Here is a 70475-nt window from a genome sequence, read left to right as displayed (position 1 = left end):
AAGGCTGCAGTGCAGGCGAGCCCCTCGGCCAGGAATGGCGCTTCCACCCTGGCGCTGCTCCGAGGGTATCCGGGACGTGATGCAGAACGTCACTGCAGTGACCGCCCAGCCACCAAGTGGCCCAGACCTCAGGTTTATCCAGAAAGGCAATCCCAGTCTTCGTGCCCAAGGCCTGCACGGACCAGGAACTCAGGCCTTCGATGGGGTGACCCTTTGTCCTCTTTATCCCCAAATCAGTCCTCAGCGTGGGTCTCCTGCTCCCGAGAGAACCCAGCCCGCCAAGGGCCCATTTCCCAGGGGCAAGGACAAGACTGTGGCCAGGCCAGTGTGCAACCATCTGCCAGCAGCAGGAACCAAAGACCTTGCGTCCACTCCCATGGCCTCAGGACATACTGAATTCCCCCAGGCCCCTTGTGCTGGGCTGTGTCCTGGCCAGAATCATCTTTCGCTCTTTAGAAACAGCTCTGAGTCCTCGCTGTTCGATGGAAGGCCATCCCGTGCCCTGGGATGGGAAGATTGTGCCTGGGGACTCCAGGGGAAGGATGGGGAGCTGCGTTCTGGCCTCATGGTGTTAAGACTCTGGAGGGGTCTGGGAGGAGCTGCCTGAGCGTCAGCTCACTGCAGCTGCCTGGTTTTGTCACTGAGGTCTTCTCCAAGTGTGAGTGAAGTCTCTTCCAGTGCGTTTGCCCATAGCTGCGCTTGACTGTAGCAGCAAAGTTCAGTGGTATGACAGAGACCCGCTGGCCCACAAAGCAGAAAATATTTTGCTCTCTGTCTCTTTATGGAAACAGTTTTCAGACCCTTGGTCTAGAAGCCTCTAGATGGGGAAGGTACAGGCAGACTGGGTGCACCCATTTCCAAGAAGAGGAGTCCACCCCAAGCCCTTGCAGCCTAGGAGTGGTTGGAGATTGCTGGGAGCAGGGGGCTTGTCAGCAGTGGCTATAGGATTGGAACCTGTCCTTGTCCTCCACCTGGGGATGACTGCCAGACATAGCCAGAGGCTGGGGAAGGTTCCAGATGATTCTGAAGCTGAGCCCCCCTCCCTCCACTTCTCAGGTCACTTTGGGACTTAATTCCACAAACATGACTCGCACAGGTCACCCAGCAACTTTCGCACTCGAGTAGCAACCTGAGCACTCACTGACTGCATACCACGCGGCGCCTGGCATTGGGGAAATGGTAGCAGCTCCTGTACGGCGAGTGAAACCCATGAATAGGCTACCAGGGGCAGAGGGACAAAGACTCTGGTGCAGGAGGGGACTGGAGGAGACTGGAGGAGGTGCCTGATCTGCCTGAGGGCTAACGGAGAGCTCCGGGGTTAGCACGTCTTCGCCTGGGGTTAGCACGTCTTCGCCTTCGAGGGGCATGAGGGGAAGGAAGGTCAAAGTTCTTCAGGAAAGGGAGGAAAGAGGGGCCATTGGTCCAGGCCCAGAATGGGCTCAAATCCAAAGGCAAGACGTGAGAGTCTGTGTTCCCTGGGCACCTTACAGAACACACTGTACGGTGCATTGCAGGTGCTGTCATCAGCCCGCTATACAGATAGGAAAACTCGTTAAAGGAAACAGCTGTACTACAGCCGTGGACATCTACAGGGGCATGGGTCTTAGTAAGGGGTTGGAACTTTCTCTCCTGGAGGCAGTGGGGGGCCCAAAGGGTTTAAGCAGTGGAGTGACAGGGTGTGGGGTGGGGGGTGTGAGGGAGATGTTCCCGTTTCTGTGAGGAGGAAGGGCCATGGGGAAGGGCAAGAGTGGAGGAGGAGACCCTGGAAGACCCCTCAAGGACCTCAAAGACCAGTGGCACTCGCAGCCTCTGGGAGATTGTGAGACACGTAGCCTCACCAGTCCTCCTGCTACAGAATCTGTATTTTTGCAGGCTGCAGATGGAATGTGTGCACGTGGAGGCGCTGGTTCCAGAGGACTTTGCTGTCTACTAGGCACAGATGCTGGGGAGAGAGGTGGATAGAACTGTTTAATAGAGGGAGAAGTAAGAGGAGATCAAGGGTGGGTGGGTGGAACAAGGGTGGTGGTGAGAGGAGCTGTCAGGAATGATCCCGTGGATCTGGCTTTGCAACTTGAAGAATTTCTAAATGAAATTTCCATTCATTAAATCAGGAGACAAGGCAGGATAAGACCTCCTTAAGGGGTAGGAGTGTTCCTGATGGGACAGTTTTGAGGGCCACAGAGCTTCCTAGTGGCCATATGGGAAATTACCGCCCTCTAGCTGTTCCTACCCAGGCTGCAGGTGAGCGGTATCCTACCTGGGAACCCTCAAAAAACCTGCCCCAAGGGAACTTTTGAGGTGATGGACATACTCATTATCTTGATTGTGGTAAGAGGTTCTTGGTATAAATATATGCCCGAGCTTACCAAATTGTATGCTTTGAATATGTCCATTTATTTGCATATCAGTTATATTTCAATGAAGCTATAAAAGTAACAGACATCCCTTTCCCCGGGCCCAGGGCTCACTGTCATGGCATTTGGGGAAACTCAGAGGAACTGGCCCTGGCATGGGGTCTCATTTTCCTGGGAGGAGGTCCAGGCCCCTGCTATAATCTCAGAGCAGATGGCATAAGCTTCATGAAGTGGCAGCTGTGCCCCTGCACCCAGACCAGAGCTTGGCACCGCAGTGGAACCACACTCCTCGTTTGCCGGAGACCGAATCACTGTTTTATGGCAGAGCAACCGCCTTGAGGACTTTCCTCAACTCTCCTGTTTTTCACCTGTGAACTGGGATATCAGTAATAATGGGCTCACTAGATCGAGGGAGAGAAAGACTGTAAAGAAATAAATGCATAGAAGCAATGATTAAGGTAGGACAGGTGCTAGAAAGGGAATCAACAGATGACAAGGTTCCCAAGAGGCCCTTTACATGCTGGTCTCTACGGGTCTGCAGGGGACGCTGGAACTGAAAGTGGACAGGAGCTGGCCGTGCAGCCTGGCGGCCGTGCAAAGGACCTGCGGCTCAGGCTCAGCTTGTTGGGGCCCCATGGGGCCAGTGAGTGTGACTGGTGGGAGTCTGGAGGTGACTCCCAGCACATTCACATGCTACCTGAGTGCCATGTGGGCTCCGGGTGGATTTTATGTTCAAATTCAGCAAGTGCTTGAGCAACTCAGTGAGGCAAGTACTCTAATCGCAAGTACTATAATTCAGGTACAGAAACTGCAGCATTGACATTAAATAACTTGCTGCAGGTCACACAGCCAGCAGGGGGCCCAGGCCCAGGGGAGTGGGGCCAGGGGTGAGGGGCTGAGGCCACGCTCAGCCTCCGGAGAAGCCACTAAGGCCCCTGGGAAGCTACGGCCGGCTTTGAGAAGGGGGCTTCACGAGTTGGTGTATGTTTCGGAAAGTGTCAGGCTGGATTTTCGGGGGACAGCAGTGGGCACCGTAGGGATCAGTGAGGAGGCGATTGTGGTCATGTCCTGGAAAAGCGTCCAGGGCCAGGGCTGGGGAAGCTGGTGCGGAAGCAGAGAGGTGGGTGGTTCAAGAGCTGATTCCAGGGTAAAGGCCTAAGAGTCGAATCTGGGTTGAGCCTTTGCTGTCCCTCCTGCCCACCCCACTGACCCTGCTTGTACCTTTCCTCCCATGCAGGAAGGATGCCTGTGGCCCTCCGAGAGCACAGTGTCAGGCAACGGAATCCCAGAGGTGAGACCTCCCTCTGCCTCCCCTCCAACAGCCCCACCCCACCCCGGGCTGCTCCCCGAAAGCAGTGTGGGCTGCTAAAGGCTCACCCCTCCGCGCTTCTCTGCAGTGTCCTTGCTGCTGGGATCCTCCTTGCCCGAGATAATCTGCTCCCTGCCCCTGAGGGAGCAGTCCAGCTCTCTGCTTTCTGCACATGGGAGCCCGGACGCTGCCCCTGTTTCGAGGAGGTGGTGCAGCTCTGCAGTGCTGCCCACAGGCCAGGGCCCCCCGCGAGATCAGGCTGTCGGCTCCTGCCCCCGCCAGCCCTGCCGCCCTCTCACTCTCCCCAGAGAGCCAAGTCCCATGCAGCAGAACTCCAGGCTCAGGATCGCTTCTGGACGACCGACCTGAGAAGGCCGCCCTCCCTCACTCCCGCTCTGCTTCCTCCAGCCGCAGGTCTACGCCCCGCCTCGGCCCACCGACCGCCTGGCCGTGCCGCCCTTCGCCCAGCGGGACCGCTTCCACCGCTTCCAGCCCACCTACCCGTACCTGCAGCACGAGATCGACCTGCCCCCCACCATCTCGCTGTCGGACGGGGAGGAGCCCCCACCCTACCAGGGCCCCTGCACCCTCCAGCTTCGGGACCCCGAGCAGCAGCTGGAACTGAACCGGGAGTCGGTGCGCGCACCCCCAAACAGAACCATCTTCGACAGTGACCTGATGGATAGTGCCAGGCTGGGCGGCCCGTGCCCCCCCAGCAGTAACTCGGGCATCAGCGCCACGTGCTACGGCAGTGGCGGGCGCATGGAGGGGCCGCCGCCCACCTACAGCGAGGTCATCGGCCACTACCCGGGGTCCTCCTTCCAGCACCAGCAGAGCAGTGGGCCGCCCTCCTTGCTGGAGGGGACCCGGCTCCACCACACACACATCGCGCCCCTAGAGAGTGCAGCCATCTGGAGCAAAGAGAAGGATAAACAGAAAGGACACGCTCTCTAGGGTCCCCGGGGGGCCGGGCTGGGGCTGCGCAGGTGAAAAGGCAGGACACTCCGCGCTGCTTAGAAGAGGAGTGAGAGGAAGGCAGGGGCACAGCAATGCGCCGTGTACCCTCCCCTCCCACCTCCCTGTGTATAAATATTTACATGTGATGTCTGGTCTGAATGCACAAGCTAAGAGAGCTTGCAAAAAAGAAAAAAGAAAAAAAAAACACGTTTCTTTGTTGAGCTGTGTCTTGAAGGCAAAAGAGAAAAAAGTTTCTACAGTAGTCTTTCTTGTTTCTAGTTGAGCTGCGTGCGTGAATGCTTATTTTCTTTTGTTTATGATAATTTCACTTAACTTTAAAGACATATTTGCACAAAACCTTTGTTTAAAGATCTGCAATATTATATATATAAATATATATAAGATAAGAGAAACTGTATGTGCGAGGGCAGGAGTATTTTTGTATTAGAAGAGGCCTATTAAAAAAAAAGTTGTTTTCTGAACTAGAAGAGGAAAAAAAATGGCAATTTTTGAGTGCCAAGTCAGAAAGTGTGTATTACCTTGTAAAGAAAAAAATTACAAAGCAGGGGTTTAGAGTTATTTATATAAATGTTGAGATTTTGCACTATTTTTTAATATAAATATGTCAGTGCTTGCTTGATGGAAACTTCTCTCGTGTCTGTTGAGACTTTAAGGGAGAAATGTCGGAATTTCAGAGTTGCCTGATGGCAGAGGGTAGCCCCCCGTGGAGTCTGCAGAGAGGCCTTGGCTGGGAGCGGCGGGCTTTCCCGAGGGGCCGCTGTCCCTGCAGAGTGGATGCTGCTTCTGCCTAGTGACAGGTTATCACCACGTTATACATTCCCTACCGAAGGAGACACATTTTTTCCCCCTCTGGCCCAGAACAGCCTTTAAATCACAAGCAAAATAGGAAAGTTAACCATGGAGGCACGGAGTTCCACGTAGTGGTTTTGCCTTTCCCAAAAATGAAAATAAACTGTTACCGAAGGAATTAGTTTTTCCTCTTCTTTTTTCCAACCATGAAGGTCCCCGTGGGGTGGAGCATGATGCCCCTCACAAGCCACAGTGGCTGGTGCACGGGCTGCCAGGGACAAGCCAGAGGGCTCGATGTCCTGTCTGTGCAGGGCGCTTTGGTGGTGGTTCAGCCGGCTCAAGGTTCACTGGTGAAGGCAGGTGCGGTAACTGCCGCACTGGACCCTAGGAAGGCCCAGGGTATTCGAAATCTGACCTCATCCTGTCTGTTTCCCTTCACGGATCAATTCTCACTTGAGAGGCCAATAAACAGATAACCCAACATGAAAAGGTGACAAGCCCGGGGTTTCTCCCAGGATAGGTGAAAGGGTTAAAGTGAGTAAAGCAGTTGAGTCAACACCAACCCAAGCTGCGGGTGCAGAATTCACCTTTTCTCTTCCCACCTTTCCATCTCCTTACCCCACAGAAACAACGCTTCACTTCTGGTGCGTCTGTTGATCTGTGTTTTCATTTACATCTCTATTAGGCTCTGCTCTTGTTCTTCAGATTTTCACCAAATAGATTTGGGGTTGGCGGGACCTGCTGGTGACATGCAGGTGAAGGGGGGAAGGGGCACGCAAGCATAAATAGAGGTGACGAGAGGAGAGCATGAAGGGTGGGGCCTTGGGACCCACTGGGGCCAGTGGCTGGAGCTCGACGTGTTTCCTCCCCATGGGGGTGGGAGGTCCCCCAGCTGGAAGAGCAGACTCCCAGCTGCTACCCCCTCCCTTCCCATGGGAGTGACTTTCCTTTGTGGGCAGAATGCTGACTAGCAGACTAACATAAAAGAAAGATATAAGAGGCAATAACTATTGTTTGTGAACAACTTTTTTAACTTCCAAAACAAAAACCTGAGCACAGTTTTGAAGTTCTAGCCACCTGAACTGCATGCATGTGAAACATGTGCTTTAAGAAGGTGGCAGCTGACAGACGTGGGCTCTGCGTGCCGCCAGCCTAGTAGAAAGTTCTCGTTCATTGGCAACAGCAGAACCTGTCTCTCCGTGAAGTCGTCAGCCTAAAATTTGTTTCTCTCTAGAAGAGGATTCTTTGAAAAGGTCCTGCAGAGAAATCAATACAGGTTATCCTGAAAGGTACAAGGACACATTTGTAAAGATTATTGAAACGTATCTTTCCTTTATGTGACGTGTCTCTAGTGCCTTACTGAAGAAGCAGTGACACTCCTGTCACAGGGTGGGGACATTCCTGGCCAGTGCCTCACTCACCTGGGACTGGTATCCCCTCCCAGGGTCCACCAAGGGCTCCTGCTTTTCAGACACCCCATCGTCCTCGCGCGTCCTCACCCTCTCTCCACTGAGGAGGTGCTTAGCTTGGTGAGGTGACCCCTCCTGCTCCTCCAATCTTTTTTGACAAGGTTTGTGCACAACTCCCATCTAGGCTGAAAACCTAGAAGTGGATCTTGTGTGTGTGCATGGCGTCAGCCCAAAGCCAGGCTGAGGCAGTCCCCATATCCTCTTGAGCCAAAGTGTTTGGGTCTCGTTGCATCATGGTATGGTCTGGATTTGTGGGAATGGCTTTGCATGAGAAAAGGGAGGAGAGTGGTTGCTGCCCTCAGCCGGCTTGAGGACAGAGCCTGTCCCTCTCGTGACAACTCCGTGTTGAAGCCCATTGTCCCCGGCTTCATGCCCAATGGATGGCAGAAGTTCATGGGGGTGGTGACCTATCAAAGGCTGGGCGCATCCCAAGACAGCCAGCAGGTCGTCTCTGGAAACGACCAGAGTTAAGCTCTTCGCTTCTCTGCTGGGGGTGCACCCTTTCCTCTAGATGGTAGTTGTCACATTATCTTTGAAGACTCTTGGACTGCCCCTGAGGAGGCCCTCTTTTCCAGTAGGAAGTTAGATGGGGCTCTCGGAAGTGGCTAGTTGGAGGGGGACCAGCTTGGTTTCAGGGATCTGCCGTTCCATCCCGGTTCAGGGAAGGCCGAGGGTGACTTTCTCTAGCCTCGTCACTGTTTCTCTAGCCTTGTCACTGTCTCCCTGCCTGTCAATCACCACCTTTCCTCTAGAGGAGGAAAATTATCTCCCCTGCAAAGCCCGGTTCTGCACAGACGATTTCGCGAATTGTGCTAAGAACCTTCCGTGTTCTCAAAAAGCCCAGTGTTTTTGCAAAGAATGAAAAGGGACCCCATATGTAGCAAAAATCAGGGCTGGGGGAGAGCCGGGTTCATGCCCTGTCCTCACTGGTCGTCCCTATGAATTGTACGTTTCAGAGAAATTTTTTTTCCTATGTGCAACACGAAGCTTCCAGAACCATGAAATATCCCGATGATAAGGAAAGAAAATGTTGTTGTTGTGTTTTTTTCTGGAAACTGCTTGAAATCTTGCTGTACTATAGAGCTCAGAAGGACACAGCCCGTCCTCCCCTGCCTGCCTGATTCCATGGCTGTTGTGCTGATTCCAATGCTTTCACGTTGGTTCCTGGCGTGGGAACTGCTCTCCTTTGCAGCTCCATTTCCCAAGCTCTGTTCAAGTTAAACTTATGTAAGCGCTCTGTGGCACGCGGGGCGCGCACCCACGCCCCGCTGCATAAGACTCTGTATTTGGATGCCAATCCACAGGCCTGAAGAAACTGCTTGTTGTGTATCAGTAATCATTAGTGGCAATGATGACATTCTGAAAAGCTGCAATACTTATACAATAAATTTTACAATTCTTTGGAATGAGGCTTTTTCACTTCTTTGGCCAAATGTAGCTCTTCTCACTCCCCACCCGTTTCTACAACAACCCCGATGCATTCAATGGAGGGGGAGAGATCCCTCGGAGCTGCTGTGTAACCTTGAACAATTCATTCAACCTTTCTGTTTTATTAGTTCAGGCAGCATTCAGGGAGCCCCGTGAAAACACTAGCTCAGGCAGGTTCCGGTAAAGGGGGTGGTCATTGTTGTTAAATGATTTTGCAAGACACTGCATACTTTTCCTCCCTCTTGGGAAATCATTATTTCCCATAGCATGACGAAAGCTCTGATAAGGTCTGCAAGAAAAAAAACTATCTTAGGTAGGGTTCTTCCAGAAGTAACCCTGAGACGTGGTCTTGTGTACAAGGGATTAAGGACGTTTTAAGGATGTGCTCCCAGGGAGATTCAGCTAAGGGAGTCAGGGAAGAGGATCAAGGAGGGGGAGAAGCTGAGCAAGGTAGACACTTGTGGACAAAGTTCCAGCGTCAACTTGATCCCAAGGGGACCTGTCGGGGCTCTGGACCCTGGAAAGGTAGAGTCCCAGACCCTTCTGGCTCTTGGTGCACAAGATGGAGGAGTGAGTCTCAGAAGCTGCAGAACTGTCCTCCCAGAAGTCAACCACTAGCAATGCTCATGGAGGCAGGGGGAGGGCTACAGAGACCCACTAAAGGGTTCCAATGGGGCCTGGGGCACCTGCAGTAACCACTACAGAAACTGTCTCATTTATTTTTCTACAGTTCACCCTTGAACAACGAGGGGTTCAAGGCACACTGAAACCCTCTGCTGTCAAAAGTTCATGCGTTGCTTGTAAAAAAAATTTTTTTTAGAGATGGGGATCTCACCTTGTCACCTAGGTTGGAGTACAGTGGTACCATCATAGCTCACTGCAGCCTCGACCTCCCAGGATGAAGCATTCCTCCTGCCTTAGTCTCCTGAGTAGCTGGGACTAGGTGTGTGTGCATCACCACGCCTGACTAATTTTTTATTAGTCTATTATTTGTAGAGATGAGTTCTCCCTACGTTGCACAGGCTGGCCTTGAACTTCTGGGCTCAAGAGATCCACCCTCAGGTTCCTCAAAGTGCTGGGATTATAGGCATGAGCCACTGCACCGGCTTTATGCTTTATTTTTGCTTCCTCCAAAACTTAACTACTAATAGCCCTACTGTTCACCAGGAGCCTTACCGATTAATAAACAGTCGATTGCCACATGAATAGACTAGTATCTATATATATTTCATGCATTTATGACATACCTTTTTAACATTTTATAATATTTTAGGTTACATGTTCATCTGCGAGTTTTTTCCAATTGCTGTAAACCTCCAAAATATTTTCCAATCCATTAATTGAAACAATCTACGTATAAGTGGACCTGCACAGTTCAAACCTATGTTGTTCCAAGGGTCAACTGAATCAACTTTAATGTCTGATTAAGACTATTTTTAATCAGTCAATATAAAGATGCAAAGACCCCACCACCATGAGGGACTGGACACCATTTGGCCTCAGCCCCAGGGTTTCCTAAGCATCTGGACCTCAGGGCCCTAGAAACAGCTCACTGCTTTGAGGAATGCTGCCCAAGACAGCAGCCCACATGATCAGGACAGAACTCAGCACCCTCTGCCTTCCCAGGGCCCTTTCTGGTGGAGAAAAACCTCAGATATTATGAAGAATTGGAGAGAAACCAAAAGAGCTTGTAACTCCTCGGTGGTGAGAGCAATGGACCAAACATGATACCCCAGCTGCCTCCTGCTAGGGGTCATTCCCCTGCAGACCCTCAACCACCAGGTCCCTAGCATGAGGTTGACACGGGCACCATGAGATGCTGGCACTTGGTGTTTCTGATGAGATAATGCCTGTAACATCATCCCAGCAGGGTGTCTGGTACCCACAAGGATTAGCCACTCTCCAGGCTAACGTGGACATCTACATGGGGCTTTCATATTACAATTGAATCCCTTGAACCTTCGGATCAGCCTGCAGGTCCTGGGCTGGGTCTGGAGACAGAACTGTGTCCCTCAGGTGGTCAGGACAGAATAGAGGTCCTTTCCCAGCTGGAGAGAGGAGTCTTGGGTTCTAATCAAGAAGGAGATCCCCCGAAATCCTTGAGTATAGCCCAAGTAGACACAGATCAAAATCAGAGCAGTCGACGCTTGCTGAGCACCTACTAAGTGCTGAGCTCAATGCTAAGTTCTTCTCTGAGGGCAGCAGCTAGTCACCTGGAAGGTTTCATCTTTCACTCCATCCACAACATTTTTTTTCTTTAATCACAACTGGGTGCCAGGCTGAGATAGCTGCTGGGAGATACCAGCACTCAGACGCAATCCCTGACCGCCGAGGATTCACCTTCAGGTTTTAGAGGCAGACTCAAACTGGAACCCCAGCACAGTAAGGTGAGGGGCAGGAGAGTGGGATTTTTGGAGGAAGGGGGTGGTTTATAGAAGACTGGATCTTCAGCTTAGAGATCAAGAGATCACCTTCCATACAGGGAAAAGAGGGAAGAGGGTGAACCGGGTAGCTGCATGAGCCCAGGTTGGGAGGGGACTTAGCACTGCTGCTGCTCGATATGACAAAGTGACCCCTGCAAAGGGAGGCAGGCCCCCCACTCTCCAGCACACCAGCCCAGAAGGGTGATGAGTGTGGGCTGACAAGCGGCCCCAGCATGATCACAAATGTCACTTCCTGTGGCTTCAGAGCATCACACAGGTACCGGAGAGAACAGCGAGAAGGGACCTGGGCTTGGGCGCCTTTAGGTCCACCTGATGAGCAGGCACTGTGCACCCACTGTGTGCCAGGGGCCACTGACAGGGACACGGTTGACCGGACAGATGCATCCTCGCCTTGGCACCTGCAGACTGGTATTGGCTGCAGGTGGCAGGCAGAGGCCCCCCACTTCCCCCTCACAGGCCTTATGTCAACGAGGCCACCCTGGGGATGGCCTTGGGGCCTCTTTGTGGGTACGCGAGCATCCCTGGCATGTCCAATCTTTGCTCGTCCTGACCGGAAGTTACCTGAAAACCAGCAAGTCGCCTGGTCTGGCCGCCTCCATGTCTGTCACTGAGCATCAGGCCTAGCAGTGGGCACCTCCTGAGGAACATCTGGAATCCATCAGCAGCAACAGGGAATTTCCTGAGCTTATTCTTGGTGGCGACCGTCATCCGCCTGACCAGAGCCTCCTGTTGCCCACCCACTGCTCCTCCCAGATGCCCCTTCTCCCTCCCCTCCATGCCACCCACCTGCACCCCTAACTAGCTGGTACCCGTACCTCCCCACGTCCCCACCGTGTGGTCTGGGCCAGGCTCCCGCCACCCAGATGCCCACCACTGCCTCCTGTCTTCCTCCCTCTCTCTTGGGGGACCCCCAAATCTGGGGAAGCTTAGAATCCTCTGTGGCCCCCATGGCCTCACGAGGAAGCCTTGATGCTCTCGAGGCTCACAAGGCCCTGCAAAGTCTTCCCATTCTCTCTGGTGTCTCCCAGATGCTCCAGCAACACACACCATTTTCTCCCCACACACCCCGTTTTCTCCCTACGGCTGTACTCACTGCTGCCCCTTCTGCCTGTGATCCCCTTCTCTCAAACCCCACATTTCCCTGACATCATTCAGACCCAGACCCAGTTCAGACAGCACCTTCTCCAGGAAGCCTTCCAGGATGCCCCCAGATTCTCTGTGCCGGCTCTACCGAGGTAGTCACTGCACTGCCTGTGGCGTTCATGGCTCCTCCCCAAGGTCACTGCACTGCCTGAGGTTAAGGCCAGACTCATGTCCATTGTCTATGGGGGATAAACATGTGCTCCCAGGAGGGACTAGGCCTGCACTCCCCAACTGCTTCCATTCTCACAACACCCCATTCTTCAAACATGGAAACTGAGGCAGAGAAGTCAGCCAGCCTTCTGTGTCACCGGTTTGGAAGAGTTGGGATGCTCTATCCCACCCATGCTGTTTCCTCATCCAATTTCCTCAAAATCTTCCCATGGACAGACAGTCAGACATGGGCAGACAGATGTGCACCATCCAGCTGCCTGTTCACCCCGGCCTCCCTCATTCACCCCAGTGCAGCCAGTAGGAAACAGGGAAAGAGTGGGCACAAGAGCTGGCACACTTGTATCTGTCTGGGGGCTTCTGGCTGCAAGTAACAAAAAATAAGCAAACAGGGATTTCAGTGACTAGGAAATGCATTATTTCTAAAGCAAGATGTTCTAAGGAGTGTCAGGGCCCTGGGCTGTTTGCATCGTCTCTCTAGACCCGGAGTCACCAAACATTGGCCCATACACCAAATCTCCAGCTGCCTGTTTTTGTAAATAAAGTTTTATTGGAAAACAGCCACACCAGTTTAGTTACAGGTCACCTATAGCTGCTTTTGTGCTGCAATGGTAGAGTTGAGTAATTGCCACAGAGGTTATATGATGTACAAAGCCTAAAATAATTACAATCTGACCCTTTGCCAAAGTTTTCTGATCTCTGCTGTATTAGTTCGTTTTCACACTGCTGGTAAAGACATACCAGAGACTGGGCAATTTACAAAAGAAAGAGGTTTATTGGACTTACAGTTCCACGTGGCTGGGGAGGCCTCACAATCATGACAGAAGGTAAAAGGCACATCTCACATGGCAGCAGACAAGAGAAGAGAACTTGTGCAGGAAAACTTGTGTTTTTAAAACCATCAGATCTTGTGGGACTTATTCACTGTCACAAGAACAGCATGGGAAAGACCCACCCCCATGATTCAATTTCCTCCCACCAGATTCCTCCCATGATATGTAGTAATTGTGAGAGATACAATTCAAGATGAGATTTGGGTGGGGACACAGCCAAACCACACCATTCTGCCCCTGACCCCTCCCAAATCTCATATCCTTTTTACATTTCAAAACAAATCATGCCTTCCCAACAGTCCCCCAAATTCTTAACTCATTTCAGCATTAACTCAAAAGTCCACAGTCCAAAGTCTCATCAAAGACAAGGCCGGTCCCTTCTGCCTATGAGCCTATAACATCAAAAGCAAGTTAGTTACTTCCTAGATACAATGGGGGTACAGGCATTGGGTAGATACAGCTGTTCCAAATGGGAGAAATTGGTCTAAACAAAGGGGCTACAGGCCTCATGCAAATACAAAATCCAGCAGAGCAGTCAAATCTTAAAGCTCCAAAATGATCTCCTTTGACTCCATATCTCACAACACAGTCATGCTGATGCAAGAGATGGGCTCCCACAGTCTTGGGTAGCTCCATCCCTGTGGCTTTGCAGGGTACAGTCTCTTTCCAAGCTGCTTTCATAGACAAGCTGGTGTTGAGTGTCTGTGCCTTTTCCAGGTTCACGGTGTAAGCTGTCAGTAGATCGACCATTCTCAGTTCTGGAGGATGGTGGCCCTCTTCTCACAGCTCCACTAGGTGGTACCCTAATAGGGACTCTGTGTGGGTGGGGGCTCTGACCCCACATTTCCCTTCTGCAATGCCCTAGCAGAGGCTCTCCTTGAGTGCCCCGCCCCTGCAGCAAACTTCTGCCTGGATATCCAGGTATTTCCATAGATCCTCTGAAATCTCAATTCTTGATTTCTGTGCACCGGCAGGCTCAGCACCATGGGGAAGCTGCCAAGGCTTGAAGCTTCCACCCTCTGAAGCAACAGCCCAACCTTTACCTTGTCCTCTTTTAGTCATGATTGGAGAAGCTGGGATGCAGGGCACCACGTCCCTAGACTGCACACTACAGACGGACCCTGGGACTGGCCCACTAAACCATTTTTTCCTCCTAAGCCTCTGGGCCTATGATGGGAGGGGCTGCCATCACCATTGCCTTGGTGATTAACATTTGGCTCCTCATTACTTATGCAAATTCTGTGGCTGGCTTGAATTTGTCCTCAGAAAATGGGATTTTCTTTTATATCACATTGTCAGGCTGTGAATTTTCCAAACTTTTATGCTTTGTTTCCCTTTTAAAACTGAATGCCTTTAACAGCACCCAAGTCTCCTCTTGACTGCTTTGATGCTTAGAGATTTCTTCTGCCAGATACCCTAAATCATCTCTCTCAAGTTCAAAGTTCCACAAATCTCTAGGGCAGGGGCAAAATGCTGCCAGTCTCTTTGCTAAAACATAACAAGAGTCACCTCCCAATAAGTTCCTCATCTCCATCTGCGACCACCTCAGCCTGGACTTTATTGTCCATATTGCTGTCAGCATTTTGGACAAAGCCATTCTACAAGTCTCTAGGACATTCCAAACTCTAGGTGTGCAAGCTATTATAGGGTGTTATTGTTTCTAGGCTTTTTCAGCTGACTTAGCAAGGAAATATATGTGTGTATAGTAGCCCATGTATATACATATATTTATAAATATTTGTGTATGTAACCATCTGTATTTAAATTAAACCAAACATAAATTCATACTGCTATCTCCAATCCTAATCTGTCACCACATGAATTATTCTAGCCTTCTCACCTTACTTATCTGCAATCTCTCACCCCAGCAATGAGAAACATGGTCCCATCACTCATCATCCATTTATTTAATTATCCAATTCCAGTGTATGTAGGTAGCAGTATCAGAACTGTTAACTGGTATCCTCATAGGAAATAATTTTATCAACTAGCATCCAGTTTCTATGTGCAGTTCCTTTTGTCTTTAGTCTTATAGACTCCACTCATTTTCAAAGTTACTTAGGTTAACACCCTTTCCCTTTCAGTGAGGTTTTTTCCTACATTTGTAATGCAGTTAGATTGTTTGGTCACATTCTACATTTCATCCTGAGATTCCCTCAACCTCCTAATTTTTTAAAAAAAATTACCTACATTAAGGTTCATTCTTTGTTCTGTAAAGTTCTATGGATTTTGACAAATGCAGTGTCATAAATCTACCATTACAGTATCATTGATGTAGGGCCGACAAACACCAAAATGGGGCTTAGCCTGCAAGGATTCTTGGCTTCACCCAGGAAATAATTCAAAGGTGAGTCAGTGGTAGGGTAGATGAAAGCAGCTTTGCTGAAGCAGCATTATTAGAGCTCTAAAAGTGTTACAGTCCCGTGACTGCTCCTGCAGAGCAGGGCCACCCCATAGGCAGTGTGCTGAGAGTAGCAGCTCAGGGCAGTTCTGCAGTCGTACTTATACCAATTTTTAGTTACATACTGTAGACCAAGGGGCTGTTTACACAGAAATCTCTAGGAAAAGAGTGGCAACGTTTGGGTTGTTAGGTCATTGTCATGGAGAGTGGCAGTAACTCCCAGGTGTTGCCATGGTGATGGTAAACTGACAAGGCACACTGGTGGTGTGTCTCATGGAAAGCTGCTTCCACTCCATCCCTGTTTCAGCTAGTCCTCAGTTTGGCCTAGTGTCTGAGCCCCACCTCTGGAGTCAAGTCCTGCCTCCTATCCCATCGTTTTGGAATAGTTTCACTGACCTAAACATCTCCCATTTTTCACCTAATGAATTTCTTCTCCCCTTTACCATCCCCCCAATCCCCTGGCAACCATTTATCTTTGTACTATCACTATAATTTTGCCTTTTACAGAATGTCATGTAATTGAATCATACAATATGCAACATTTTCAGACTAGCTTCTTTCACTTAGCAATATTCATTTAAGACTCATCCATGTCTTTTTGTGCCTTGATACCTCATTTGCTTTCATTGCTGATAGTATTCTATTGCATGAATACACCATGTTCTGTTTATCCATTCACCTTTGAAGGACATTTTTGTTGTTTCATAATCACTAGTTTGCGATTACAAATAGAGCTGCTAAAATGTTCACATGCAGGCTTTTTTGTGGTCATAAGTTTCAAATCTTCTGGGTAAATACCTAGTACCATAATTGCTGGATTACATAGTAAGACTAAGTTTAGCCTTGTAAGAAGCTACCAAACTATCTTCCAAAGTAGCTGTACCATTTTGCATTCTTACCAGCAGCAAGAATGAGAATGCCTGTTGCTCCATATTTTTGCCAGCATTGGTATTGTCAGGTTTTCTTTTTATTTGAATTATTTTAATAGATATGTGATGGTAACTTACTGCTGTTTTCATTTGAAATTCCCTAGTGACAAATGATTTCGAGCATCTTTTCATATGCTTATTTGCCATCTGTGTATCTTCTGTGTTGAGGTATCTGCTCAGATCTTTTGCCCATTTTTAAATTGGGTTGTTTCTTTCCTTATTGTTGAATTTCACAAGTTCTTTGTATGTTTTTGATACAAGTCCTTTATCTGATGTGATGTTTTAGGTCCAGGATCCATTTTGAGTGAATTTTTGGGAAAGCCTAAGCGTTGCGTCTAGGTTGATGTTTTTGCACATGATATCCAAGTGTTCCAACTGTTAAAATTGTTAAACATACCAATTGTTAAAAGGACTTTCCTCTCTACATTGAATTGCCTTTGCTTCTTCATCAAAGATCAGTTGACTATATTTGTGTAGTCTCTTTCTGGGCCTCTATTCTGTTCCACTAATCAAGTTGCCCACTTTTTTGCCAATACCATGCTATCTTGATTGATATAGCTTTATATAGTAAGTCTTCAGATAAGTTAGTGTGAGCCCTCCAACTTTTTTCTTTTCTTCATTATTGTCTTGGCTATTCTAGATATTTTGCCTTTCAATATAAAATTTTGAATCAGTTTGTCAATATCTACAAAATAGTTTGCTGGGATTTTTATTGGGATTGTATTGACTCTATAAATCAGTTTGGGAAAAATTGACTCATTAATAATATTGAATCTTCCAATTCATGAGCACAGACTATCCCTTTATTTAGATCTGGTTATTTCTTTTATTTTGATTTTGTAGTTTTAGACATATAGATCTTACATATTGCTAGATTTATACCTAAGTATTTCATTTTTGGTTGGTGCTGTTTTGAGTGATATTGATTTTTAACTTCAAATTTTAATTGTTCATTGCTGGTATATAGGAAAGTAATTGACTCTTGTATTAACCTTATGCCCTAAGACATTGTTATTATTTCTTATCATTTGCAGGTAGTTTTTGTTGTTGTTGTTGATTCTTTAGGATTTTCTACATAAACAATAATGTCATCTATGAACAAAAGCAGTTTTATTTATTTCTTCTCTATCTGTACACATTTTATTTCCTTTTATTGTCTTACTGTCCTAGGTAGTTACCTAGGCCTTTCAGTACAATGTTGAACAGTATTGAACAGAAAAAGTGAGAAGACTATCCTTGCCTTCTTCCTAATTTTAGCAGGGAAGTTATCCAGCTTCTCACCATTAAGTATACTGTTAACAGTAAGTTCTTTGTATAGCTGCTCTTTATTGAGTTGAAGCAGTTCTCCTCTTGTCTCAGTTGTCTTGGGCTGCTCTGACATTAATACCACAGACTAGGTGGCTTATAAACAACACAACTGTATTTCTTACAGTTTTGGAGGCTGGAAAACCCAAGATCAAAGCCCTGGTAGATTCAGCATCTGGTGAGGGCTTCCTGGTGCATGGACAGCTGTCATTTTGCTGGGAACTCATATGGTGGAAGGAGTGAGAGATCTCTCTGAAATCTTTTTTTATAAGGGCACTAATCCCAATCATGAAAGCTCTTTCCTCCTGCACCCATATCCTAACGTCACCACCTTAAGAGTTAGGATTTCTACATATACATTTGGGGATACACAGTCCGACTATTGCATCTTCATTCCTACTACATTTTATCAAGAATGGATAATGGATTTTGTCAAATACTTTTTCTGTATCACTGATATGATCATATGATTTTTCCTCTTTAGCCTGTTAGTATGGATTATGTCGGGTTTTCTGAGTGTTAAACCAGCCTTGCATACCACTGGGTCATGGTGTATAATTCTTTTTATACATGGTTGGATTCAATTTGCCATTATTCAGTTAAGGATTTTTGCCCTATGGTCAAAAAAGATATTGTTTCATCGTTTTTATTTCTTGTGAAGTTTTCATATACTTTCGTTAATAGAGTAATTCTAACCTCATAGAATGATTTACATAACATTTCCTGTTTCTATTTTCTGGAAGAGATTATAGAAAATTTGTATCATTTCTTCCTTAAATGTTTGGCAAAATTCACCAGAGAAAACCATCTGAGCCTGTTGCTTTCTTTATTAGAAGTTTATTAATTACAAATTAGTCTATTTGTTGACATAGGTATTCAGACTATTTATTCTTGTGTGAGTTTTTTGCAGTGTGTATATTTCAAAGAATTGGTCTGTTTCACCTAAGTCACCAAATCTGTAGGTTTAGAATTTGTTTTGTTTGTTTGTTTGTGTAAATTTGTTTGTCTGAGACAGAGTCTTGCTCTGTTGCCTAAGCTGGAGTACAGTGGCACAATCTCAGCTCACTGCAACCTCCACTTCCCGGGTTCAAGTGATTCTTGGGTCTCAGTCTCCCTCATAGCTGGGACTACAGGTATATACCACCACAGCCGGCTAAATTTTGTATTTTTGGTAAAGATGAGGTTTTGTCATGTTGGCCAGGCTGGTTTCAAACTCCTGGCTTCAAGTGATCCACCTATCTCAGCCTCTCAAAGTACTGAGATTGCAAGTGTGAGCCACCACACCCGGCAATTTTTGGTACTTTTTATTATCCTTCAATGTCTATGGAATCAGTAATGATGACTCCTCTTTTACTTCAGATACTGGTAGTTTATGTCTTCTCTCTTTTTTCTTGGTTAGCCTAGCTAGAGTTTTATTAACTTTATTGGTATTTTTTAGTGAACCAACATTTGGTTTTGTTGATTTTTTAAAAATTGTTTTACGATTTTTATTTTCACATCTATTTGCTTTAGGCTTAAATTACTCTCCTTTTTCTAGGTTCTTCAGGCGTTGACTTGGGTTGTTCATTTGAGATCTTCTTTGCTGATCTTTACATTTTAATGCTAAAAGTTTTCTCTAAGTGCTGCTTTAGTTGTATCTTATAAGTTTTGGTATGTTTCATGTTTTCATTTATCTCAAAGTACTTTCTAACTTTCCTTGTCATTTCTTCTTTGATTCATTGGTTATTTAAGAATGTGTTGTTTGAGAGCCAATCATAATCCCAAAGACACAGTCCTGAATGTTGAAATCTTAAAAGATAAAAGTCACCGAAGTCTAAAATTCCAAAATTTACAATTCCAAAAGATCAAAATTTCAAAAATATAATTCTGAAAAAATATTTATTTAAAAGACATTTTAAAGAAGAAATTTTTAAAGGGGAAATTATTTGAGAAACATAAAAACAGAACACTTCGGAGGCCACTTTACACAACAAAACAGGCAATAAAACACACATTTTTGCAAGCAGGTATACTAAAGTCAGTCACATGGGTATAACAGTTATGAGCAGACAAACTGTGTAAAGAAATAGATCAAAAAAGGAACGTATAAACGTGTATCACTAAAGTTGGTAATTGTAGGCAACCAGCTTTCTAACTGTGGTTGTCTGCAATACTGTGACAAACAATCTAAGTCTGATGAGATTGTTAAAAACCCACAATAGATTACCACTGCATATACAGCTTCCCAAAGAGCCAAGATCTCAAGAAATGTTATCTTTCACAAATGCAGATGTACAAAAAGGACATCTCTTCGTTTATTGAGACAGTTTCAACATTTTTCCATACATGCACAATGCTTACACACAAAGTCAACGTTGCGATAGTGCACTTTCATGGAGTCAAATTTGTAAAAAATGCATAAAGTGAATTAGAGCTCTGTCAAAGTCTCTATACAATTTATATTTTCAGTATTGGAAATGATGTAAACATGAAATGCATAGCATAATGAATGGTAAAAACTAATGCTGACAATTTAAAATAATGAGAAAAAAACTTGAAAAAAGAAAGTGCTGGCACAGTGGCTCATGCCTGTAATCCCAGCAATTTAAGAAGTGGAGGTGGGAGGAGTGCTTGACCCCAGGAGATCAAGACCAGCCTGGGCAACATAGGGAGACTCCATCTCTACAAAAAAAATTTAAAAATTAACCAGGCATAGTGTTGTGTGGCTGTATTCCTAGCTACTCTGGAGGCTGAGGTAGGAGAATTGCTTGAGCCAGGGAGGTGAAGGCTGCAGTGGAGTCTCACCACTGCACTCCAGCCTAGGTTGCAGAGTAAGACCCTATCATACACACACACACACACAAAAAAAGGAGAAAAACCTAAAAACCTAAACAAATTAACATAAGTAAAAGGTATTTTAGGTATAGATTATGCGTAATTCCATAGAGATAGTCCATAAAAGCTGGCTGACTTTCATGGTCATTAACTATGTTTTGAAGTCTTGCATCATGATGAATAACTGCCTTTTTCCTTTTAGCACATGACTGTCCTCAGAGAAAATGTTCACATTCACTTTCTATATGGTGCTGCATTTTTTGAAATTCTGTGATTTAATAGACACTGACTTGAGCATTCCCGATTATATTTTCCTATCTTCTGTGCCATACTTCTGTGTTGTTTCGGGCATGCAAAAACCCATTTCACATGCACTGACATTACAAACCCCAGATTTGGCAGAAAGAATACTGGCAATCAAACAGCAACACCCAAAATAATGCTTTACCAGGATTCTAGTAAATCCACTATTTCTCAATCCAGTCAAATCAACACCTAAAATTAAGTCTAAAAGTTCACCGCTGGTCAATTTGGCTCCCATATACACATCTCCTTAAGTCATACTTAATTTTTAAATAAAGACAATAACAAGGTAATAGTTCTGCCTGACATGATGCAACCATCCTGTGATTGTGATTTTCAGTATTTGAGATTTTAGAAATTTAGACTTTAGAGATTTTTATCTTTGGGGATTTCAACATTTGGGACTATGGCATTCAGGATTGTGTCTTTTGGAATTATGATCCAAATCTATGTTGTTTACATCTAGACATTGATAACTATTGATATAATTTAAATCCGTTGTGGTCTGAGAACATACTATGTATGATTCCTATATTATTTAAAATGTGTTAAAATGTGTTTTATGGCCCAGAATTTGGTCCATTTTGGTGAAAGCTTTATGTAAGCTTGAGAAGAATGTTGTAATTTGATGTCAAATGGAGTATTCTATAAATGCAAATTACATCATGTCGATTGACGCTGCTGTTCAGATTGATTCTATTCCCACCGATTTTCTGCCTTCTTGATGTATCAGTTACTAAAGAGAGGTGTTGAAGAGTCCAACTGTAGGAGTAGGTTTTTCTATTTCTTCTTTCATTTCTATCAGTTTTTGTCCTGAATATTTTTATGTTCTGTGTTGGGTTCATACGTGTTTAGGATTGTTGTATCTCCTTGGAAAACTACCCCTTTTATTATTAGGTAATGTCCCTCTTTATTCCTGATAACTTTCCTTGTTTTGAAGTCTGTCTTTATGAAATTAACATAGCTATTCCAACTTTCTTTTGATTTGTGTTAGTATAGTATATCTCTTGTCTATTCTTTTACTCTTAACCTGTTCAAGATTTTATTTAAAGTGGGTTTCTGTAGACAATATATAAAAGGATATTGTTTTTTAAAATTCTATTCTGGCACTCTGTCTTTTAACTGGTATATTTAGCCCATTCACATTTAATGTGATTATTGATATATTTGGACTAATATCTGCCATTTTGTGCTGTTTTTCTTTGTTGTACTTATTCCTTATTTCATTCTTTATCTTCCCTTTTTTCTGATGTCTGGCTTTAGTGAAGCATTATATGATTCCATTTTTCTCCCTTCTCTTAACAAATCAGTATTTCATTTTTTAAAATGTAGTGGTTGCTCTAGAGTTTTCAATATACATTTACAATTATTCTTAGTCCAATTTCTAAAAATGGGATGCTTCATGGAGAGTGCATGTATTTTGTAACAGAGTGTCTTTATAACAGTCTGCTCAGACTGTGATAATAAAATGCCATAGACTCGCTGGCTTAAGCAACAGTAATTTATTTTCTCACAGTTCTGGAAGTTAGGAAGTTTAAGATCAAAATGCCAGTTGATTGGGTTCCTGGTGAGGGTTTTCTCTTTGGGTTGCAGATACCTTCTTGCTGTGGTCTCACATGGACTTTTCTCAGGGTATGTGTGTGGGGAGGTAGGGAGTGACAGAGGGATGAAAAAAGAGAGACAGAGAGAGAGATATCCCTGTTTTTATAAGGCCACTAATCCCATTATGAGAGTCCCACCCTCATGACCTAGTCTAACTCTTAATTACCTCCCAAAGGTCTCATCTTTAAATATTATCACATTATGAATTAGCAGTTCAATGTAAGAATTTTAGGGGAACGTAAACATTTGGTCCACAACAGAATTCCAATTCCTCCCTCCTGTTATTTACAACATTTCTGTAATTCATTTCACTTTGCCATAAGTTATTATCAATGAATATATTGTTTCTATTGTTATTTTAAACTATTACCTATTAAATTATCAAAATAAGAAACATAAAATTTAATTTTGTCTCCACTTATACTTGATTGAGCGCCCTTCCATTTTTTTATGTAAATCTGAGTTTCTGGCCTACATCATTTTTCTTCTCCCTGAAGAACTTATTTCAATATTTCTTGTGAAGCAGGTTTATTGGCAATAATTCCTCCAATTTACATGGGAATTCAGATTTATATGGGAAAGTCTTTATTTCTCTTAATTTTGAAGGGTATTTTAACTGAACATAGAATTGTATGTTGGTAGTTGTTTTCTTTGGACACTTTAACTGTTTTAGTCCACTCAATTTTTTTTTTTTTTTTTTTTTGCTTGAATGGTTTCTGAAAAGAAGTCTGATGTAACTATTTTTCTTGTTCCTCTATAGGTAAGATGGGGCTTTTTTCCCTTCTGGCTTCTTTCATTATTTTCTCTTTATCTTTGTTTTTTTGTCACTTTGAATATGGTATGTCTAGGTAGATGTTTTGGTGATTATCCTGCTTGATGTTCTGTGAACTCCCAAGATCAAATAGTTGGTGTCTGTCATTAATTTTGGAGAATTCTCAGTCATTATTGCTTCAAGTATCTCCTCTGGTCTGTTTTCTCTTTCATCTCCTTCTGGTATGCCAGTTGTCCACATATTAAATTTTTTGAAATTGTCTCACAGTTATTAGATTTTCTATTCTGTTTTCTTCCATTCTTTTCACTCTTTGCTTTTAAAATTGGGAAGTTTCTCTTGATGTATTTTCAAGGTCTTCCTTTCCTTTGCTGGATTCATTCTATTGACGAGCCCATCAAAGACATTCATTATTTCAGTTATAGTGTTTTTTATTTCCAGTATTTTCTTTTGTGTCTTTCTAGAGCATTTTTATTCTGTGCTTACATTGCCCAACTGTTCTTGCATATTGTCTACTTTTTTCCCATTAGAACCCTTACCATATTAATCATAGTTATTTTAATTTTCTGCCTGATAATTCCAAAATCTATGTCATTGCTGAACCTGGTTCTAATGCTTGTTTTGTCTCTTCAGATTATGTTTTTTCTTGCATTTCTGCATGTGTGGTAATTTTTTATTGAAAATCGGACATCAAGTATTGGGTAATAAGAATAGAGGTATAGAGGCCTTAAGTGTGAGGTTTTATGTTATTCTGTCCAGCAGCTGGGCTGTATTTAATGTTTTCTGTAGCTGTAGTGCCAGAGACTTCAAATTCCTCTAGTGTCCTTGTTTTCATTATCCCTGTTCACATAGGGCTTTCCTAAGTATTCCTCCTCAAAGACAGTCTGTGTCTTCCTACTTTTCCAGGTGACAGCTCCCATTTTCCTGAAGCCCTATTGGTGTAGTAGTATAGTATGGAAAAGATACGTATTTTATAATCTTATGATTGAATCTGAGTTACTTAGTGTGCTGCTGTTCTTGGGCCATGACCTTCACAAGTGTTGATTAGCTTTTTATCTCCCTACTTAGGTAAGATAGGAAGGCCAAGGGCTCTGGTGGAGTCTTTTTCCCTGGACAGCAGGACTTTTTTGTGGAGGACGCTCTGGGTGAATTGCAATGGCTACTCTTTCCCTTCCATTGCCAGCCCAGGTGGGCTACTTTCTCACTTCTTTACTCTAAAAACCTAGAGGGATTCCTAGAGGTGAAACCCACAAAAATGTGGGGGCCCCCTAAGACTGCAGCTGCCGGGATTAACGTTCAGGCTAGTACACACTCATCCTCCAACAGTTCACCAAAATTACCAGTTAAGTGTTTCCACCAATTTATTCCACAGGCTTCTTCCCTAGGTAAACAGATATCAGCTGGGAGTCACTGGATTCAGTCATCTCTGCATATTTTAGGGTGGCTGTTTGCCCTCTGACCTCAGTTCTCTGATGAGTCAAAGAAAAGGTGTTGATTTTCAGTGTGTTCAGATTTTCTTGTTGTAAGGCTTAAGAGTGACGACTTCTAAGTTGTTAGCACGTCAGAGCTGAAAACAGAAGTTCTCCTGAAACACTTTCTTTCTTTTTTTCTTTCTTTCTTTTTTGAGACAGGATCTGCATGTGTAGTGGTAATCCACTGTGGTTTTTGAACAACCTCATCAAAGACTTAAGTTGCTTGTCACAGTATTTCAGATGACCACAGTTATGAAGGTGGGTGCACACAATTACCAGCTTGCCCAGGTTGCAGTGCAGTGGTGCAATCATAGCTCACTGCAGTCTCAACTCCTGAGCACAAACAATCTTCCCACCTCCACCTCCCAAGTAGCTGGGACTACAGGCACGCACCACCACACCTGGCTATTTCTTAGTTTTTATTTTCAGTAGAGACAGGGTCTCACTATGTGTTGCCCAGGATAGTCCTGAACTCCTGACCTCAAGTGATCTCCTGCCTTGGCCTCCTAATGTGCTGGGATTACAAGCATGAGCCAGCATGCCTGGTTGTCTTTCTTTTTTATTTTATTTAAAAAATTGAGACACAATTCACATACCATAAAACTTACCTTTGTGAAATGTACAATTCAGAGTTCTTTTCGCATATTCACAAAATTATGCAATGATTATCATTATCTAATTCCAGAACATTTTCATTGCTCCAAAGTGAAATCCTATTGCCATTAGTAGTTGCTCCCTCACTTCCCTCTTTCGCCATCTCTTAGAAACCCCTAATCGATTTTTCGTCTCCATAGATTTGCCTGTCTGGACAGTTCATCTAAGTGGTGTCATATGATATGCGGTCTTCCGTGTGTGGCTTCACTCACTCAGCATATTCTCAAGGTTCATCCATGTTGTAGCATGAAACAGTGCTTCATCCCTTTTTGTTGTGATTGAATAATATTCCATTGTATAGATGTACAATATTTTGTTTATCCATCAGTTAATCGATATTTGGGTAGTTTCTACTTTTTGGCTGCTACAAATCATACCACTATGAACATTCATGTGCAAGTTTTTGTGTGGACATGTTTTCATTCCTCTTGGATATAGACCAGGGAGTGGAATTAATTGCTGGGTCATAGAGTAGTTTTATGTTTAACTACTTGGAGGAAGAAACAAACTGTCTTCTCAGTGGCTGCACCATTTTATATCCCACTAGCAATTTATAAAGGCTGCAATTTCTCCACTTCCTCACCCACATTTGTTATTTTCCTTTTCTTTCTTAATGGCCACCTTAGTGGGTATAGAGTGGTGTCTCACTGAAGTTTTGATTTACATTTCCCTAATGATAAATGACATTCTGAATCCTTTTCTGTGCTTATTTGTCATTTGTACATCTTCTTGGGGGAATGTATTTTCAATGCTTTGCTCATGTTTTACTTGGGCAATTTTTCTTTTCAGTGTTAAGTTGTAATACGTATTTATACACTCTAGATAGTGTATCTCTATCCGATATATGGTTTGCAAAATTGTTCTCCCATTCTTTATGTTGTTTTTCACCTTTTTGATAATGTTCTTTAAAAGTACAAAAGTTTTTCATTTTCATGAAGTTCAATTTATCTATTTTTTTCTTTGGTTCCTTTTAAAATTTCAGTGTCATGCTAAAGAAACAGTTGCCATATATGGTCTATCTTGAATAATTTTTCACTTGCCCTGGAGAAGGATGTGTATTTTTTGTTGCTAGATTGGGTTTCCTATACATGCCTGTTATTAAAGGAAACCAAAAATATTTCACCCCAAAATATATCTCTTTGACGTATTTCTAGATGGCTATTAAGAGGGCCTGTGAACCTAAGGCTAGCCCTGCAAAGATGTCTTTTGTAGGGGAGAGCTGCATCTGCAGAGGAAATACAGTGAAGTAAACAACAGATGTGAACAGGCTTTCTCTAAGCCCATCTTGTCCGGATCTAAAAAAAATGAACTGAGAGTTTGACACCTTTAAAGTTCTGACAGAGAAACATTCTCACCGGCTACCATCTATTCTTTCTGAGGGGAGGTTTCATCTGCAAAACAAGATTGTCTTTGCTCCATGCCTTTCCTCCGCTTCTCTCCTTCTCATAACCTGCATTGCCGCCATAACATGTGTTCCATGCGCCAAACTATTCTTTCTGTAAGCTCACGATGCTATAAAAGCATCAGCCATCTGGACATTTCTTTGAGTTTTCATATTTTGTACGACTCCTGTGCACACAGTGCACCTAACACATTTGTATTCCTTTTTTCCAGTTAATCTGTCTACTCTCTGTTTGTTTTATAGTCTCAATTTTCCAAAACTTCAGGGGAAAAATTTCACTTCCCTGCCTCATCTAGACTCTATTTCTTGTTCCACAAAAGGGGATTCGGCTCTACACTCCCCATGGTGCCAGTGCAGAATCCGGAGCCCCACCCTGGCCTCCAGCTCACTGCCTCCTCTGGCCTCTTCATTGTTATGTCCAACTCTTCAACATTAATGACATCTGGATTCTGCCCTGCAGCATAATGAATCATCTGTACTTTACCCGTTAGATGTTTCTAAATATGAAAGTCAGTAAACGGCGTTTACATTGTGACTATGCCGATATTGTTCATTGCGTTGCATGCCAATATTGTTCACTGCATTGCAAAGTCTCATGCAACGTAAATAATTGATTTTTGCTATTATTTTTATTACACAGTGCTATGGACTGAGTTGTGTCCTCTCCAAATTGATAAGTAGATGCCCTAGCGCCAGTGGGATGGTAGCTGGAGATAAGGCCTTTGGGAGGTGATTAGGTTTAGATATGATTATAAGGATGTGGCCATCATGCTGGGATCAGTGCCCTGAGAAAAGACACCAGAGATCTTAGTTGGTCTCTCTCTCTGTCAATGACACAAGGAGAAGGCAGCCATTTGCAAGCCAGGAAGAGAGCCCTCACCAGAACCTGACCATGGTTACTCCCTGCTCCTGAATTTCTAGCCTCCAAAACTGTGAGAAAAGAAACTTATTGTTGAAGCCACTCAGGCCATGGTATTTTGTTATGACAGCCCAAGCTGACTAAGAAACACAGGTAATCCATTTTTACTATAGAAAGAAAGAAAATCTAAAATACACATCACCTATATATCTCGGAGACACACTCCATACTGTCAGTATTTTTCTGGGTTATGGATAATCACAGACAGTTTTAAATGGAATCATACAATTTATGAACATTTTTTCCCAATACACTGTGAACACTTTTCCATATCAATAAATACAATTCTAGATCCCATTTTTCATAGTTTCAGAGCATTTCACTGTACAGACTTCCTAATTCATTTAATTGATCCCTTTTGTTTGGATATCTAGGTTGTTTGTGCCTCCTTTGCCTTTGTAAACAATCCTGTAATGAACATCTCATGCATACATCTTTGAACAATGTAATATTATCTCTAGGATAAAAGAAAGAACTTCTGATTATTATCACTGCTACACACACATAGCGAATGACCCGTCACTGAGGGTGAACAAGCAGAGACCACATGGCAATGTTGGGACAGAGGCATTCTCTGGACTGACTACACTCTCTCAAAAATGCTTTTCATCTCTAGACCTTCACCCAGTGATCTTGAACCAGTTGATTCAACATTTTGGTTTTCTGTTAAAACAAAATTAAAATAAGTTTATGTATCAGTTAAACCTTTCTATAATAAGTGACCTACACCTAAATGAGATCTTTTAGCCCAAAAGGACATTGTTGGCTCATATAATTGAAAAGCCACAGTCTAGAGCTGGTCTAGATTATTTGCTATGGGATCTAGACATGCTCATGGTGGTGTTAGGGAGGAGTTTGTCTCCACCATCAAACCGCTGTTCTCTCTACTGATTTCTGCTCAAATTCTCCCCTCCTGGCACTACCTTTTCTCTAGGCTCATTTCCTTACACTTATAAATCCACCCGGAAGAAATTAGTCCCCAGTCCTTCCAGCAAAAGTCTCAGAATTGAAGCTGATTGGCTTGGCTTAGGTCACGTGCCCATCTCTGGACCAGTCACTGCAGCCACAAGAATGGAATGCTCTAATTGGCCTGGCTTGAGTCCCACACCCTGGCAGGTAGAGTCTGCTCCACACGGATTGAGAAGGGGAGAGGAGGTTTTCAAAGGAAAATTGAGGTGATTTTACCAGAAGAAGGGGTTGGGTGCTGGGCAGCTAGCAAGAACAGATTTCACTACACTGGACAAGTTTTTAATCATGAAAAACAGGAAGACTTTTCTAGCTATGGCAACACTCTTGCGTTGTGTAGACAGTGCAGTTTCCTGTGCACGAAGCTGGAGAAGGCAACCGTGTCTGAACCAGCCTGTCCATTTCCAACGACTTCAGGTTGGTTTTAAGTTGATATTTGTTGAAATTAGTTCAGCATGTGTGTCTGGCTTCCTGTCTCAGTCGCAGGCCTAGACGGAACGTTCAGTGTGAGGAAGAATGTGTGAGCCAGCGAGGAGACAGAACACACAGCAAACCCGTGCCAAGTCAGCAATGCATTTTCTTTAGCACTTTGTACAGTTGTTCTGAAGTAAAAGAACTGTTTCTAAAAATAAAACAAAATATTATAAAAGCTTCACAATCAAACAATTTGAAACAAACCATCGATTTAAATGTGCAAATAAATTTTAAAAAGAAACATACATCTGTGTGTGTGCCCGTCTGTGTGTTAGCCCACTTCCCCTTCTCACCCTCAGCCCCCACTTCCCTTCCTGCCCCCTCCCCTCCCCCTCGCCATCTTGCCTAATAACTCTGTGAGCAGAGGGCTGAAATCATGACGTTCAACTTATTAAAAGGCTTTTATTGAGTTCAAACTTATTAAATTTGTCTTTAAAAGCTTCTAACTTGATTGAGTGAATGATTGAGTTTAAAAATGAATTTTTAAAATTCACGGAGTTAGAGTCCTGCCTGCCCTTCATAGGAGTTGGCAAAGGCAGAGGAAGCTGCAAAGCCTGAGGTCAGGTACTCCAGCTCTGCGGTCATTCAATCTGAATTCAAATTCTCTCCACTGCCCCTTCCCAGCTATTCAACCCCAGCATGCTACTTAACCATTCCAGGCCTCAGCAGCCATAAGGAGCAACTTACACAGAAATCTGTTGCACATGTGGTTGGTATCCCACCCACATCCACTTGGCCCTTGGCATTTCTGTCCACATGGGTCCAGCTTCCAGCTGATGACATCTGTGCCTTTCCTGGAGTTTCCTCTGGTCCCCATGCAGCAGGCCAAGTGTGCCAGGGAATTAACACTCCCCAGGGGCAACCTCACTGAGTGATGATGGAAGTGGGTGGATCAATACACCAGCTCCCTTGCCCCATGGGTAGATAACCGTGAGGCATGTGCTCTCCCAGCATTGTCAAGCAGGATTGAGCTCCAGTTGCCCGCAGAAGTCATCAGCAGATGGCACACCCTTGACTGCTCTCCGTTCTTCCTGGGCTCACCTCTACACCTACCTCCCAAAATTTCCTGAGACCGCCTCTCAAATAACCAACTTGCACTCAAAGCTCTCCTTTGGAGTGTGCTTCTGGGAGTGTTCAGCCTCAGACAAACTAGAAAGCAGTGGTCAGTAAGTGAGAAAGTCAGAGAACCTTGGAGGAGAAGGGCTCAGAGAGGTGAAAGCACAGAGAGGCTATGTGTGTGTCCGGGGCTGTGTATATGAGGTCAGTGTGCACAAATATTCACCTTGTTCTATTTTTTAAAATTTTAATGATATTTTATCAAATATATATATCAAATATTGTTTCAACACGTAGTCAATATTTTAAAAACCATAACGAGGAAAAAATCTTAAATATTAGATTCTCTTCTTCTAGCTGGTCAGCTTTCTATGCCCCTGAGTACTTGGCCCAGTGTCCTGTTCCCTTGGGCACATTCAGTCAAAGAAACCTTAGGAAACAATGACATTGCAACTTATTTTTTCTGACAGGACTTAAAAGCTTTGCTAGATAGCAGAGTTGTTTGGCATAGAAAGCATTTCTTCTTATCTTTGCAGAATTATAACAACAGATTTGTTCCTAGCAATATTAGAATTGTTAAGAGCTTGGGTTCTAGGGTATGATAGCAATCCCATCTTTAATGCTCACCAGCTCTATGATCTTGGCCAGTCAACTTGGTAATTTCTCCGTGCCTCAGTTTCCTTGTCTGTGAAATGCAGATTTAATCTTAGTTGCCTACCATATAGCATTGCTATAAGAAGTCAATGAAATAGTGTAAGGCACTGGAAATTGAGTACACAGTAAGCTCCAAATAAATGTAAGTTGCTGTTCGGTTACCAAATGAAAAGAAGTTACACATTAACAGGTAAAACCATCTCCCCTTGCCTTGTCTTCTGTCCCACACTCAGCAACACCCAATGCCACCATCAATTCACACTCTGTCCACTATTCTGGGAGGTCAGGGAACCTGTCCCTTGGATGTGTGTCCCTCCATTTCCCCATCTTACTTTTTAGGTGTGAAAGTCTTAGAACATCAGGCCAACAGACATTTCAAGAGCCTCTGAAAATGTTTGTGCCCAAAAATATGGAAGAAAAAAAAACCCACTGCAAAATTAAAATCAATAAATGTTTAATTAAACATCTACAAAACTAACATTATGGCAAGTTCATTAATTGTTCCATTTAGTTCTCATAAAAATTTCATGACACTGCATTATATTTGAAAAGAATTTATAGGTGGTGAAATTTTCCTCATTTTGCAAGAATTCCCAAGAATAATGCTTGGTAAATTGTCACCAATTGTAATTAAGTGAATTTTTTGTAGGCAAATAATTTTGGAAGCAAAATGATTTTTTAAATCTTTTGATTATAATAAAAGTTAAATATGAAGTGGCTGCCTTCCCTCTCCCCCTGCCCACTTCCTGTCACCTGTTCTCCCAGCAACCAGGGCCACCTTTCCAAATCTTCCACTTGCCTTAGATGAAAATCTTCCCCTAGCTCTTCCCTTACATCCTGGGTAAAAATCTCAGTTTTCTACCAGGACTTTCCATGCCCTGGCCATGCCCATTTCCCTGACCTCATATGCACTTGAGAGCAGGTGCTGTTTTCCCCCACTCAGGTCGCCTATACCAGTCAGTGCTGGGGCCCTAGGACTTGATCTGAGCCCCCTGTTCATCCCAGGACCAGGCAGTGTGGCCTCTTCTGCAGCCAGAGTGGGAAATGGAGGCAGGAATCAGCAAACAGAACTGTTATTGTTAGAATGTCCCCTGCAAAACTCATGTGGAAATTTAATTGCCATTGTGATGGTATTAAAAAGGCAGGACCTTTAAGAAGCAATTAGGTCAGGAGGGCTCTGCCCTCATGAATGGACAAATGCTATTTTTGCCAGTGTAGTTTGGTTATCTTCGGATTTCAGTTCCTTTCCTCTCTGTCTCATATGCTTGTATGCCCTTCTGCCTTCTGTCTTCTGCCTTCCACCATGAGATAATACATCATGAAGTCCCTTGCCAGAGGCTGGTGTCATGCTCTTGGACTTCCCAGCCTCCAGAACCATGAGCCAAATAAAATCCTATTGTTTACAAATTACCTAGGCTGTGGCATTCTGTTAGAGCAGCAGAAAACAGACGAAGACAGAGACGTTTCTCCCATGCCCTGCAAGGCCCTGCATGTGGCCTGATAACAGCAAGGCATGAGAAAGTATTTGGCAAATGATCAGATGAGTGAATAGGATTGCTTTATTACCAGAGAGAGGGACAGCTGAGCATCACATGGTGATAACATGCCTAGCTCCTGTTTACTGAGCACATACTGTGGTGCCCAATGCTCTACTAGGACCTACAGATACACAATCACATTTAACCTGTGCAACAACCCCACAAGGTAAATACTTCTATGACCCCCTTTACAAAGACATAAACTGAGGCTCAGACAGAGCAGTAACTTGCTCAAGGCACGGAGTTAAAAAGGTGGGTGCCAGGACCAGAACCCCAGGTCTCTTCAGCTCCTATGGACACAGATAAATAACGGAGGTCCCATCAACAGCTCTGCCTTGAAGAGCAGAGAACAGGGCCAGGGCAGACTCCTCTAGGGGCTGCAATGAAAGCTTGCTTTCCTAGACACATCAGTTTTACTCAGTCTTCATTCCGCCTCTGGAGGATGACTTTGTGACCTTGGGCAATCTTCATTCCCCTCTTCCACCACCCCTGGTTCTCTGACCGTTGTCCCTGACCAAAGACATGTTATTATTCACATTCAGTACCTTTCCACCTCCTCCCTGTGCATGAATTCACAGAGGAAATCTGAAAATAAAATCCAGGCTGCTTGGTAGAAAGGAGACTCGGGTTTTGTCAACACAATGTGCAGTAAAAATATCTCTCTTTTAAAAGAGAGAGAGAAAAATTTAAAGACTCAAGATCAGTAACATGTAATTATCATCTGGTTTGGGCGGAGAGCTCTAATAGTTTCCAGAAAAACACAAGCCATGAACAGGGAGTGCGCCTTCCAAGGCAAAAGGAGACGTGGACTCCAGCAGGCAGTGGTGCCATCTTGGAAGTCTTGCAGCCTTTGAGGCCCTTTCCAGGCAGAGTAAGGAGGCACAGCAACTGCTGAATAAATAAACCCCATGAATGGACACACCTGAAGGTGCAGAGGAGGTATCTTTGCTCCTTCCTTCGGGACACAATGGAACCTTGAAATGGCAGAGATAGCTAGGTCTCTGCCAATATCTACTGTCCCCCATTTTAAAGTCATAGAATCCCAATTTTAGCTGAGCACATGGTGACCCACAATACAGACCATCTTTCCAGGTCTGCCTTGCAGGTAAGAGCCACAAGACTGACCAATGGGGTATTAGTGGAATGTGTGTGCAACTGGCAAGATGTGTGCTTAAAGGGAGATAGCTGCCCTTGTTCCCTTTCCTACTCCCTGCTGGAAGGAATGCAGATGTAATGGCTGGAACTTGAGCAGCCATTGTAAAATGTAAGGCAAACCGGGGAATGAAGGCCACAAATGGCAGACCAACAACGTAGAAGGACCCTGAGTCACCACACTAAACCTGGAATGCCTACAATTGTTACAAGAAAAAGACACAACTCTATTGTTTTAGCCACTGGTATTTAGGCATAAAGATAATCCTTAGGGTCAAACTCAACTTAAACAGCTCTTAAATAGAGAAGAAAAATAAAGGCAATCCAAGTATTTAAAAGTAAGACTCCCATTCAGTGGGGTGACAGGCACACAGCAGATTCCTGGCTTCATCTCCAGATGTCCCACGGAATGCAAAGAAAGGTGGAACCCACCCACGCGAAATGTTTTTTTCTTTCTCTTTGCCTGTTGCTCCCTTTCGTTTGTCTGGTGTCTAAAGAGATATTGCGGAGATGCATCACATTTTCTAAGTTATGCAAATTTTGTGAGCACATTCTAAGTGTCAAAAATGCTTTTTCTTATTATCTCTGTTTTATAGTTAAAGAAACTGCGACTCAGAGAGGTAGCGCCACACAGCTGGGAAGGAGAACCTGCCCTGGAGAAGAGACAAGACAGAATCCTTGTCCAGGGAACTTCCCGAGGCCCTTGGTCTCCGCTGGCACAGTGGTCCCTGCTACAGACTCCTAAGAATGGCTCGGGCCCCAGGGGGCTCCATGTGGCTTCAGGACAGGGCCAGGGGAACAGAAAGGGGTCATCCAAGCACAGTCTGGATGGAGACCAGCCATGAGGGTCACCAGCCTCCACCCCTGCAGCAGAAGCCATCTTCCCAGCAACCAAGCGACCTGGGGTCCAGGCCTGAGATGCAGAGACCAGGGAAGGAAGGGGAGAAGCTCGTATGGGCCCTTGAGAAGGGGGAGAGACGGTTTCTCCACAGGGGAGTGGTGAGCTATGTCAAGACCAACACTGGGAGGCCAGGCTGGAGGAGCACAAAGAACTGCCTGGAGGCTTCGCAGATAAACACTAGAATCTCACTCCTTCCAGAAAAGATGAGTGAAGAAACCACGATGGGTGACTGAAGAGACAGGAAGGGTAAAGGATGATGCAGGACAAGGCAGTGGGAGGGGTGGGCATGTCTTGGAGCCGTGGGCTTGTCTTGTGAGCCGTGGGCTTGTCTTGTGAGCCGTCAAGTCTGGAGTCCAACCACCGGTTGGGGTAGGAGCTCCTCCCTGCACATTAGAGGGAACCTGAAGCCAAGGTGGGCCCAAACCCAGGTTGGTGAGCGGCGTCACCTGGTGGCCAGTTCGGGCATGGCACCCCAGACACCCAAGGGGCTCAGCCTTGCAGGGCTCAGCAGGAGTCCCTCCTGAAGGACGTCTTCATCGTCTCCCTCAGCACCCCACCTACCCCCCATTTAAAGAGCACTATTGCTATTTCATAGGGTGACACACGCAGTTTTCGCTTTTACATAAAAGGAGAATAAAAGCATCCTGCAGTTTGCTGTTACTGACTTGCCACAGACTTAACCTGGAAGCAGGAAAAGTCACCCTTGGCCCCCAGCCCCAGAGGTTGGAGTTGATTCGTCTGGGCCAGCCTGGGGGTTGAGACTTTTTTTTTTTTCTTCAAACCCTTAACATGCAGGCAAGGCCGAGGACCTGGGCTCCAGGTGCTCGCTCTGCAAAGACAGATAGCTTCAAGATAAACCTCCAGACCCCCTTTCCATTTGTATCTGCTGCTAAGCTGCTCCCTATGCATAAATGGGGTCTGCAAGGAGCGCAGACGTCTCTAGCCCTCCCAGCCCTCTGCAGATGAGACACAGACCCCAAGTCCAGGGACTTTCAGGGCTGAGCTCTCGACCCCATTGGCTACCAAGAGCTGGGAGGCCTTACACACAGCATTCAGTTCCCCCTTCTGTGATCTGGAAGAGAACAGTGGCTCTGAGTTTTTCTGGGGTCACTGGACCTTTTGAGAATGTTGTGTGAGCAATGGGTCCTCTCCCAGAAGCATTCCTGTGAGGGTGACCACGGTGCCCATGACTACGGATGGCTCTGGGGCTCTAGCCTGAGAGCTGAACTGGATTAGCCCCTTAAGTCCTCACCTCGACCCCATGAGCTAGGTCCTTTAAGTCCTTTTACACACGGGGAAACTGAGGCACAGAGGGGTTAAATAATTTGTCCAAGGTCACGCAGCTGGTAAATGGCAGAGCCAGGTTTGGACCCAAACATGCTGACCGCAGGCTTGCATTCCGAACCACTCAGCTGCCGGTTCTCAGATGCTGACCCCAGGCATCTGACTCTGGAATTAATAAGCCAGTTTTATGCTGAGGCTGGGAACTCCATGCCATCTGTGCACTAAGGGTGATTCTCCAATGACTTCTACGTATTACAGATCAGGAAACCCAACTGGGGAATGGACAGGACAAGCTCTGCCATGGACTCTGTGTGGACTTGGACAAGTGATCTTGCCTTTCTAGCCTCAGTTTCCCCCCTGAGAAGAAGTCAGAACTGGCCCCTACCCTGTAGATGGGTTGGAGGAGCACTTGAGTTTGGAAAGCACATAGTAGGTGTTCGTTAAAGACACTCACATGGATACATACAAGAACAATCTCAGGGCACTCTCCCACCTAAATGTTCTGCCCCTAGTGTGAGCAAGGGAAATAAACTGGGTAGAAGACAAGAAAAGCCACTGAGAGCTGGGGATGGTGCCTCTGTAGCACCTGTGAGTCCCCGGGGAGGAAGCACCACAGGAACCAGGGGGGCCGGGTGTGGGGGCTCGCGCCTGGAATCCCAGCACTGTGGGAGGCCAAGGCAGGCAGATCGCTTGAGCCCAGGAGTTTGAGACCAGCCTGGGCAACATGATGAAACCCCATCTCTACAGAAAACACAAAAATTTGCCGGGAAGGGTGGTTTAGGCCTGTGGTCCCAGCTACTAGGGAGGCTGAGAGGTGGGCGGATCGCTGGAGTCCGGGAGGTCGAGGCTGCCGTGAGCCATGGTCACGCCACTGCACTCCAGCCTGGGTGACAGAAACCCTGCCTCAAAAACAAACAAAAACACAGAAACCGGGAAACCAGCCCCAGCTCCTGACGTCATCAGAGTGATGCCACGCCCTGACATCCCCCCTCCAGATGGTGCATGCTCTTTTTTTTTTTTTTTTTAATTCTCTGATGCTGATTCAGAAAATAAAAATGTGGAGGTCCAGGCGGGCTGTGTCTGGAACTGGGAAGGTGAGGGAAGTCCTCTGTCTCAAAGGCCTCTTCAGAGGATGCTCTGGTCTTGCCAAGTTTACAGCTCCTCCCTGTCAACATCAAGTCAGGGCCCCAACTCTGTCTTGCTCATCCACCCAGCTTCCAATTGTCTTTCTTTCAAAAGACACACAGAGAAGTTTCATTTTCTTTTTCTCCTGAAACCTAATCTAGCCGGCCTGGCTAGGCGTCTATTTCCGGACTATAAGCAGCTGACACCCGCCCGGTGGAAGTTGGCATCCCTTCCCTTGCGGGTTCAGAGCTGCAAGAAGCACCAGGCTTGGCCACTTAAGCCCCAGCCTTGATCTAGCCCACCCTCTCAAGGCCACAGTGCAGAAGCCTGCACCACCTGCCAAGTCTCCCCGGCTCCTTGCAGCTGCTGTGAGCATGGCCCAGGCTCCCGCTGACCCGGGCAGAGAAGGTACAGTACTCCTTCCTTCCAAGGACCAGTGGTGGCTCCCGGGGTGAGATTTCCACTTCTCTTTCTTCCTGTTGTGCTTGGCCCAGATCATGATGACAATACCGGTATCCTAAAGAATAGTAGACCAACTGGGCATGGTGGCCCACGCCAGTAATCCCAGCACTTTGAGAGGCAAGGTAAGTGGACTGGTTGAGCTCAGGAGTTTGAGACTAGCCTGGCCAACATGGTGAAACCCCGTCTCTACTAAAAATACAAACATGAACCGGGCATGGTGGTGCATGCCTGTGATTCCAGCTACTCAGGAGGCTGAGACTGGAGAATCGCTTGAACCCGGGAGGTGGAGGTTGTAGTGAGCTGAGATGGCGCCATTGCACTCCAGCCTGGGTGACAAGAGTAAGACTTCGTCTCAAAAAAAAAAAAAAAAAAAAAAGTAGAAAGCTGTCATTCGACAGCTGACTATGCCCCGGGCACCTCAAAACAAGCTTCGCAAGCATTTCTCAATGGCCTGCAGGGACAAGTGCCATGTCATTCCCATTTTATAGATAACTGAGGCCCTGAGAGGTGAAATGGCACTCTCGGGGTAGCACAGCTGGCGAGCACTGGTGCTAGCGTTTGAATACCCATGTCACAGTCATATCGAGAACAAAGCAGTTTGCTTTGATGAGGTACATGTATGCCTTTGTTCCTTGTTGTTGCATTCTTTCCTCAACTAACATTTCATTCATTTTATTCCTGGTAAGAGTTGCAATGAAAGCCAATAGTGTATCGAGCAATTGCTGTTCTCTAGGGTCTCCACGAAGCGCTGTGGACTGTAGGTGAAGTGTGGTTTTGCAGTTTGGGGGATGGGTTTGTTTTATTTTTAATCCTCACCGCAATCTTTGAAGTAGTTATTATTGTCTCCATTTCACAGAAGGGGAACCTGAAGCCGGGGGGAGGTCACATAGCTAGTAGTTGTCAGGGCTAGGAGCTCAAACCCAGGAAATCAGCCATCAAAATTTTAAAAAACCAACCCAGACTGTGCCCCTGGGGGGCTAATGTCAGGGTGTGGCCAGGAGCCGCGCTGGCCACCGAGTTCCTGTGGTGCTTCCTCTTCGGGGACTCACAGGTGCTGACAGAGGTTCCAGACTCAGCCCTCCCTGGCTTTCCTTGTCTTCCTCCCCAGTTGATTTTCCTTTTGTGACCAAATTGCTGCCTACACCTGCTCCATTTTACAATTTCCCATTTTCAGACACAGGAGCCTGGGACTTAGCGGTCGAGTCCAGCCCAGCACCCGGGCTTGTCCTGCATCCACACCTCTGACCCCCATCTCCTCTTGGGTCTGTGGAGCAGAGGCGGTGGCTCCCTAGGGTCAGCCTTCCAGAATCAAAACTCTGCAGCCAGGCACAGTGGCTCACGCCTGTAATCCCAGCACTTCGGGGGGCCAAGTTGGGGGGATCACCTAAGGTCAGGAGTTCGACGCCAGCCTCGCCAACAAAGGGAAACCCTGTCTCTACTAAAAATACAAAAATTAGCCGGGTGTAGTGGTGCGTGCCTGTCATCCCAGCTACTTGAGAGGCTGAGGCAGGAGAATTGCTTGAACCCGGGAGGTGGAGGTTGCGGTGAGCCGAGATCATGCCACTGCAGCTGCAGACTGGGCAACAAGAATGAATCTCTGTCTCAAAAACAAAAAACTCTGAGAGACAAGGCGAAGCCAGGTGTGAAGTCAGGTGCACGGGGATGCTGCTGGCTGCCGGTGGGGGAGTTTGGTAGGCGCAGGAGTGGGAATTCCCAGGTCTTCTAATTGCTCTTCACCTGCACATGGCAGCCTGTCAGCATTGTAGCCATCAGGGCGAGGCACAAACTGATTTTTCCCTCCCCTACAAGTGCTGCGACCGAAGATCCCTGGGCAAACCTAGAGAATCCTCTGAACAGGAAGAAAGCCCAGATGACAAAGGACTGAGTCACTGTCCTGGAAGGGGAACTCAGGTCTTTCCAAGAAGGGCTCTCCCACGCACTGCCCTCGGGTTCCTTGACGCAGAACCATCTGGTGACAGGTGGGGCCCCCGCCCACCGTGGCTCTCTCAGGCTGCTGGCTGCAGGTGCTGCCTGTACCCTGTGTCTGCCCCAGCCTCATCTCCCGGCAGAGCAGCTGGCTTTGATTTTTTAATCATTGTGTGAGCTAATGGTTTCGATTTTTAAGAGCTGCCTCAGGAGGAGCAGGGGCCATTTGGAGAATTCCTCTTTGAATCTCTTGGGGTCCTGCTTAGGGCTCATTAAACTCAGGCCAGGAAACAGCAGCACCTGCCAACTGGCCAAGGAGGAGCTGCCGAGGTCTATTGAGTAAATGTCTGTCCCTAGAGACAGACACTCACTTACTCAGTCCTTTTTTTTTTTTTTCCCCCAGAGATGGGATCTTGCTCTGTTGTCCAGGCTGGAGTACAGTGGTGCATTCATAGCTCACTGCAGCTGCAACCTCCTAGACTCAAGCGATCCTCCCATTTCAGCCTCTTGAGCATCTGGAACTACAGGCACGTGCCATCATACCTACCTGATTTTTTTTCTTTTTTTGTAGAGATGGGGGTCTCACTATGTTGCCCAGGCAGGTCTAGAACTCTTGGCCTCTAGGGGTCCTCCAATCTCAGCCTCCTGACATGCTAGGATTACAAGTGTGAGCCACCACTCCTGGTCCCATTCATTCATTCATTCACTCACTCAGTCACTCATACATTCAACTGCCATTTCCTGAGCACATCCTGTGTGCCCAGCACTGTGCTAGATGCTGACGGTACAACAGTGAGCCATGCAAGTACAGCAGGGGACACTAGGGGACCCACACACAAGCAGATCCCAGCCACTCTGGAACACAGGGACAGGCTTTCCCAAGGAAGTGGCATGTGAGGAGGCCTGGAGGTTGAGTAGACATCATACAGGTTGGGATGTGAGGGAAGGGTGTTCCTGGCAGCCAGAACAGTGTGTGCAAAGGGGCTGGGGTGAGTGGGGCTAAAGGGAGCACAAACAGGCCAGCACTTGGAGGGAAGTTGGGAGCAGGTGCAGGTCAAGCTGGGTGGTCGGCAGAGCCAGATCTGGAGGGTACCCGACTGGAGCTGGTGGGCCAACCGGGAGCCTATTGCTGCACCCAGGAGATGGTGGTGAAGAAGCGGGTGGTGCCGGCAGAAGAGAGGAGTGGGGCAATTCCAGAAAATCCAAGAATGGCATTTCCAGGGCTCTACGACTGGGCATTGGGGGAAAGGTCTGTTTCTGATGTCTGGTCGGTTTCTGGCTTCAATGGATAGTGGCACCATGGAAGGATGGTGAGCTGAGAAGAGGCGACTGATTCCCAGGGAGGATGGCAATGGGCATCAGGTACACCCAGGCAGGACTTGCCTTTGTGGTCCCAGGTCCCCCTGCCTCCCTCTGGCTCCATCCTTCTGCCCTCTACTCCCCTCTGCCCTGAGGACACCTGAGAGCTGAGGAACCCCACTGCCCCCTGGCACCCACACCCGGGGAGGGCACAGGCGAGGCGGCACCTCCTCTGGCTGCCAGGCCATTTCTGATCAGCCTGCATGCCTCTCTCTGGGCAGGGGCAGCTGCTCTGCTGCTCTTAGGGGGCATCTGCTGGGGTCTTTGCCCTCTCCTCTGCCCTGGACACCTCTCAAAAAGGGGCCTCACGTGCCTCTTGGAGCCTCCAGCCTGGGCTCATCTGTGGGGACCCGGGAGACTCAGTCCCTATCTCTGTCCCCCGCTCACTCCCCCAGGCCACCTTGAACAGAGGATCCTGCAGGTGCTGACAGAGGCTGGCTCCCCAGTGAAGCTTGCCCAGCTGGTGAAGGAATGCCAAGCACCCAAGAGGGAGCTCAACCAAGTCCTCTACCGAATGCTAAAGGAGCTGAAAGTCTCCCTCACAGCCCCCGCCACCTGGCGCTTGGGCGGGACTGGTCCTGGAGGCGAGGGTCCTGCAGAGCTGGCCCTGTCCAGCCCTGGTAACTGCCACCCTGGGGAGGTGGGTCTGACCAGGCAGGGACCATCCTGGCAATGGACGAGCACAGATTTGAGCCTGGGTTCGAATCTGAGTTCTGCCACTTGGGAGCTCACGGGTTTCATCTCTGTGCCTTGGTTTCTTTTTCTGGTTGATGGAGCTGACAGCAGGGCTGCTTGGTAGGGGTTGCTGAGAGAAGGCCTTGCATCAGGCTCAGCCCAGCCCTGCACACAGAAAGTACTCAGCGGAACACTAACAATTATAACAGAAAATCATCATGATGGAAACAGCAATGACATGATGGCCCTAATCACAGAACACACTCAGTTCCACCAGCCCCCCTTTTCTAGCTTTACAGCCCACAGCCAGAAAGAGCTGCCATTTGTCATGCACTTAAGATTAGCTGGGCACTGTTTTGGGGTTCACTCAGCCCTCACACAACCCCAGGAGGCAAAGGAGGTTGAGCCCCGGAGAAGTAAATCAGCAGGAAGCCGCAGCTGCCAGGGCACGGGCAGGACTTGACATCAAGTGTGTTTAACTCTGGAGTCTGAGTTTGCAACTACCGGCGTTGCAGCTCACCCTAGGGTGCTGCCCACCTTTGTGGGGTGGAGCACTGGTGCTGTTTTCTGTCCCCCACCCCTCTGACCCGTCTTTCTTTCTCCAGCCGAGAGGCCCCAGCAATGTGTAGCTACAGTTCCAGAGACCCTTAGTCCTCAGTTCAGTCAACAACGAGGTAAGTCATTGCATGCCCCTTCAGCTCCCGGGACACAGGATCCCACTCCTCAGGAACCCCAGGCCCTCCTTGAGGGTACGAGATCTCACCAGCGTTCAGGGGCCCTGTCCCACCCACCAGGTGGCTCCCAAACAGTGTTCAGAGCCAAGACCCAGCCCTCACAGTGGGAGAATCTGAATATCGAGCAGTGATTTCTCCAGTCAGACAATAGCTGACCCTCACCATGCACCCACCATGTGCCAGGCCCAGGGCAGAGCACTGCGTGCACATCCCCCACCCTCAGGGCGCCTCTGCAGTGCGTCATCATGACCCCGTTATCGTGGTGCCCATTTTACAGATGAGGAAACCAGGCCTCGAGGGGCTGGGTCCAGGGTCACACAGCTAGAAAGCGGTGGGGCAGATGCAAATTCTAGGACTCCTCTCTAACCACGTGGCCGTCCTGCCTCCCAGAGGAAGACATCTACAGGTTTCTCAAAGACAATGGTCCCCAGAGGGCCCTGGTCATCGCCCAGGCACTGGGAATGAGGACAGCAAAAGATGTGAACCCAGACTTGTACAGGATGAAGAGCAGGCACCTTCTGGACGTGGATGAGCAGTCCAAAGTGTGGACGATTTACCGCCCAGGTAGGCCCCCAGCTGCCTGCACCTGGGCTGCAGAGGGAAACCATGACACTAGCGCTTGGTCTTTGCTGGGTGCTCTGCTGAGCAGCTCACCAGAAACTGCCAGAAGCTTCTGGAGGTCCCACTGACAGTTCACTGCAAGGGCTTCCAGGAGGAAGGGGTGTGCTGGCAGGATTAACCAGGAACAGCTTCCTGGAGGCGTGGCCCAAGGGCTGCAGTTGCAGAAGGCCAGCGAATGGGATGGGGGTGGCCCATTCCCAATGTTCTCAGCTCTGAGGTGCAGGTATCAGTCTGGGTTTGGGAATAGTTTTCTTTGAGCACTTTGCCCAAGTTGGGGTTTTAAAGTTGGCAGAAGAGAAGGCAAGGCTAGGCTCAGACCCCTAGTGGGTGGAGCCCCAGGGTCGTCTTCCCTGTGAGATCTAATAGGCGCAGGGCCAAGATCCAACAGGCCCATGGCACTCTTAGGGGTCCTTGAAAATGTTTTAATTTTAATTTCATTTAAAATCAGAAGAAATGAATACTATAATAATAATGAATATCTAAAAATGGAGCAGGCGTGGTCGCTCATGCTGGTAATCCTAGCACTTTGGCAGGCTAAGGTCAGCCTGGCCAACATGGCAAAACCCTGTCTCTACTAAAAATACAAAAATTAGCCAGGCGTGGTGGCGGGCGCCTGTAATCCCAGCTACTCGGGAGGCTGAGGTAGGAGAATAGCTTGAACCTGGGAGGCAGAGGTTGCAGTGAGCTGAGATCACACCACTGCACTCCAGCCTGGGCAACAAAAGTGAAACTTTGTCTCAAAAGAAAATTAAATTAAATTAAATTAAATTTAAAAATCCAGCCTGGGTTATCCTTGACATACAATGTAGTTTAAATATTTGTGTATGGGGGAAGGGCCCACAAAGGCACAGGAGCCCAGACCCCAGAGGGTGGTGATGGGCCCCACACAGTCTGGGCAGGTGCCTGCCTCGACCGCCATAGGGCGACTCTGCTACTCACGATGGGTGTCCGAGGGGGTCTCAGCATCCTAGGGCTGCTATAAGGAAGGAATAATGCATGACAGTCACCAGATTTTAAACACTAGTGACAAATTCAAATATCTAAAATGTCATGGGTGCGAAGCACAACTGATCTGGCCAATGGGCTGCTGTCTCTCGGCCACTACTCAAGGGAGAAGGGCAATGGTGCAGGTGCTCGGGGGTCCGGGCTGTGGCTGCCCCCCAGGGAGAGCAGTGTGGGGCCCCTGCAGTCCTCCCAGCCAGCAATCATGGCGGCCCAGCCATGGGGGCAGCAAAGGACACAGGTAGGGTGACTCACAGGGCTATTTTCAAGCGAGGCTCCCTCTGAGGTACCTGGGGTGTCTGTTAAACACTCAGCTCTGGCCTCCCACTTGGCCCTACTGACTCGGAACGCCCAGGGTATTTTAACAAGCTCCCCAGGAGAATTTGGTGCTGCCGACTGGTATTGGGAACCCCTGACCCATAGAGAGGGGCGAAGGGATAGAGTTGAATATTATTTTGCAGAAGGTTCTGGAAGAAGAGCAGAGTCGGCCTCAATTATTTACCAGCACAATCCAATCAACATGATCTGCCAGAATGGACCGAACGGCCAGATTTCCATTGCAAACTCCGAAGCCATCCAGATTGGACACGGGAACATCATTACAAGACACACAGCCTCCGGGGAGGATGGTGAGTCACCCGAGAGAGCCCGGGGAGGGGACCTCGGTGGGAGGCCACCTGATCCACTGGGTGGGGGCAAAGGGTAGGGATGGGGAATGGGGGAATTCAGCCCTCCAAGGGGAAAGGGTTGCTTCCAGATCCCCACAGTCCACCTTTGTGGCCGTCCTGAGAATAAGGACGCCCGGATCAAAGCTCTCCTGATTTCCCTGTATTCTGATACCTTCTACATCATTTTAAAATTTAATTTAATTTTTATTTTTTAATAAAATTTTAAAATTAAGATGGGGTAGCTCTGTGTTGCACCTGACCTTGTGCCTCATTTTCAATGGGGTCCGGTGTTTTTCATGAGAAACGACTCAATTTCCTCTCCCTCCGCAGAATGCCACAGGGGAGGTGATCATAGCACAGTATTTGTTCTGAGACACGCAACTTTCCCCCACATTTTAACAGGCTGGAAACTGGGGTGCATCTCACCATCTGTGCCATCCTGGTTTGGATGAAATGCGGTGTTGCACTTTGAGCCCTTACCCTGTGCCGGGCACTGTGGCAAGAGGGAACAGAGCCACCTGTCAGCCCAGCCTTGTCACCTGTGAGTGACAGCTTCAGCCCCAAAGTAGGGACACTCCCTGTAACCTTGGGAGAACCTTTCCCCACTGTCAGCCTCAGTTTCCCCAATTGTGAAACTAGGAACTTTGTTCTAGAATCTAGATCATAGTTTCCCCAGCTTTAATCCTCTGAGCCCCACATTCCCGATTCTGGCCATACCCCTGTCTGATTATTTAATTAATGTTGAGTAGTGTACATTTTTAAAATTTTATTTTAAAACAATTTTATAGTATTATTTTAAATGAAAACCATTAAAATCACCATAAAAATAAATGTTGTCCCTGGCAGTTAAAACACTGCAGGAGGCTCTGAGCCTTTGGTGTTAGCACCAAAGGAGACTTTGTCTCTATGAGATCAGAAGGCTCGGGAATGACGGAATCAGAACGAGGAGCTCATTGTTTGGGTTTGTGAGTGTCCCTGCAACATCCAGGCACCAGCCCCAGTCCTGAGAACCCAGGGAGCCCCAAAATGAGCTATTCTGCCAGGTACTCCTGCTGTCTAAGCCAGAGCCTGAAGTCTTTGGCCCCCAGTTTGATGGTGTCTAGGAAGAATTCAGAGGACAGGACTGTGGGTGGTGGTGAGGAGGGGGAAGAAGCCTGCAGTAATCTCTGGTGAGGCTGTGCCACTGTCCCCTGCCAGGTTCTACTGGTCCCCGCCACCTCCCTTCAATGGCACCAGCTCATTCCTCAACTCAGGGGACCCTGAATGATCCCTGGGGGCCCCAGGACATCCACATGGAGCGGTCCATGCTCAGACGGGTGCAGCTGGGACACAGCAATGAGATGAGGCTTCACGGCGTGCCGTCCGAGGGCCCTGCCCACAGCCCCCCTGGCAGCCCTCCAGGTAACTGGGGATCTAGAGGCCAGACCCACCCCTGTCACCCCGTGGGTCCTCACTGGAAGAAACTGGAGCCAGAATCTTTGTGGGCAGAGAAGCATGATGGGAAATTCCTTTCCTTCCACCAGGCAGCTGAACCAGAGCAGAGCAGGTGGGGTTTTTAAAGCTAGCACTCTAGGCTGGGCACAGTGGCTCCCACCTGTAACCTTAGCACTTTGGGAAGCCAAAGTGGGTGGATCACCTGAGGTGAGGAGTTCGAGACTAACCTGACCAATGTGGTGAAACCATGTCTCTACCAAAAACACCAAAAAAAAAAAAAAGAACCGGGCATGGTGGCATGTGCCTGCAATCCCAGCCACTCAGAAGGCTGAGGTAGGAGAATTGCTTCAACCCGGGAGGCAGAGGTTGCAGTGAACGGAGATCGCACCACTGCACTCCAGTCTGAGTGACAGAGTAAGACTCCATCTCAATAAATAAATAAATTAAATAAAGCTAGCACTCTGGATCCCCATCCCCTACAACCCACTGCAGGAAACCTCAGTTTCCTCATTTGTAAAATGGGCAGAGAAGCAGAGGCTGGGCCAGCTGGAGAAGGGTGATGGTTTGATACTGGAATGGTGTTTAGGGAGGTTGGAAGACAGGTGCCCTACTAGGTGCTGTGGCTGCAGTGACCAGAGGGCCCCGGGCAAAGGCCTCCCCCGCAGTGGGAATGCAGAGATGGGCTGGGGGAGAAGAACCAGCAGGGAAGCCAGAGAGGGAGGAGGAAAGCAGAAGCCCGGGGAAAGGAGTCACCAGAGAGGGGCCAGGCTGGCGAGCCCAGGGAAGCATCTGTGGGGTTCAGCGAGAGGGGTCGTGGTGACCTTGCGGGGGTGGTTTCTGGGAACCAGGGAGCAGAAGGGGTCTGGGGAGTGGAGGAGGTGAGACTCAGTGTGGATGGTTCTTCAGAAGTTTGGGTGGGAAAGGGCAGAGCCAGATGACAGGGGCTGGGGCCAGGCTGGGAGCCCCCATAAGATTTCAACCAAAAGTGGGGGCCAGTGTTCCAGTGCAGTGGGAAGCAGGCAGCAAGGAGAGAGGAGCTGAATCCCAGAAGACATTGGCGTCCAGATCAGCTGGGCGGGATCAGTGGGGCAGACCCACCAGCTGGTGGAAAGACGCTTCCCAGGCAGCCCAACAGCACGTGTGGAAGTGTGGTGGGCAGGCACAGGCTGTGCGCCTGGGATGGTGTGGGCCGCTGGTGGGAGGTCTGGGGAGGAGGGTGAGTCAGTTTGGGGGTCAGGGCTCTGGGCCACTATCCAGCTGCTCCTGGCTCCAGGCCTGTCTCCCTTTGACCCACAGTCTCTGCCACTGCTGCTGGCCCAGAAGCTTTGTTTGAAGCAAGAATGCCCAGTCCAAGAACTCACCCCAAGGGGGATGCCGCCCAGAGAATCTACATGAAATCGTGCTTTCTCGAGGATGCCACCATCGGCAACAGCAACAAAATGTCTATCAGCCCAGGGGTGGCTGGCCCAGGAGGAGTCGCAGGGTCTGGAGACAGGCAGCCAAGGGAGGACGCAGGTGAGCTGGGGTACCGAGTGGACCCCTGTGTGTTCTCTTTCTCTCCCCACCTTCCACTCATTCATTCATTCATTCTCATCGATCATTCGCTAATCTCTGGTTTCCCAGAGTCTGGAGGCAATGCTCACCCATAGCGAGGAGCAGCAGCTCTACAGTCAGAGCTCGAGGCTCCGTCCGCCTAGTGGAGGGGCCCACCCAAGTCACTTCACCCGGGAGCCTCTGTCTCCTTAGCTGGAAAGTGGGATGGTAAGAATAGCCTGAAGCAACCCCTACAGTGGTTGCAAGGCTGAGATAAAATCTGAAGGCGGAGCTCAGCCCTGCACCAGCCCTGCCAGCATTCACGAGATAGGAGTGTTATTGCTGTCATGATTGTTTTGGGCCCAGAAAGGTGCTGGGTTGCCATGCAAATAAGGTTCTGCATCAGGGCACAGGCTGACCTGCCGCAGTGGAGACGCCACACATGGTGGCCCCGCCTGCTCGAAGCCCAGGTCTCATGTCTGGGTGAGGGTAGCAGACCAGGGATTCTTTTACCTCAGTGATGAGTTGTCCCTGGGGCTCCATCCTCATCTGTGGGGTTGAACTTGGCACCAGCAAGCAGAGGGGCAAGACAGGGTACAGAGAGCCGCTGTTGTCTTTGACCAAGCCCACCCACCGCATCTGTGCTGTTCCGAGGGCCAGCACTTAGCCACGGGGGATCTGGGAAGTGCCGCCTGTGTCGAGGCAGCCTAAGCTCAGCAGAGACTGAGGGGAGGGGCTCCACTGCCAACAGGAAGAGGGGAGAGGGGACACCAGTGCGGTTCACCTTCCCAGCCACAGTTCTGCCCCTGGAAGCTGCACAGGCTGGTTGCAGAGCCCGAGGATCCCAGCTCTGCAGAAGGGAGCTCGGGGCCTGGGGTAGGGGCAGCTGGAGAGTAGGGCAGGTCCAGGCAAGGTGGATCCATACAGGGCAGGTGTACCTGGTGGCTGGAACAGTGTGGACAATGGCCTGGAGGTGAGGACATGACAGTACAGGAACCCGCAGGGGTCTGAGGGTGACCTGAGTGTGGAGAGCAGAGCCAGGGTCTAGCTCCAGGCGGCAGTCGATGCTAAGGCAACTGGGAGCCATGGGGGCCTTGAGCAGGAGAGGGGCAGGATGAGATTTATGCCTCCCATATGAAGAAAGAATTAGAAGGAGGATTTCCACTCCTACCCTTTTGGGATCTGGAATAAGGGGTCACACCCAATCCCACCAGTGGGTAGAAAACGTGGATTCACAGAATCTGGAGGATTGGCCAGCATCCACCCTCCAGTGCCTGAAGGCCCAGGGGACGCATGTCCTGGAAGTCCAGAGGGTCTCCTCACCCCAAGGGCCATGTCCTTGCTGTCCCGGCACACTGAGGAGACCCTGGCCCCACGTGCCTTGCCTTCAAACTCTCCCTCCAGGACCCCTGGGAGCCCCATGTGACACCTGCGGAACGGGGGCCAGGAGCACAGGCCAGGAGCACAGGCCAGGAGCATCTGGGAGCACGGACTCCCTTCCAGCAGCAAAGGGAGTCTCAGAAACCTCCAAGGCCACTGGGCACCCCCAGGAGGGCGTGTGCCACCAGTCCTCCATCCCCCATCTGGCTTAGGACCCCACAGCACAGGCCATCTGCAGAGCCCTGTGGGTCTCAAGCCAGACCATTGAAGACTCCTTTTTCTGGAAAGAACACAGCTCTGTGTTGTTAAAAAATGACCACACGCCCAAATTTGTCCTGCCACATCCTGACATTCTTCTCTGAGGTTCCAGCAGAGGAGCTGATGACATCCTTACCCCTTGTCCTGACCCACCCACCTCTCTTTGTCGCCAAGAGACATCTATAGGCATAGCTCAGAGATATTATGGGTCAGCTCCAGACCACCCCAATAAAGCAAGTCATGCAAATTTTTGATTTCCCAGTGCACATACAAGTTATAGTCACACGAGGCTGTAGTCTATTAGGTATGCACTCAATCACATTGTATCTAAAAAACAATGTATATACCTTAATGTGAAAATACCTTATTGCTAAAAGTGCTAAACATCATCTGTCTTCTGCCAGTCATCTTCTCTATGCTGGTGGAGGTCTTGCCTCGATGTTGATGGCTGCTGACTGATCAGGGTGGCGGTTACTGAAGGTTGAGGCAGCTGTGGCAATTTCTTAAAATGAAGTCCAACAATGAAGTCCGCTGCAGCAATGGACTCTCCCTTTCACGAAAGCTTTCTCTGTAGCATGCAATGCTGTTTGATGGCATTTTACTCATACTAGAACTTCCTTCAAAATTGGAACCAAGCCTCCCCAACCCTGCTGCTGCTTTACCAACTAGGTTTATATAACAGTCTAAATCCTTTGTTGTCATTTCAACAATGTTCGCAGTATCTTCACCAGGAATAGATTCCATCTCAAGAAACCACTTTCTTTGCTCATCCATAAGAAGCAACTCATCTGTTCAAGCTTTCTCATGAGATTGCGGCAATTCGGTCCCATCTTCATATTCCATTTCTAATTCGAGTTTTCCTCCTATTTCCACCACATCTGCAGTTGCTGTCTTCACTGAAGTCTTGAACCCCTCAAAGTCATTCATGAAAGTTGGAATCAACTTCTTCCAGACTCCTGTGAATGTTGATATTTTGACCTTCTCCCATGAATCACAAGTGTTCTTAATGGCATTTAGATTGATGATTTTTTCCAGACAATTTTCAACTTACTTTGCCCAGATCCATCTGAGGAGTCACTCTGTATTGCACTTATGCCTTTGTAAAATGTATTTATTGAAGAATAAGAAGTGAATGTTGAAGTTACTCCTTAATCCGTGGGCTGCAGAATGGATGCTGTGCTAGCAGGCATGAAAACAACATTAACTCTTTTTCACATCTCCATCAGAGCCCTTGGATGAACAGGTGCATTGTCAATGAGCAGGAAAAAAAAAAAAAAAAAATTTTTTTTTTTTTTTTTTCGGCCTTCAGCCCAGGATCCTGAACACCCAGCTCCTGTGGTATGGACGATGAGCAGTAAAATGTTCAAAGGAATATTTTTTTCTGAGCAGTAAGTCTCAATGCTAGGCTTAAAATATTCAGTAAACCATGCTATAAACAGAGGTGCTGTCATCTAGCTTTGTTGCTTCATTCATAGAACACAGGCAGAGTCAATTTAGCATCGTTCTTAAGGGCCCTAGAATTTCCAAAATGGTAATTGAGGAAAGGCTTCAGCTGAAAGTCACCAGCTGCATTAGTCCCCAGCAAGAAAGCCTGCCCCCTTTGAAGCTTTGAAGTCAGGCATTGACATCTCCTCTCGAGCTATGAAAGTTCTAGATGATATCTTTTCTCAATAGAAGGCTGTTTTGTCTACATTGAGAACCTGCTCTGTCGTGCAGTCGTGCTCATCAATGATCTTAGCTAGAGCTTCCAGGTAACCTGCTGCAGCTTCTCCATTAGCACGTGCTGCCTCACCTTGTACTTTCACATTCGGGGATGGCTTCTTTCCTTAAACCTCAAGAACCAACCTCTGCTTACTTCCAACTTTTCTTCTGCAGCTTCCTCACTTCTCTCAGCCTTTAGAATTGAATAGAGCAAGGGCCTTGCCCTGGATGAGGTACAGGCTTAAGAGACTATTATGGCTGGTCAATCCTCTATCCAGACCACTAAAACTTTCTCCACACCAGCTGCAAGGCTGGTTCACTTTCTCATCACTCATGTGTTTGCTGAAGTAGCACTTTTAATGTCCTTCAAGAACTTTTCTTCTGCCTTCACAATTTGATTAACTTTTGACCTAGCTTTCAACTTGTCTTAGCTTTGGACCTGCCTCCCTCACCAAGCTTAATCATTTCTAGCTTTTGATTTAAAGTGAGAGACATGCAACTCTTCCTTTCACTTTAGCACATAGACGCCATTTGGGGTTCTTTTTTTATTTTTATTTTATTGAGATGGAGTTTCACTCTTGTTGTCTAGGCTGGAGTGCAATGGCACAATCTTGGCTTACTGCAACCTCCACCTCCCAGGTTCAAGCGATTCTTTTACCTCAGCCTCCTGGGTAGCTGAGATTACAGGCCTGCACCACCACACCCGGCTAATTTTGTATTTTTAGTAGAGACAAGTTTCTCCATGTTGGTCAGGCTGGTCTCGAACTCCCAACCTCAGGTGATTCGCCCGCCTCGGCCTCCCAAAGTGTTGGGATTCCAGGCATGAGCCATGGCACCTGGCCCATTGTAGGGTTATGAATTTTCCTAATTTCAATATTGTTGCGTCTCACGGAATAGGGAGGCCTGAGGAGAGGGAGAGAGAGGAGGAGACGGCTGAGCAGTGACAGGTCAGAACACATAGACTTATTAATTAACTTCATCATCTTATACAGGTGATATTTGTGGCACCCCAAAGCAAAGCAATTACAATAACAACATCAAAGACCACCGATCACAGACCACCATAACACATATAATCAAAATGAAAAAGTGTAAAATATTGTGAGGATTACCAAAATATGACACAGAGACAGGAAGTGAGCATATGCTGCTGGAAAAATTGGCACGGATAGACTCGCTCCATGCAGGGTGCCACAAACCTTCAACTCGTGAAAAACAAATGCAATATCTATAAAGTGTAATAAACCAAAGTGCAACAAGGCAAAGTGCGATAAAATGAGGTCTGCCTGTCACTTCCTCCTTGAGTGGCAGGCAGGACCTTATCCTGAGAGGTGTAAGGCCTGGAATGTTTTTGTTTTGTTTTATTTTGTTTTGTTTGAGGAAATTGCTGATCAGAGACTGTCAGTGCCAGGGCATGGAGAGCCATCCTTTGGGGCCCCTGGGAGGACTGGGAGAGCCCTGGGATGGGGGCTTTCTGGTATCATTTCTGCTCCTCCATTTCACTGCTGTGAAACTAGGACAGGACTGGCTACATGATCTGGGGGCCCAATGCACAGTGAAAAGGTGGGGCTCCCTGTTCAAGACTTAGTACAAATCTAGACAGTAACAACAAAGGCTCAAGCTGAGCTTGAGATCCTTCCAAGAGCAGGTCCCTGTGGAAACGCCCAGGCCACGTGCCCATGAAGCTGAACCCCCATCTTCTTTTCCCCAGGTCCTCGTCCCACAGACACACAATCCAGAAGTCACTTTCCTCAAGACATTGGTCAGCCCATCACTCGCAACTCCTCGAAGCTCACCCCCAAGCTGGAAGCTATGACTCTTGGAAACAGGAGTCACAAAGCTGCAGAAGGCAGCGACTATGTGGATGAAGCCTCACACTAGGGGAGCTGGTGGGGAGGTGGGATTTCGTGCACAGCCTCACGTGGGGCTTGGACACGTGGGGGTGGGTGCATGCTAGGGACACTAGCCTGCTGCTTTCTGCATTCCTTAAGTGTCTTGTTTGTCCTGCTTGCTTCCAGACATAACCTGCATGAGTCAGTTTTAGGGGATGGACCTGGCGTGGGGATGAGTTCAGGCCAGGTCTTCTGATGGCCAGGAGCAGATGACAGGGAGTTGCTTTGGGGAACCCTTGGTGTGCCAAGAGGAGGTGGGTAGATGGGAGTGGGGCTCGGTAACCTAGCCTGGCCCAGGCCACTCTCTCCACTCTTTCCTGGGCTCGGGGCACCTGCCTTGAGTTACCTTCCATCATGGCTACTTGCTGTGGTTTGAATGTTTGAGTCCCAACAAAATTCATATCAACACATAATCCCAACTGGGCGCAGTGGCTCACGACTGTAATCCCAGCACTTTGGGAGGCTGAGGTAGGTGGATCACTTGAGCTCAGGAGTTCAAGACCAGCCTGGGTAACATGGTGAAACCCCATCTCTACCAAAAATACAAAAACATAGCCAGGCATGGTGGTGCGTTTCTGTGGTCCCAGCTGCTCCAGAGGCCAGGGAGGGAGGATCATTTGAGCTCAGGAGGCAGAGGTTGCAGTGTGCTGAGACAGCGCCACTGCACTCACTCCAGCCTTGGTGACAGAGTGAGACTCCATCTCAAAACAAAAAACAAAACCTTAATCCCCAGTGCAGTGGTATGAAGAGGTGTGACCTTTTGGAGGGGATGGAGTCAAGAGGGCGAGTGGGATTAGCGCTCTCATGAAAGGGTTTGAGGGGGTGTGTTAGTCCCGCTTGCCTGTCCGCCATGTGAGGATGCAGTAACAAAGTGCCATCGTTAAAGCCGAGACCAACCCCTCGTCAGACACTGACTCTGCTGGCACCTTGATCTTGGCCTTCCCAGACCCTGAAACTGTAAGCAATAAATTTCTGTTTATAAATTGCCCGGGGTGAGGCATTTTATTATAGCAGACTGAGCCAACTGAAACACTGCCCCACTCTCTTCTCACTTGAGGTCTGACTTCCTCAAGGCCCATCGTGGCCACCTGACCTCCTTATCACCTGACCTTTCTAGAATCTTCTCTCCTCAGCCTTGATCTCTCAGGAATTTTCAGCTGAACTCCCAAACTGAAAATTCTTTCCCACCCCCACCCCTGGTCCCCAGGCACTGCTGGAAGTCATTGGCTGACCCATGGGTCAGGTGACTTCTTCTAGCCAATCAGCAGAGAGTGCTTGTGGATTAGCCCATTTTGACGCTGCTGATAAAGATATACCCAAGACGGGGTAATTTATAAGGAAAAAGAAGTTTAATAGACTCACAGTTCCACATGACTGGGGAGGCCTCACAATCAAGATGGAAGGCAAAAGGCACATCTTACATGGCAGCAGACAAGATAGAGAATGAGAACCAAGTGAAAGGGGTTTCCCTTATCAAACCGTAAGATCTCATGAGACTTACTTCACTACCACCAGAACAGTATGATGGAAACCATCCCCATGATTCAATTACCTCCTGTTGGGTCCCTCCCGCAACACACGGGAATTATGGGAGCTACAATTCAAGATGAGATTTGGGTGGGGATGCAGCCAAACCATGTCAACTTGTTATTTACCAGACCTGACCACCCCGCTAGGGGCTAAGTTCCCCTAGAAGGGCTATGGGCTCTGCAACATTTCCCGAACCATGGGGTGGGGTGGGTAGTGGAGGGATTTGGTGGGGCATGGTGGGAGGAAGATAGAGAGGGATAGAGGGAGGTGGTGATCAGCCGGGCAGGGTGATTGTGGAACAAGGGCTGTGTCCTTCCTTCAATGTGCACATAGGCACACATGTGCACACACACGTGTACACACATACATGCACACACAGAGGCATTCTGCTGCCCGCAATTCCAATGCCACACCCAGCCCTCAGGTGGGCGTTTGTCACACTCTGCTGTGTCTCCTTCACTGGCCTTGGCATCTGACACCCAAAAGCTGATGCCCCCTGGGGCTAATGTCTACCTTGGTAGGGAGGGGCTGGCTCATCACAGGGCCTCAGTAAAAACACTTATTGAACAAACTCATGTCTCCTTGCCCAACTTGACTGGGAGGATCTTTAAGGCGGATGCCTTGACATATTGGTCAGAACCTAGACTGACAGGTAGAACTTACAGTTCATCCGTTAAAGGGGATTTGTAAGACATTGTTTAAGCTCCTAGATCCAGTCATTCCTGAAGCAGAACCTATCCTAGCACTTACCCATTAGAAGAACTGAAAGGTCCCCTTTGTGCTGAAGCCGGTTCCACTGAGATTTCCATTTCTGAAGGGCAGCTGCTCCCTCACCTCCCCTACCCACTCCCCTTAGCTCACTGCTACTCACCCTAAGGCATGACCTTACTGGGAGATTTCAGAGCTCCCAGCCTAGCTGGATGCCTCCTGTCTGCTCCTGAAGCCTCCTCTGCTCCCTACATCAAACCCATACTTCACTGTCCCAACATTTCCTTGTCATTAGTCTAGCTCTATGTCCATCAAGACTCATTTGGTTGTAGATGACAGAAAGCTGAGGCCTGCTTCAGCACAAAAGGGGATACACTGACTCTTCTAACGGACAAGTCCAGGCATAGAGCCTGCTTCAGGAATGTCTAGATCCAGGAGCTCAGGTGATGTCTTAGAACTCAGCCTCGCTCCACCTCCCTGCTGCTTTCCTCTGTTTTCAAAGACAGCCCTTGGCAGCTCCAGGCCCCCACACCAGTAGCTTAGCTACCCAGTGGAGAGGGATGACTCTCCTGACAGCAAAAGCCACAACAGATGGCTTTAATTGTATGCCCATTCCCCACTACTCATTGGCCAGAGGAATGGAAAGCAGTGATTGGCCAACTGGTATCACATAGCTTATCTCTGGAACCAGGATGGGGAGCAGCCACCCCCAGTCACATGGCCTAAGGGTGATGGATCAGCTGTTTTCTAAAGTTACCAGGAAAAGCATGCTGGACAGGCTAGAACCTCAGAAGTCCGCTGCATTCCTCAGCTTCGAATGAGGAATTTACTGGGCTCAGGGGCCCTGGCTTTTGACTCTTATATCTCCAGGGTCCAATGTGTACTGGACAAGGCCCTTCACTGACCACATCCTGCAGGCTAACCCCTGTGCTGGGCTCTTGGGCTACTGAGAGTGGGAGATAAAGCCCTGTCATTGATAGTGGCTCACAGTGAGCCAGGAGGGGGACACACACAGGCAGGGAGTTCAGAGCAGGGACAATCACAGGGAATCATGGGAGTGTGGGACAGGGGCGCAGACACAGCCTAGAGGGGTTCAGGAGGCTTCCTGGAGGAGGAATAAACTCTCGAGAGCCCATTTTTCAAGACCAGGCAGCGGGAGGAGGCTGTGTAGGGTGGAAATGGTGCTCTAGGCAGGGGCACAGCTGGGGTAAAGTCATGAAGATCAGAACCAGCTGAGTTATTCAGAGAACCACTGTGGTTTGGGTATTGCCAGAGAGCCCAGCACAAAGAAGAGTGGAGGGAGGCTGGCTGGGGAGGCAGGTAGGGACCAGACCATGGCTGCTTGGGAGTTTGGACCAGACACTGCTGCACAAGTCAGCCCACAGGGAGGACTGGGTCCGTATGGCCATTGTATTGACTATGGGGGATAGGGGCTCTTGTCCCATGGACTGGAGCTGCTCAGCCACACTGTAGGCAAAGTTATCTCAACCACCATGCTGATCTTGGATCCCCAGAGTATTTTCTCATGGAGTATCCAGTTTGCAAACATGAGTCACTAGGCAGGAGGGGATGAGAATGGCATTTGGCTCTCTTTCTGGGCGTGTCTTCCTTCTGCATGGAGCTGCAAATCAGTTGCTTGCCTCAAAGTTTGGCCAAACTCTGTGGATAACCAGGCCCCCTGTCAATGAGGAATCAAAATATGCAGCTTCCACCCCCAGTCTGAACCAGAATACTCATTTTCCCAGCAAGACTTTCCCTGTGTAATTAATTTGTCATAAATACGCTGACAAAGCATTGCTAGCAGTTAATGGGGGCCAGAGGTGAAGGTCAATGTTGGTCTCCTTGTGAAGGAAATTAACTAGATACCGTTAAAAGCAGAGAAGGATTAAGTCCATCCGCCTCTCAGCCCGTGCTTTGGCTAGCCCGCCCATCTGCCCCTCCCTTCTGCGATGGTGTGTGCAAATGGAGCTTGCAGCCCCAAGAGCTGGATGCGGGGAGGAGGAATTTGCTCCAGGAGTTGGAAATGATTTTCTGAAACCACCAACCTGCTCACAGATACAATTCTATGTTCTCATTCCAGCTGCTCTCCTCCTCTCTGGGTGACCTCAGACAGGACTCCTCACTTGTGGGATTTTACCAGGCAACCAAAAGCGGATGCTTGGAGCAGGAAGAAGAGTCTACAGAGGGACTCAAGGGCATTTTGGCTTTGAATGGCAGAAGCCTAGCTCCCCAGGCTCAGACACAATGGTGAATATATTTGCTCATGCAACTGGGGAATCAAGGGACACTCATGTTCAGGAATGCTTGGATCCAGAGGCTTAAGCCTTCCTTTCAGGTTTCTTTCTCTCCATCCCTCTGATGAGGCTCTCTCCACAAGGCCCCAGCCACCGAAGGCTCACGGTCTGCCAGTGTGGAACCCTGGGAGAAAAAGCCATCCTCAAACCAAATGCTGCTGGGAGTATGTTGCAGGGAGGATTCAGATTGGCTGTGCATGGGTCATATGCTGATCCTTGAACCAGTCAGGGAGAATGCAGTTCCCTGATTGACTACTGTGGGGTCCAATGTGCTCTCTCATAGTAGGGGAGGGTGAGGTCCTCTATGTGGGATGTGTTCCCCAAGAAAGAGTGGTTCTGGGATCAGAAAAGGGAAGCAGTGCTGCACCCACAAAAACCAAGTGTCTACTTCAGGGAATGGTGTATGTATGGGTGTTACTTTTCAGAATTCTTGAAACACAGAAAGCCTTTCTTTAGAGAAAGAAAGACAAAACATCCCTTCATTTGAAGGACAATTGTGATGTTGAGGAACTTCACAGATTAAAGGCTCTTCCAAGGTTCCTACAGGGAGTGGGTGTCAGGCTCCCACCATCCTCCTTGGCTACAGGTTGGATGCATGGGATGGACAGTGGCCTTACACAGAGATGGCAGATGCCAGGGACAGGTGCAGCCCAGAGGATAGGTTCTGGTCTAGGTGCTGCCCAGCCCTCCTTGTGCCAGGGGCCCATCATTTGACCCTCCCTGTACCTCTGTCCCTACTTTGTGCAACACCAAGAATTTCTTCTCTGCCTCCCTCACAAAATGTGGGGGCAAGATGCAATTAATGGTCGTGGTGGCTTTCACTTTGGGAGTGTGCAAGGTGGGGTGGACTGAGGGGTCACTAGTAGCCTGTTAGTTACAGAAAACCCTACTCAAATGAACTTCTTTATGTAAAAAGGTGTTTTCAAAAGACATTTGAAGAAAGCTTTTAATATGAAGGTCAGACAAAAGCAAGCAAACATACAAGAGAAATTAGGAGGAAGAAGAGAAAATGCAGTGAACAGAAGAAAACATCAAAGCTCAGTCACTAACACCCTCCAAGGGAGGCGAGGTTATCACAACCAGAAAGCAAGAGTGATTTGTTGAATAAAGGACGTTTAGGAGAACCAGAACATGCTCCTTGACACTGGAAGCATGAAAGCTGAAAAAATGTTAAAAAGGAATAGTATGGTGGTTGGAAAAATAAAGTTGAAAAAAAGCTTCCCAGATGTAAAGATTTGTTTGTAAGATGGAAAACAACAGGGGAAAAAAGAAATTACTCGATAAATGAAGTCAGTCCTACATCTCATAAGCAGAAAGTATGAGGAAAGTGGGAGGTATATATTATCTTAAAAATACAAAAGTCCCAAAATGAAAGACCATGAATTTCTAGATGGAAAGGCCCTCCTAATGGTTGGCACAATGAATACAAAAGCCCCAATCAAGGCATCCATTATGATGAAATTTTAGAAAACTAGAAATAAAGAGAAGATTCTAAAAGCCTTTGGAGACAAAATAAAAATGGTCACACACCAGGAAAAACTATTGGAACTTAAATGGCATAAGATGGCTCAGTGGCAACATGGTGGGTGGAGGAAAATGCCTTCGGAATCCTCAGGGAGATGCCTCCACCCTGGCTTTGCTATCCCCCTGCAAAGTGCTCACTGGGAGAACGGATTGACAAGAATATTATCCAATAAAATGGCTCGAAAACTTTCTGATATGGTTTGGCTGTGTCCCCACCCAATTCTCATTTTGAATTGCAGTTCCCATAATCCCTATGTGTCGTGGGAGGGACCTGATGGGAGGTAATTGAATCGTGGGGGTGGTTACCCCCATGCTGCTGTTCTCATGATATTAAGTGAGTTCTCACAAGATCTGATAGTTTTATAAGGGGCTTTTCCCCCTTCTGCTTGGCACTTCTCCTTGCTGCCGCCATGTGAAGGCGGACATGTTTGCTTCCCCTTCCACCATGATTTTAAGTTTCCTGAGGTCTCCCCAGCCATGCTGAACTGTGAGTCAATTAAACCTCTCTCCTTTATGATTACTGAGTCTCAGGTATGTCTTTATTGGCAGCGTGAGAATGGACTAATACGCTTACCTTCCACGCCCCCTTTCTCAGGAAGAGACTGGTGGATGGTCCCTCTGAAAAAAAGGAGACATGCCAGGAAAGACCACACAGAAAATCAAACAAACAAAACAAAACAAAAAACCCAACAACCTTGCCTGAGGAGTTGTGAGAATCTGAAGCCTCACACTGCACAGAAAACCTACGAAGCCACTGGGTGTGGCCTGGAATGGAAGGCGGAGTGAATGTGGGAACAAAGTTTCAAGTGGGAAAAATGAAACCAATAAGATTTTTAAAAATACAGTCAGTTACGTATGTGTGGGTTCTGAGGATTGGAAATATCTGAAAAACAAGATGACTGCATCTGTACTAAACACGTGTAGACTTTTTTGGTCATTATTCCCTAAATGATACAGTATAACAACCATTTACATAGCAGGTACATTGTTTTAGGTATTATAAGTAATCTAGAGATGATTTAAAGTATACAGGAGGATGTGCATAGGTTACATGCAAATACTATATCATCTCATATCAGGCACTTGAGCATCCATGGATTTTGTATCCACAGGGAGTCCTGGAGCCAATCCCCTGGGGATACCAGGGGATGACTGTATGTTTAGGCATCTGTTAAATATTGTAGGTGGGATATTGCAGATCTATTGGTACTTTTGAATCAAAACCAAGAAGAGTGTTGTTTTTTTTTTTTTTAGTGTGTTTATTGACTCTTGCAAACTATCAGAGTTCAGGTAAGGCCTCATCCAGAAGCTCAGACAATGTGGTTCAGGACCCACCATCCCGCCGTCTCTCTGCATGGCTTCCCACAGACTCAGCTTTTTCAGGCTCCACACCGAGACTTTCCAGCCACTAAGAGTTCCTCCCTGCTGGCGACAAAGTGGCTGCAGTGGTTCCAGACCTCACATTCCCACAGGGGACAAAAGCAATTTCTAAACCGCCCCAGTATTTACCACCTCCAATTGGGCATGGGGATGAGAGTCATTAGCTGTAGCCAATCCAGACTCACCCCTGAATTTAGGGGTGCTTAGAATGGTGGGGACCTTCTGTGATGAGGGCATTTTCTAAGCATTCTTTAATCCTACTCTTAAGTACATGATGAGACTGGGACCAAGGGAGGCTTGCCCAAAGCCACATGGCTGACAAGTGAGACCCACGTTCAAAATTTCAGATTGAAAACCAGATTTTCCCAGTCCTGGTGGTCAGCCCATCATGGAGGAGTTAACACTCCCATCCGCCAGGGTGCTAGCTCCCGTGGATGAAAGCAGACTGGCACCGACCCACAGGCAGCCACACCGCCTCAGCTGGGGAGGGGCCAGCACGACCAGGATTTTGCATTCCACGAAATCCCTCCTTCTGCAAGAGCTCCTGTGAAACAGGGGTTCCTTGGACAGCTGTGGACACGCAGCACGATGCAGCCACCCCTGCATGATTCGCAGGCAGCCCACTCAGGGAGGTTAAACTACTGCCCCAGGACAGAGATAGGATTCAAACCTAGCCATCAGGCAGGCTTGCAAGCCAGTGCTCTTAAACATGTTACTGAAAAAGCTGCCTAGGACATATCACTGCGGCCTGGCTGTCACCGCCCAGCCCCTGGCTGGTCAGCTCCCCCACTATGTCTCGTTCACCTGCTCCCCCATGCCCACCCCGGGGCACAGTGACCTTTGCCACAATCAGCTGAGTGCCACCAGCTGCTGGAGAAGCAGCCCAGCAGGGCCAATGCCAGCAAAGCCCTGAAGGCGGGAGTGTCAGTTGGGGGGCCGGGGGTGGTGGCAGGGGGGGAGGGGGTGTGACGCCCCTGGCTGCAGAGCTCGGGACAGGCCTGGCCCTCCCAGTTGTGCCTGCAGGTCGGGGTCGTGGGGGGTGAACTGCGTGGCTGGGAGATCCTGGTGGTAAATCTTGGACCCGCCCTATTTTTGTGACTCCTCTCCGCCCCCAGCACCGGCTTACCGGCTCTGAACCTCCGCCTTTCCCTCTCACCTCCTCCTTCCTCTTAGATGGACCCCTGTGATGACATCAAGGCCACCCTGATAATGCAGGATGAACCCCCACCTCACGATCTTTAACTTAATCACCCCTGCAAAGTCTGTTTCTCCATGTAAGGTAACATGTTCCAGGTTCTGGGATTAGAACACGGGCATCGTCCTCGGAAGCCTCACGCAGCCCGCACTGCTGAGCGTGCTTCAATGTGCAGGGTACCCCATGCCCTTCAATGAGCAGCGCACCCCATGCCCCTCACACAGACATCCAGCTCTGAGTGCCAGCAGGGCCCAGACTGAGAAGGTACCGTCACAGGCGCCGCTGCTGCTGCTGCTGTTAATATCACGAATATAAAAGAATAAATGGGAAAAAAAATAATGGGGCTTGGCATCGCAGCCCCTTGTGTGTGTAATCTGACTGTAATCTCAGCCAAGTCCCGCCACCTCCGAGCCTCAGTTTCCTACTCTGTAAAATGGGCAGAAATAGGGACAGACCCTGCCTGGTCGGAGCTCATGCTAAGGATGAAGGGAGTCCTTGCCCAGTGGTTCCCAGACCTGGGGGCTGAAGCCTAGGCCCTCCCAGGGATTGATTGACAGCCGTCTGTACAGGTGGGGTTAGGCCAGGAAATTGTCAAAACTCACTCTGTGACACCCGCCCCGGGCTGAGATGTCTGGGGCGGCTTCCAGCTGGGCACTGGTGGGCTGCTGCCCCAGCTGTGGCCCCAGCGGCCCCATTCGGGCTCCCGGAGACTTAAGGCCGAGCCAGCCCCGGCCCGCGCCCTCCGCAGGTCTCGGCGCAGGGGCGGCCTGGAGGGGAGGAGCGCGGAGCCGGCCTCGCAGGCGCTCGGCACTTTCACAGCCTTGGCCCGAGCGCCCCCTGCTGGCCGCACGCCGCCGGCCGCCACTCACCAGGCTGGGCTCGGAAACTTCCAAGGCCTGAGGTGGAGTCAGGCGGGGTAGGGGATCCGGTGTGACCCCTCCTGTTCCTTCCCCACAAAGCAGCCAGACACACGCGTTTCCCCGACGGTTCCGGGGTGGTGCACAAGGTCTGCAGCCCGTCCACAGACCCCAGGTGAAGTTCCTGCTCTGCCCTCCCCCGGGGGGGGGCCTCCTTTCCAGCTGATGCCAGTGCCCCAAATTTGGGGGAAGGAGCACAAACCCAGCACCCTTCAGAGGCTGATTTTCTTCTATCGTGGGGAGCACCCCTGCAACCTGGGTACCCGCTCAAGTCCCCAGTCCAGCTCCTGCATGACTCCCAAGGACCCTGCCTGCGAGCCCTCCTGTGGCATCGAAGTCTGGACCCCTGCAGGAGCTGATGCTCTCTGGACTCCCACAGGCACTCACTCACTCCATCCCTCCACCAACTCCACGAAGAAAGGAATCTTTACCCCGTTTCACATGGAGAAAAACGGAGGCACAGAGAGGTTAAGCTACTTGCCCAAGGTCACACAGCCAGTGAATGGCCCTCTAGGATTAAACCCAGAGCACAAAATGAGTACAGACAACCTCCAAGTGTGGAAGAAAACCCACATCATCAACCCTCCTGTCTGGGACGTAGGGAGGTGGGGTGGCGCCTCATTTGCAGGACCTGAAGAGAGAGCCCATTTGAGCTCACAGTCGGCCCACAGGCCCCTCTGGCTCACCATGCGGGTGGATGCCTCCCAGGTCTACACAACAGCGTAGGGCCAAAGACACAAACTTGGTCCACTCCAGACCCAAGGTTTTGCCCAACCAGTTTCTAGTTGTGTGATCTTGGGCAAGTACCTAGTCCTCCTGTGCCTCCATTTCCACATGTTGTCACAGCGCCTGCGGTTCTTGGCACAGCCACAGCCTCAGCCTCATGAATAGCAAAGGGTGATCTAACTCAGTACCCACTAAGTCAGGCCCCACCATGACCCCCAAGGAGGCATTCCAGCCCTTCAGCAGGTGACGAGAACAGGCCCCCATCCCACAGCCAGTGATGAGAACACAGGCCTAGGGGGCCACAGTGCTCTTGTCCCACACCCTGTGGTCCCTTGAATGGTAACAAAGCTGACAGTTACCAAGGGCTGACCACAGGCTGAGCGCTGCGTGGAGTGCTTTACGAAGACCACCTGTTGAACACAGAACAGCCCTGTGAGGCGTATGATCTGCCTGTGCGTCCACTTCAGGTGGTGTAAACCCTCAGGCTACCAGAGGGGCCCAGGGCAGTTCACAGCGTGAGTGGCAAGTGCCTGTGTGCTCCCAGCTTCAGACACAGGGAGGCGGCAGGGGTTGGACCCTGACACCATGAAGTTTACCCCTAAATGTGGATTTGTCAAAACCCGTTTTGCACCAGAGAAATGAGGGCTTTAAAGTTCCTATCTTCCCCAAGGGAGTCAAAAACAAAGTGAAAAAACTCCAGAAAACTCACTTTGCTCCAAAGAAATCCAACCTACAGGGGCTCAGTCAGCCTCAATCACTTTCTGGCCACACCCAAAGGGCGTGCACAGCTACAGGAATGATGTTGTAAAAGCAGATTTATTGGCATGAAAGAGAGCCACGATCTAGCGGTGAGTGGGAAACAGCTTGGCAGGTTACAGACTCTCCGTGGGGTATGATTCACTTTTTGTATGAAAATGCCTGGATGGATAAAGAAAAGCCTAGAAAGAAATCTGTGCACACGTGAAGAAGGGTTTGTTCTGGGTGCGAAATTCCAGGTCGTTGCTTTCTTTCAGCTTTATCTGGGTTTTCTACTGTATCTGCAAGGTACACATATTAATTGTGTAACCACAAACATCTACAAAATCAGAAGTGACCTAAGGGGACCGGCCTCCTGAGCCCTGGCCACCCTGGACCCCGGCCTGGGCTGAAGCGGCCACGGTCTCAGCTCTAGCCACCAGGTGGCGCCCCTGATCTGCTTTTGCAAACAAAGCCCGCACTTGAATTCCAGGGCAGGAGGGCGCGGGGGCGTGGATGCAGCCCTCTGCCTCAATTTGGTTGAGGACCCCTGGGCCAGGGGCTGGTCCCCGAGGTCTCACCCAGGGTCAGAGTTTCTGATTCTGAGACCCCCTACACCCATCCCATCTCTGCAGACCCTCAAATCCCAAGTCAGGCCATTCATCTGCAGAGCACAGGTGATGCCCTGCGCATGACCATCTGCGCAGAGGTGATGGCCTCGATGCATCCTTCAGCGGCTTTGTGTCCAGTCCCTACAGGGGCTGCCAGCGTCCATCTGTTCTGGGGGCTTCCCACCCACTTCCAGATTTCTCCTCTGGCTCATCTCGGGGACTCGTTTCAAATGGCCCCTTTCCCAGCTCAGGCGCTCTCTACTGTGTCCTGGTCTACTTGCCTCTGAGCACCCGGAGGGATCTGCCGTTATTTTATATGCTGTTTCTTTAATTACAGTCTCTGTCCTCTGATGATGCTTCTGTCTCCACCAGGGTAGAGGTCTCATCCATCAGCTCCCCCCGGGCCCCCCAGGGCTGAGAACTATGTCTGGCCCACAGTAGCACTCAGTATGCACCTCTTGAATGAGTGAGGGAATGAACTCCCGCAGGTGACCCTGATGCCCAGTGCGTCTGGAAACCTGGCCGATTAACCTGTCCCTCGGGGCCTTTCAGGGTCCGGCCCGCCCCACCCACCTTCCTTCTCTTATATCTTCTTCCTCATTCGCTCCTGGGGTCTAATTACTGCAGCCAGGAACACCCTCTCCAGCTTCCGGGCCTCTGTTTGGGCAGTGCCTTCCGCCTGGACGTCCTGCCTCTTCACTTGGCCCTTTGCCCTCCTCCTCCACCCTGTGGCCCTCCCGGGCCTTTCTCTGAGGCGGAGTTTCTCTCTGTGTCCTGTAAACTCTGTCCCACATCTTATGGGCCCCTTATGCTCTGCTTGAGACGCTTGTGTCTTCTCAAATGAGCAGCACCATTTCGGGGGCCAGGCCTGTACTCAGACCCCAGCGTGAGTGGTAGCTGACATCCGCCAAGGGACTGGATGCAAATCGCAGCTCCAAGGCCCCCGCCCCAGGCACTGTGCGGGGAAGTCGGGTGTGACCAGGGGTTCAGCAGCCCCTCCCCAGGAGGCTCCGACACAGGCTGTGGCTGGCAGCCTTGAGGACTCACCTCTTACTTGGCCCAGGTCCTAGCGTGAGATTAAGGACAGAGAAGGGGCAGTTCCTGACCTTGGCCCTTTGTGGGACCCGGGCTGAAGGGTAAATCGAGGCCTCCTGGTCCTCCTTGTTCCGGGGCATGCGCTCTGCCCTGGAGCTGTCTGGGTAGCTGAGCCCTCTCCCAGGCTGCCTGGCTCCGGGCAAGTGCCCACCCACCGTGTGCCTGGTTTCCCATCAGCACTGACCTCAGGGTTATTGTGGGAGTTTTAGGGAGTGGACACTCGTTGCGCTTGGACAGGCCTGACACACAGCAAGTGTTTGTTGGACAAGAGAAAGTCAGCCTCACACAGAGAGCAAGCCCCGAGTGAAGCACATTCCCACCCAGAGAGGTGGCGGCTGCAGCAGAGGCTCCCCCTGCTTCGCATCCCTGCTCTGCCACCTGCCTGCAGGCGACCCTCCCAGCCTGGGTTTCTGCTTTTGTCATGGGGACCCTCATTCCGCTTGTTCTCCCACAGCACCATGAGCTCCCCAAGGCCCGGTGTCCTCTTCCCTTTGTGCCCTTAGCTGGAGGCCCCTGGATGCCATCTCTTCCCTTCCTTTCTCTGGCCCCTGTGCCCAGCCAGGCTGGTCCCATCACCCCAGCCCACTGTGATTCCTGGACCGGGGCCATGGCAGCCAGGATGCATCTCAGATTCCCTGGGGGCCACAGTTGGGTCCAGAAAGATCAAGGTGCCTGGTAAGCCCCATGGCCTCTGAACCCACTTCCTTGGCTGCCACGCACCCCCACGCAGAACCAAGTGCACGATCTCTGGACCTCAGCTGGGGTTTGAATCCCACTAACCAGTGGGGGACTTTGAACAAGGACTTCACTCCAAGCCGGGGTATTTACGAAAACGCAGGTCTGGGTCCAGGTTCCGAGGTGGTGGCCGATGTTCCTCTTGAAGTCACCAGATTAAGCATTGATTTTCTGGCTGATTCCAGTTTCGGACAGGGGATATCTAAGGCCAGGGCTGGAGGTGTCATAGACCATCCAGAGACTTTCTTCCTGAGATGAGGGGCTGCAGGATGGGTCTGGAAGTGACAAGCTCCCTCCCACCTCCTCTGCTGACTGTCAACGTCCAGGCAGAACCGCCTTTCTGCCTCCACCCAAACCCCGAACCTCAATCCCAGCCCGCACATCCAGAAGGGCCTCCCGGCTGGCCCACTCCTTCCCCACCAGCTTGTCCTCCCCTGGTAGGGGGTGACAAGGCCCACCACAGCTCCCGTGTCCTCCTTGCCCTTCTCATTGCTCTGAGGGCTTCCAGCTGCTCCTTGGTGAAACAGGAAGAGCCTGTCTCCCCAAAGAGGGGGCAGGAGCCCTCAGAGCAATGAGAAACGCAACAGGCCCCTCCCGGCGCCCCAGCAGCAGGGTAGGGTCCCCACATCTTCCCTTGGGACTCAGGAAGATCTTCTCTGCTTCTGGTGAAGCCTCCTTGGGGAGGGTCCCATCAAAACCCACTTGTAGAATCCTCCACTCACCCATTCTCCCCAATTCCAAAACCACCTCCAGCCAAGCCACCACATCTCTCTTGGCTGTGGAAGGATCTCTCCACTGGCCTCCCATGTGCCTCTGGCCCCTCCGTCCATTCTCTCAGCATTCAGGGGATCCTGGGAGCTACAACTCCAGTCCTGTTACTCCCTGGCCCTAACCTTCAGTGGCTCCCTGTCGCCCCCAGGATCAAAACACTGAACTTCTGAACTCAGCCTTCAGTTCGCCAGACCCAGCCCTCTGCTCCTCCTCCTCCTCCTCCTGCTCCCCAGCCAGAACTCAGCACACCATACGCACCCGTGCAGCCAGTTCCAGGCGCACCTGGCCTGGCCCTTGTCTCTGAGCCCCGCCATAATGCTATTCCCTCTCATGGAGCTCCCTTCCCGCTTCTTCACACACTCGTGCCCTCAGGCCCCCAGACCTCTTTCAGGTGCCGTGTTCTGGGCAACCTTTGCTCATGGGCCTGTAGTGTAGGCTGCTCTCCTAGGAGAACCGCCCCGGCCCCACGAAGAGCTGCTCAGTTGGAGGCAGGTGTGTTGGGCAGACGTGGGCCTGGAGCGACAGAGGCTGTGGGTGTCCCTGTGAGAGAGGACAGAACAAAACAGAGGGAGAAGCAGAGGAGTCAGTGGGTGTAGCTGCCCACCTGGCTTGGTCCCCGCTGGGCCCTCATGGGGCCACACTGCACCCACTGCCCCAGGTCCCTGCCAGTGACGTCCCCTTCACTCCAGCTGGTGGCGGTAGGTCTGGGTCCTGGCCTTGGGGTCTGTGATCCCAGGATCTAAGAGTTTACAGCCACCCCTACACCACATCATGGGGAACTGGCTGTTGGACCGGGGTCTCTGAGGGGACATGTGGACCTCGCCCCTCTCCACCCAGGCCCGCTCCACACCTGGCTCAGAAGTAGGTCCAGCCTGCTCTGCCATTTCTTACCATGGGGCCTGGGCAAAGGTCTAACCTGATGGAGCCTCAGTGTTCCCCCTGAGAAGTGGATACAGTGACAGTCCTTACTGCTCGCATGGCGGGAGCATTAGACAGGTGGCTCCTGGGCGCTGGGCATGGTGCCTGACATGCAGTGTGTGCCCAGTAGGCCTGAGCCTCTCCTTGTTGATTTCATGCACCTGTTACCATGCTTCTCTTTTCTTTCTCGTGTCTGAATCCGGCATAGTCCACTCCGCAAAGTACGCATGGGTGTTTAGGAATACGCAGAAGCCTGCTCTGTGGGCTGCAGGAGGGCGTCTCTGCAGCTGTTCAGGGTCAGTTTCCCAGTCCCATTTCTCATCTTATCCCGTCCCACCCCTCTGACTCTGGAAGGAGCATGGTGAAGGAGGTGTGAGCAAGCCCAGGGGAGCACTCCTCCAGCATCACAGCAGGGCCTCCCTTGGCTCTGTCCAGCCACAGGGTGGGCGTTCGCTCTCCCCACCCCTGCCCCTGCCCCTTCCCTGGGCAGGTCACCAGAGCACCCCCATTGGAATGTTTGTGCCCGTCCTCATGCTGGGCCCGGGCCGTCCTGTGGCCTGAAAACTCTATCCAGGCCGAGTCCCGAATCCACGGAGAATGATTAACGGAGTTGGCTCGGGCTGGATTTCTTGCTGGAAACTTCCAGCTCTCAGACTCTGGCTATGGGTTAGTTGGGAGCAGCCCCACCCCATCTGAGCTCGTCCCCTCTGCTCAGGACTTTGGTCAAGAAAAACAAGGCCTTGCAAAGCCACCTGGGAGGGAGGTGGATGTTGAAGGGAACACACGGGGGACACCCCCACTGCCGGGACAGCAAAATCCCTGGTGCTGGTTGGTGCTCACTGGGGGCAGGGGGCCTGGTGTTTGTCTCAGCACATGGGTGTGTTTAAATCTGGAGGCATTTCCGGGGGAGGGGGCTATTTGCAAGCCAGGAGCCCAGCAGGCCAGAGGCTCACAGAGGGCCACCCCCCAGACTTGGTACCTCTGCCCTGGATACCTCCTCTCTCCTGGGGAGCCAGGCCCTGGTCAGAACACAGCCCAGAGCAGAGGGTGGGCAGCAGGGGTGTTCGTGGCACATAGCAGTAGTGGGGCTTGTGAGGAACCTGCTGTGTGCCCAGTGGTGCTAAGAGCCTTACATGCTTGACCTGGAGGCAGTGGGTAGCAAGAAGTTGGGATGGACTGAGAGCCACACTGACTGGGTTCAATCCCAGCTGTGCCATGTGCTCCTCTCTAGTTATCCAGCTCTGAGCCGGGTTCAGAGCAGCAGACACAGGCTGGGATCACACAGGTGGCAAGTGGCTGTGCAGGACGCCAGCCCAGGCAGTGAAGCTGCGGGGTCCTTACGCTCCCCATGACACCCTCCAGCCACCAACAGCCTTGAAACTGTGGCCACCTCCAGGTGTGTCCTGGGGGTGTCAGCAGAAACGGTGCAGCCTTTGGGAGCCTGCCTCAGGGGGATCCTGCCTTTCTGCCTGTGAGAAGGAACCAGTAGGGATGGTAGTGTTAAGCCCTCATCCTCTGCTGTTTGAGAGACGACCTGAATTCAAATCCTGCCTCCCTGTGTGGCCTCAGGCAAAAAGGTCTGGTCTTCCCATCTATACAATGAGAGCACTGACAGCCCCTCCCTAATAGGGCATGCTGGGAAAACACCACTGTCTCCACGTGCACAGCCTCATTTTCATCCTCCTTACTGGTGCCCTGATTCCCTGGACACGTGTTCGGGGTCTGGGCGGCATCCAGCATTCAAGTCCACAAGGAGCATGGGATCAGGGCTCCAGAGGATCAGTCATAAACCCAGCTTGGTCACTTATCCTCTCTGGCTTCAGTTTCCCCATCTGTAAAGTGGGACTCAGGAGAAGCTTGCACCTGTCACAGATTGCCAGTCACAGGGCCCCATGCTAAGCCCTCCACATGTGTTTTCTCATTTAATTCTTACCGTGACCCAAAGAGCCAGCTGTGGGCATGAGAGGTGGCCCCCACCTCCCATGGCTGCAGGGATGAGAGCACGGGCAGAGCTTACAAGAGCTGGAGATGCAGTATGGGTGGCTCTATCACCACCCCAAAGACAGTGAGGCGGAACCTCACCCCAGGCCTTCCCAGGACACAGTGGGGTCTGCAGGGCCAGCTTGAGGGTCCAAGCACACTCAAGTGAGTGCCCCTTTTCCATCTTGCTTCCTCCTCACTTCTGCTTAATGTTGGGCAACATCAACCTCAAAAGCCTCCTTAAAAGACCAGGGCTGTTCAGGACAAATCAGGGGAGCCCTGCAGGCTGGTGGGGGCTCTCTCCCTGTCTGTGTCGCTGAGGTGGCGTATATTAAGAGGCTGGGCTGGGCAGCTCCCTAAGGCAGCAGTTTCACAATGGAAGCCAAATGAGCTCATCCTGGTTGAGCATTTAACACAGTCCCTGGCTCGTAGCACCCGAAACACATTGGTTATTTTTTAGAGATCCCTTCTGGTCCTAAATTGTATGATTCTGTGGTGGCTTTGTATATGTGAATAGCATGAAGAAAGGACACCCAGGTGAGAAAGTACTGAAGGCTTAGCATTAAGTGAGAGACCAATTAAGAAGTGAGTCTAGATGCTCCCTGGCTCCAGCTGCTTCATTGCTGAGACATCTGTGGGAGTGTGATAAGATGGAGAAATTCACATTTATCCAATCCCCTCTCAGGGTTAGTGTGTTTATGGTTGCAAGGAATTCCAGGATAAGTTACTTGAACTGGAGATGAGACCTCTTTCCTGAAGATGTGCCAGGACAACAGCAGATACCACCTCAGACATCTAAGGAGGTACAGCCATGCCCCAAAGGGCTTTGGTTTGGCTAAGCAAGTTTGGGCTGAGCAGAATTGCCCAGGCCAAGAAAGGAGGCTGAAAATTCTGACAGCTGCCTTCTCCACTCTTGGTCTAAATTTATTCCATGCCTCCTGTGAATTCAGGATACATGCTTAGGATGCCCGAGGAGCCTGGGGGGCACCCTCCCCTCAGTCTGTCTGAGATTCAGCCCCAAATTGAGAGACCCCTTTCAGTATGGAGAAATATGGCAGAAAAGTAGGTTCCTTGTG

The 70475-nt window shown here is 48.9% G+C and overlaps 2 protein-coding genes and 1 long non-coding RNA gene across 10 annotated transcripts in view; 2 read left to right on the top strand and 1 right to left on the bottom strand.

The window, feature by feature from the left end:
• The window catches only part of PMEPA1 (prostate transmembrane protein, androgen induced 1), a 62275-nt gene extending 53970 nt beyond the window's left edge, over positions 1-8305 (top strand). For 3 of the 4 annotated variants that reach the window (XM_009215873.4, XM_031656861.1, XM_009215875.4), the window contains exons 3-4: positions 3592-3645; positions 4072-8305. In XM_009215873.4, coding sequence (XP_009214137.1) covers positions 3592-3645; positions 4072-4617 — 600 coding nt within the window. In that variant the 3' untranslated portion in view covers positions 4618-8305. Of the gene's footprint in view, positions 1-1872; positions 1955-3591; positions 3646-4071 lie in introns of all 4 variants that reach the window. The other variant, XM_031656862.1, reaches the window with a different exon arrangement.
• Positions 8306-36559: 28254 nt separating this feature from the next.
• ZBP1 (Z-DNA binding protein 1) lies at positions 36560-53268 on the top strand. Of its 5 annotated transcripts, XR_004179125.1 has the most exons (9): positions 36561-37043; positions 40778-41002; positions 41663-41731; positions 42182-42355; positions 43876-44043; positions 45280-45483; positions 46813-47031; positions 49572-50075; positions 52100-53268. XR_004179125.1 is itself a non-coding variant. In XM_009215876.4 (8 exons), exons 1-8 carry the CDS (start codon positions 37010-37012, stop codon positions 48639-48641), a joined length of 1281 nt encoding a protein of 426 aa, XP_009214140.2. In that variant the 5' UTR covers positions 36560-37009; the 3' UTR covers positions 48642-49059. The 5 variants fall into 5 exon arrangements, 4 of the variants coding, with proteins under 4 accessions (XP_009214140.2, XP_021776588.2, XP_003904618.2 ...); XM_009215876.4 differs by lacking the exons at positions 49572-50075; positions 52100-53268 and adding an exon at positions 48454-49059 and having other exon boundaries at positions 36560-37043; XM_021920896.2 differs by lacking the exon at positions 52100-53268 and having other exon boundaries at positions 49572-50127.
• A 6306-nt stretch (positions 53269-59574) lies between these two features.
• LOC116270829 lies at positions 59575-68423 on the bottom strand. Its single transcript, XR_004179124.1, has 2 exons — positions 67471-68423; positions 59575-67041 (listed from the first exon to the last, which is right to left on the bottom strand). It is a non-coding gene; the product is annotated as an uncharacterized LOC116270829 (long non-coding RNA).
• Positions 68424-70475: the final 2052 nt, after the last annotated feature.

The sequence above is a fragment of the Papio anubis genome, chromosome 16, assembly GCF_008728515.1.
Source record: "Papio anubis isolate 15944 chromosome 16, Panubis1.0, whole genome shotgun sequence".
In the NCBI taxonomy this organism is placed as follows: domain Eukaryota; kingdom Metazoa; phylum Chordata; class Mammalia; order Primates; family Cercopithecidae; genus Papio; species Papio anubis.
This window is presented reverse-complemented; position numbering and strand designations above follow the sequence as displayed.

Coding starts and splice junctions, on each gene's coding strand:
- ZBP1 (XM_021920896.2), top strand. CDS start 37,010: ATGGCCCAGGCTCCCGCTGACCCGGGCAGAGAAG. Junction 41,732..42,181: donor TCAGTTCAGTCAACAACGAG/GTAAGTCATTGC, acceptor CCTGCCTCCCAG/AGGAAGACATCTACAGGTTT. Junction 42,356..43,875: donor GTGGACGATTTACCGCCCAG/GTAGGCCCCCAG, acceptor ATTATTTTGCAG/AAGGTTCTGGAAGAAGAGCA.